This window comes from Nannobrachium achirus, assembly GCF_963921795.1.
Source record: "Nannobrachium achirus genome assembly, chromosome: 4".
NCBI classification, from domain to species: Eukaryota; Metazoa; Chordata; class Actinopteri; order Myctophiformes; family Myctophidae; genus Nannobrachium; species Nannobrachium achirus.
In genome coordinates this window covers 4525131-4586078 of record NC_137813.1, presented here as the reverse complement: position 1 = coordinate 4586078, position 60948 = coordinate 4525131, and the positions used below count along the sequence as shown (strand labels likewise).

The 60948-nt window shown below is 41.6% G+C and overlaps 2 protein-coding genes across 2 annotated transcripts in view; one reads left to right on the top strand and one right to left on the bottom strand.

The window, feature by feature from the left end:
• The first annotated feature begins 5343 nt into the window (after window positions 1-5343).
• mettl22 (methyltransferase 22, Kin17 lysine) lies at window positions 5344-31803 on the top strand. Its single transcript, XM_080724770.1, has 13 exons — window positions 5344-5372; window positions 7059-7226; window positions 8744-8903; window positions 9160-9337; window positions 11372-11514; window positions 12081-12121; window positions 12820-12964; window positions 16828-16899; window positions 18238-18291; window positions 19649-19729; window positions 20517-20619; window positions 21097-21265; window positions 29550-31803. Exons 3-13 carry the CDS (start codon window positions 8798-8800, stop codon window positions 29595-29597), a joined length of 1140 nt encoding a protein of 379 aa, XP_080580896.1. The 5' UTR covers window positions 5344-5372; window positions 7059-7226; window positions 8744-8797; the 3' UTR covers window positions 29598-31803.
• Window positions 31804-60305: 28502 nt separating this feature from the next.
• The window catches only part of LOC308282587 (kelch domain-containing protein 3-like), a gene marked incomplete at both ends in the record, with an annotated part of 1047 nt that continues 404 nt past the window's right edge, over window positions 60306-60948 (bottom strand). The window contains one exon of the mRNA XM_080722975.1: window positions 60306-60948. This exon is cut by the window's right edge and continues 404 nt beyond it. Within this exon, the coding sequence (XP_080579101.1) occupies window positions 60306-60948 (643 nt within the window).

Sequence of the window (60948 nt, the reverse complement as noted above, 5' to 3'; positions counted from 1 at the left end):
GTCCTTTAAGACCATTATTTTCTACACCCTACCTACACTCTTTTTAGTAATTATTAATGTTGTTTATTACCTGGCATGTTTGGATGCTTGATTCTGATTGGTCGAGCGCTGAAATCAGCGGTGAATTATGAGCGTATAATGACCGCTCCGCTCTATAATTCACCGCTGCCTAATCAACGGCTCAGAGCAGCTGCTGCATTCAGGCTGAGCTGTGTGAATTTAGTGCCGTATCCAACATTTCTACCATGTAAACAAACACACAGCGTCATTTACAACCAAACGTTGCCCTGAAGAATGTCACCTCCGCTTCGCGTCGGTGGCATATCAACCTGTTTGGGCTCCTATCACTCGATAATGACTGCTGAGCGAGATGTTATCCCTTGCTTATCACTCTTATCACTCCTTTGTGTGTGTGTGTGTGTGTGTGTGTGTGTGTGTGTGTGTGTGTGTGCGCGCGCGTGTGTGCGCGTGCGTGCGTGCGTGTTGAAGCACTGCTCTACATAAAAAAAGAAATGAAAGAAAAAAGCCTTGCCTTACTTGAGTCTTATGTGACAAACATTTACAACTTAACAGTGTGTCATTTCTTCTTGTTTTTGTGTCACAAAGTGACAGTGGTGGACAAAGTACACACACAACCCCATTACTTGATTCCTGGTCAATAGTTGCAGAGTAAAAAGTCAAGTTAAACCCAAGTAAATAAATGGTGCATTTATATAGCGCCTTTATCCAAGGCGCTTTACACAGACTGTGCATTACATTCACCCATTCATACAGCGATGTCAGAGGAAACCATGCAAGGCACGAACCTGCTCACCGGGAGCAACTAGGGGTTTAGTGTGTCTTACCCAAGGACTCTACGACATGTGGCGGAATTTGAGGCGGAATTGAACCGCAGAGTCGCCCCATGTAAAGGACGGATACAGTAACATGTAGTGTACTCAGGTAAAGGACTGATACAGTAACATGTAGTGTACTCATAAAGGACAGATACAGTAACATGTAGTGTACTCAGGTTAAGGACAGATACAGTAACATGTAGTGTACTCAGGTTAAGGACAGATACAGTAACATGTAGTGTACTCATAAAGGACAGATACAGTAACATGTAGTGTACGCAGGTTAAGGACAGATACAGTAACATGTAGTGTACTCAGGTTAAGGACAGATACAGTAACATGTAGTGTACTCAGGTAAAGGACAGATACAGTAACATGTAGTGTACTCAGGTAAAGGACAGATACAGTAACATGTAGTGTACTCAGGTAAAGGACAGATACAGTAACATGTAGTGTACTCAGGTAAAGGACAGATACAGTAACATGTAGTGTACTCAGGTTAAGGACAGATACAGTAACATGTAGTGTACTCAGGTAAAGGACAGATACAGTAACATGTAGTGTACTTACTCATAAAGGACAGATACAGTAACATGTAGTGTACTCAGGTAAAGGATAGATACAGTAACATGTAGTGTACTCAGGTTAAGGACAGATACAGTAACATGTAGTGTACTCAGGTTAAGGACAGATACAGTAACATGTAGTGTACTCAGGTTAAGGACAGATACAGTAACATGTAGTGTACTCAGGTAAAGGACGGATACAGTAACATGTAGTGTACTCAGGTAAAGGACTGATACAGTAACATGTAGTGTACTCAGGTAAAGGACTGATACAGTAACATGTAGTGTACTCAGGTTAAGGACAGATACAGTAACATGTAGTGTACTCAGGTAAAGGATAGATACAGTAACATGTAGTGTACTCAGGTTAAGGACAGATACAGTAACATGTAGTGTACTCAGGTTAAGGACAGATACAGTGACATGTAGTGTACTCAGGTAAAGGACAGATACAGTAACATGTAGTGTACTCAGGTAAAGGACTGATACAGTAACATGTAGTGTACTCATAAAGGACAGATACAGTAACATGTAGTGTACTCAGGTGGTAAAGGATAGATACAGTAACATGTAGTGTACTCAGGTAAAGGACTGATACAGTAACATGTAGTGTACTCAGGTTAAGGACAGATACAGTAACATGTAGTGTACTCATAAAGGACAGATACAGTAACATGTAGTGTACTCAGGTGGTAAAGGATAGATACAGTAACATGTAGTGTACTCAGGTTAAGGACAGATACAGTAACATGTAGTGTACTCAGGTAAAGGACTGATACAGTAACATGTAGTGTACTCAGGTAAAGGACAGATACAGTAACATGTAGTGTACTCAGGTTAAGGACAGATACAGTAACATGTAGTGTACTCAGGTTAAGGACAGATACAGTAACATGTAGTGTACTCAGGTTAAGGACAGATACAGTAACATGTAGTGTACTCAGGTAAAGGACAGATACAGTAACATGTAGTGTACTCAGGTAAAGGACAGATACAGTAACATGTAGTGTACTCAGGTTAAGGACAGATACAGTAACATGTAGTGTACTCAGGTTAAGGACAGATACAGTAACATGTAGTGTACTCAGGTTAAGATGTAGTGTACTCAGGTTAAGGACAGATACAGTAACATGTAGTGTACTCAGGTTAAGATGTAGTGTACTCAGGTTAAGGACAGATACAGTAACATGTAGTGTACTCAGGTTAAGGACAGATACAGCAACATGTAGTGTACTCAGGTAAAGGACAGATACAGTAACATGTAGTGTACTCAGGTAAAGGACAGATACAGTAACATGTAGTGTACTCAGGTAAAGGACAGATACAGTAACATGTAGTGTACTCAGGTTAAGGACAGATACAGTAACATGTAGTGTACTCAGGTAAAGGACAGATACAGTAACATGTAGTGTACTCAGGTTAAGATGTAGTGTACTCAGGTTAAGGACAGATACAGTAACATGTAGTGTACTCAGGTTAAGGACAGATACAGTAACATGTAGTGTACTCAGGTTAAGGACAGATACAGTAACATGTAGTGTACTCAGGTAAAGGACAGATACAGTAACATGTAGTGTACTCAGGTTAAGGACAGATACAGTAACATGTAGTGTACTCAGGTTAAGGACAGATACAGTAACATGTAGTGTACTCAGGTTAAGGACAGATACAGTAACATGTAGTGTACTCAGGTAAAGGACAGATACAGTAACATGTAGTGTACTCAGGTTAAGGACAGATACAGTAACATGTAGTGTACTCAGGTTAAGGACAGATACAGTGACATGTAGTGTACTCAGGTTAAGGACAGATACAGTAACATGTAGTGTACTCAGGTAAAGGACAGATACAGTAACATGTAGTGTACTCAGGTAAAGGACAGATACAGTAACATGTAGTGTACTCAGGTTAAGGACAGATACAGTAACATGTAGTGTACTCAGGTAAAGGACAGATACAGTAACATGTAGTGTACTCAGGTAAAGGACAGATACAGTAACATGTAGTGTACTCAGGTAAAGGTACTTTATTCATGTCCCCCAGTGTGACACAAGTGCTCTCCTTTATCGTCTCCTTTATTGTGGTAAATGTTATAACTTTACAGAATAACATCTTTCCAGATCAACCACATCATTTATATTGGATTTATGTTCCTTTCTGCATGTGGCAAGATTGATCGTCTCTGTCATAATAGTTCCTGCCTATAGGTTTGATAGATTGATCTGTCATAATGGTTGCCTGCCTAGGTTTGATAGCTACTGTCTTGGATGGTGATAAAAGCAGGCCATGAGACCCATCCCTTATAGGGTTCTCAAAGTAGGGTCTGGGGAACCTCTGGGGGTCCTTGGCGGGGTTCCAGGAGGTCCACAGAAAAATGAGCATCAACATCAGTTTGACTGCCAAAACTTCACACTGGACTTTCAGAGTTCAGAAGGTTGACATTTCTCTATTATAAATCCTTGTTTTGTGTGGTCTCCTGGAATAGAGTCATATTTTGAGATATGGATTTCTGGTTTCCATGAGCTGTATGCCATTAAAAGAAATAAGCTGTGCCCACATAAAGTCTCATCATTATATTGTCCAATTAGAAAAGGGACATATGATGTAATTAATAACTAAGCATTTGCGGGGGTGTTGATTTTGCATTGGACATCTTATGTAAGTATCTGTCCATTTTGCATGGACATACACACAAAGCCATGTATTAGATTATCAATCATATATTCTCTTTAGGCCTTTTTTTACAACAATATTCATACATGGGCAACTGGCGGCCCGGGGGCCCCCACCTTCACTTAATGTGGCCCGCAGGTTGATACCGGAATACTGATATATTATTGATTTCAGCTGTTACAATTCCAAACATGACCTGCTTTAATTCCCTCAGTCTATATTAGTAGCTTAATGACTATTAAAGTAGTATTAAAATCATTTTTTTTATGTTCAATGTATTTGTATTCAATTTCATAAAGTTAACATGAGTTTATAATTAAATGTGTTTAAAATGTTACATTTCAGGATTCCAATTCAAAAATAACAAAACATTATTCAGGATCCCAATTCAAAAGAAGCAAAACATAGCCGATCTACAAGTCTTGTCTTGTAGATCTGCTATTTTTTGCTTCTTTTGTATGATATACTAGAATGACAAAGTAGGACATAGCAATATGCAATATGTGGCCCTCTGGAGTGAAGGTGGAAATATAGTGGCCCTCGCCATCATCAAAGTTGACCACCCCTGATATAGTTGTATTGAGGTAGCCTGTCTAAAAGCACAGCCTAAGCTTGTACCTGTCCTGATGAAGATGTATTGACATTGAAATGTCACTTTTTTTTTACCTGTAAAAAAAGAAAAGAAAAACAGGCTTATTAACAGTCAGAGTTCGCTCCAGTCTTCCTTCTACAAGCTTGTATCAGGGTTTCATATCCCAGTGCATCGTAGAAATGTTAAATGTTCAGTCATGTTCAGTTTACATGACTCAAGACCGTTTCCCAAATATTGTATTTCTTAACATTTTGGACCAAGATAGGCAATTTTACATGGAGGCTCCATATAGGCCTACTGTCAAAAATCTTTGTTTTATTTATTTAATCACTTATTTTTCAACCTGTATAATTACTTTATCATTGAGCTCTTTCGAGATGAATCTGTCAAATGTATAATCAGTGCCTGTGGACTGTGGAGAAACTGTTTCAAATGTTTTTTTATTCAAGCAAGTTACATTAACTAAGTCAGAGATAAATGCAACAATACATGGTATTTTTTTCCTCATTTTTTACACACAAAATCAAATGTTATACATTTACAAAAACACACAATGAAACAGTTAACATGAATAAACAAACAATAGAAAACGTCACAACTCGTTTCCCCCTTGTTGTCAGGACCAGATAGCACGCCGCACCCGAGGCTGTCCGTCCTCCATAAAGTGTCCGTGTAGCAGCAGAGGAGCATGGAAGAAGTTTAACTGTGAGTTTATCCTTCTAATAAACACCATTTACTGAGTGTTCAAATAAACACCATTTACTGAGTGTTCTCCGCTCTTTAATGAGTCTCCCTGTGGACTTCTAACCGCAGTGTTTGTTGACTAAACGGCAGGTTAATTCAACAGCTTCATTAGGCTGTGATGTTCGTTGAGTTTAACATAAAGATGCATGTTGTTTATGTGCACCCCGCCCCCTCTTTACCCTAAACCTGTTCTGTTATAATCTGTAGAATATAAGATTATGTTCTGTTATAATCTGTAGAATATAAGATTATGTTCTGTTATAATCTGTAGAATATAAGATTCTATTATGTTATAGCCTAATCTATAGAATATAAGATTATATTCTGTTATAATCTGTAGAATATAAGATTATATTCTGCTATATAAGATTCTATTCTGTTATAATCTGTAGAATATAAGATTCTATTCTGTTATAATCTGTAGAATATACGATTATAGTGTTATAATCTATAGAATATAAGGTTCTATTCTGCTATATAAGGTTTGAAAACATTACAATCTAACGGTAACAGATGTACATCACCTGTGTAGATTACTGTTCCATGGATTTACATTTAATCAACCGTTAGGATCTCTTACTAAACCTGTTAAAGTAGTGCTCTGACCTAAAGGTAACGTTGGATTAACAAAGTGATGCTGGTAATTCTGTAATCTACGTTGTTTTACCTTTATTCATGCCAGAGTAATCTATGTGTTGTTTTGTTTTAGTTGGACTAAACAGTGTGTGGTTTAGAAGCTGTTCACATGACTACTCTGACATTGAAAGCAGACACCAGCCTCTATAAATAACATGCAGACCTTTCTGCTTTGCAGTGCTTTGCACCCGAGTGACCCGACCATGTGTTATATGTAACTCTATAGACTGTATAGACCATGTGTTATATATAACTCTATAGACTGACATGTGTTGTTCTATCATCACTTGTACTTTAAATCATGGACTGCCTGTATGGCAATAAACATGCAAACATGCATTATCTCAGATCAAGCTGAGTTGAGACAATTGCTAGTTGGATTCAAATAGGTGTATGTGTCATAGTGTACACCATGTGTGGTAGCCTATATTAGAACTTTAGTAACAGGCATTGTGACATGCTCTTGGAGAGAAATAGTTGTTTTATGAATAAACAAATACATGCACATTAGGACAATATGCTGATTAGGAAGAGACACACTTTAGATGTTAGGTTTTGTGGTTTAGGAAGAGACACACTTTAGATGTTAGGTTTTGGGGTTCATTGGGATTAGAGTTACAGCGGTGTCACACACAGAAAAGAGCAGATCTACAAGCTCACAACCAGCCACAACACACCACGTTGTGAGCTTGTACATCTGCTGTGTTTGACTTTAGAGTTTAAACTCACACAGGGAAATGATATTAAAATGGCATGCATAAAATCACTGTCCTTAAATGCTGATGTTCTCAATTGAATTCAAATAAGCTTCATTGGCATGAAAAAAAAACACAGTAGTCCTTTAGGCCTAGGGTGGTCGTATTCCAGCCTTCTTTTATCGCAACAGTTCACAAATCTTGCTGTGTGTGTGTGTGTGTGTGTGTGTGTGTGTGTGTGTGTGTGTGTGTGTGTGTGTGTGTGTGTGTGTGTGTGTGTGTGTGTGTGTGTGTGTGTGTTGTGTGTTTTCTCCAGGCATTAAGTAGCTGTCATTGAGGGGATGTGGGAGCAGCCATCATTAAAGACAGACTGCAGCAGAAGTTCTCCACTTGCTCCACTTCCTTCTGGTGACGCAGTTCCTAGTGAAACAGTCCAGAAAGGAGGGACATGGCGCTGGGGGGAATGTGATTTGACGGTCAAAAAGTAGGCATAACTCATGAATACATTAATATGTAAAGATGGGTGGGCTGACGAGCGACGCTCAGTGTCACATAGGCCTGGGGCGGTATGGACATTTTGTTACCGCGATTACCGTCTTCCCATTTACCGCCGGTACTGCGGTAATTACCGCACCCCCGTATCTATTAATTAAGGTTCGGCGATAAGCCAAAATATTGCAATCCCAAAAGTCCCAAAAGTCGCCTCTCCACAGCCTGACTGCCCGAGTTATACTTCTCCGTACAGCACAGCTGGTCTGGCTTTCAAAGGAGCAGATCTACAAGCTCACAACACATCGCATCCGCGACACGTTCTGAGCTTTTAGATCTGCACTGTCGGGTTACCATAGTAACGTAGGCTAGCTACTTGGGCTTTTCAGACACAAACAGCTGTGTGAACAAACCAGAAGAGGAAGGGTAGTCAGATCGTGTACAGTGATTCTGTAAACTCACGTCACGTCTCAACTCTCAAATCGCAGTGATTGAGTGCTGCTATATATAGGTTTTAGTTACAAGACTTGTCAGAAAAGGTTATAAAATCGCCGACGTGCGACGCGGTGGAAAAAGTAAAATAGTTTCATTTTCGGTTTTAGTCCACGCGGCCCGCGCTCCGCCAGTAATCCGTATGAATAAAAAAAAATATGCCACAACACAAGGTATGTATTAACATCCTTGTGTCGAGTGGATTACAGAGAAAGTTTATGCTGCTCCGTCATAGAGTTGTGCTCCGTACTCTCCTGCCCTGTGCACTATGTGCAGGTCTGTGTCTGAGTGACGTATGTGGCTTCCAACGTGTAGTACACGGCCCAGAGCAGAGCGGCATGGAGCGCATGCGGTCCTCGCTTCTCCCCCGTTTTAAAACTCGCTTGTTTTCCAATAAAAAATAGACCTTTTTTTTGTCTTTTTACCGCGGTAAGCACAATGACACCGCGGTAGACCTCGGTATACCGCGGTACGGCGGTACGGCGGTTACCGCCTCCAACCCTAGTGTCACAGTGTAGCTCCTATAGACTGACAAGGCAGTGGCTATGGAAACACATTTGTGTTCATAGGGTGTGAGATGTCGGCCGCGGCTTGTGATTGGCTGGACCGGAGGCAAGCCAGCGCAACACACTGGCTCGGCTGTACTCATACTGTACTTGAGTTATTCTTCCATACACCAACTCTCTTCAGCAAAAATAGCCGATCTACAAGCTCACAAGGCATCTTTTAGTGAGCTTGTAGATTGGCTATTTTTGGTGAATGGTCCCCCCAGAATATGGATGCTGGTGGTGTTTGACTGCAAAACCAAGTTCTTTCAGTATTTTCAGTTAAATAAAGTGCAAGCTTTCGGTCATAGACCTTCTTCAGGCATCCAGCACCTCATCTAATTCTATTGGCAGATGAGCGGAGGTCCTTTCACTTCAATTGAAGATTCACTACAGATATGTATTTTTGTTTTCACTAGCTAGCTCTTTAAGTACTGTTATGTATGACCAATATGTACCGTATGTTTGTTTTCAGCAGGTCTTTAAGTAGCTGTCATTGAGCTGATGTAGGAGCATCCATCCATCCATCATGGACAGAATCACCTTCCACTACGACACGGTTCTGTCAGATGTTCACCTGCTACAGCCCAACGCACGACACCTCATGACCCGCCTCAACCGAGTGGGACAGCCAGGTGTGTGTGTGTGTGTGTGTGTGTGTGTGTGTGTGTGTGTGTGTGTGTGTGTGTGTGTGTGTGTGTGTGTGTGTGTGTGTGTGTGTGTGTGTGTGTGTGTGTGTGTGTGTGTGTGTGTGTGTGTGTGTATATATTTGTGTATATTTTGTAGTAGTTAAAATAAATGTGATTAAAATAATGTGATTTAGAAACTGTAATTTTTTATATATTTTCTTATTCATTTTAAGAATGTTTTTTCCTGCAATTCTCCCCACAGTCTTTGTTTCCAAGTTCAAGCTCCTTCCCACTGCTTTCGGGGAAGATTCACACAGTGACACACAGGAAGACGGCGGGAGGGAAGATGAGAAAGGGAGCACGCCGGTGGCAGAGGAGGAAGTGGACAGAACTGTGCAGCCAATCACAGACGAGGACGGAGACCTGGAGGTGACACGCAGGTTTGTGGAGCAGGAAGACCAGCTGAACAGAACAGAGATGATCACATGTCACTGAGACATAAAGACCAGTACAGAGCTGAGACATAAAGACCAGTACAGAGCTGAGACAGAAAGACCAGTGCAGAGCTGAGACAGAAAGACCAGTACAGAGCTGAGACATAAAGACCAGTACAGAGCTGAGACATAAAGACCAGTACAGAGCTGAGACATAAAGACCAGTGCAGAGCTGAGACATAAAGACCAGTACAGAGCTGAGACAGAAAGACCAGTGCAGAGCTGAGACAGAAAGACCAGTGCAGAGCTGAGACAGAAAGACCAGTACAGAGCTGAGACAGAAAGACCAGTGCAGAGCTGAGACAGAAAGACCAGTGCAGAGCTGAGACAGAAAGACCAGTACAGAGCTGAGACAGAAAGACCAGTGCAGAGCTGAGACAGAAAGACCAGTACAGAGCTGAGACAGAAAGACCAGTACAGAGCTGAGACATAAAGACCAGTACAGAGCTGAGACAGAAAGACCAGTGCAGAGCTGAGACAGAAGATGGAATGGAGGCTATAGTGGATGTAGTCTCGCGTGGCCAGACTGTTGACTCCACGATTTGCAAATGCTCCCGTCATACAGTCTGGGGGACAGAAGTTCTTATGATGAGAGCCCGGTTAAAGTGGAAGTGAAGCCTCCTCTTCATGTCTGTTTCATTCTTAACATTGTGCACATTTATACTAATTTAAATAAAAATCATCTGAGCCTATTTAGCTTGCTGCTTATCAGAAATGACATTTTAAAATATATGTTCATGAAATGCCAGATTCCATTACTCGCCGTTCAGGAGTTGTAGTTCCAGACGCTATATAGCATTCAGAGATTGTGGAATAGTTGTCTGGCTACGCGAGACTATTGCGGAAGTGGTGAGGAGAGGCAGACTGCGATGGTACGGACACGTTGTGAGGAAGGAAGAGGATTGGGTGAAGAGAGTAATGTTGTTTAACGTAGAGGGGACGAGAGCCAGTGTGCAGCCTAAGAAGACCTTGCAGACGACCGTGGTGGCTGACATAAAGGCACTGGGCATCGACCATGAGACCATGGAGCGTTTCTGACATGAAAGCACTCAGCATGGACCATGAGACCATGGAGTGTTTCTGCTGGAAGAAATCCATAGTGAGAATCCTGTCCAACCCAGTGGTGCCTGGAAAGAGGACTTTAAACTGATGATGATGATGTACTGATGTATTACCTTGCAACCAGTGTTGTTTTTGACAGCAAATTTTGATGTAGTTTTTAGTCATAGTCTTTTGAATATAATTCACAATAATTTAGTCACCTAGAACGTTTTAGTTGTAGTCTAATTTTAGTCGACTAAATATCATAGGATTTTAGGCGACTAAATCTACAGTTGATTTAGTGAACTGAAATGTATTTTGGCAGCCCTTGATGGCATCTTAATGACAAATAGCTGAACTGCTATTTTCAGCACGCAACACCTCAGAGGAACCAGACATAAAATGACTCTCCACCAGTCCCTCCCTAACGTTTTAGTCTAGTTTTTTTTTATTTTGTTGACGAAATTGTCAATATATTTAGTTTTAGCCATCACAGCTTACTTTTAATTTTGTTTTTATTTCGTTTTCGTCAGTGAAAAAAAATGCAGTCGACAAACATTTTTCGTCATGGTTTTAGTCGACAAAATCAACACTGCTTGCAACCACACTAATAGTCCTGGGGAAACTTTATTTATTCTTCTAGATAAACTTTTTGAATGAAAATTTGTGAATGGGTTTTTACCTTGAATAGGGAATCAATGGGAGCTTCACATTTTCACAGTTAGCTTGCTGCAGAATATAGTCACGTTGGCAACCACACTTGCAATTTCCAATGTCATCTTTCTAGTTGTAAGTCGCTATGGATGTGCTAAATGCCTAAATTGTAAACTGATTCTGTTGTTCTCTGAACAATTGAACATGACAGCTGTCAGTCAGAGGAGATGTTGTTGTTCTCTGAACATGAGGCCTGTCAGTCAGAGGAGATGTTGTTCTCTGCAGGCCCAGACAGAGCATCCACACACAGAGAACCCAGGTGTATCCTACCATCCTCAGCCAATCAGCAGCCAGTGAAGATGATGATGATGATGATGATGATGAAGACGATGAAGACCACCGGGACCTCAAAGATGTCATAAGGATCGGTAGGAAACGCCTGATTTATACTTCAGTTTTTCTACACGTGACACCAGAGAGACATTTACCAACAAAAATCCTTTAAAATATGTTTCAACAGAAGTTCGGAATTTTATGTGAGATTAACTTATGTTAAAAAAAACAAAAAAAAAAACAGATCTGCAGCTCACAATGCATGCAGAGCAGCTGATTAAATGGTCCTAAGTGGTTAATTCAGAATGTATTGTTATACGTTTGGGTCCTGAAATGTCTGTTTTGAGCGTTGCGATAAAAACCTTTGGTGTGACTCCACAATCTGTATTCTGTATTGTCTTGACCGAGGTACAGTCTGTACAATCTGTAGTTTAAAGACAGTTAAAACCTTGGTACTAACATCTAGTCCCAGTCCAGGGGCGCGTAATGAAGGCTAGGAGAGGCTATGCTTCCCTAATTCGAATACGTTTATGGAAACATGATGACTTGTGTTAATGCGTTATAGACTGTAAATAAATGTGTATGTTTCATAGGGTAATCATGTGTTATAGACTGTAAATAACATGTTTGCATAGAGTAATCGTGTGTTTAATGTTTACAGAGCATACCATGGCCACTACGCTAGAAGATGTGGGCAAACAGGTTAGTGTCACCTTCTGTTGTTCACCTCAACTGTTCTGTCCTCATAGGAGGACTTCTGTTGTTCACCTCACCTGTTCTGTCCTCATAGGAGGACTTCTGTTGTTCACCTCAACTGTTCTGTCCTCATAGGAGGACTTCTGTTGTTCACCTCACCTGTTCTGTCCTCATAGGAGGACTTCTGTTGTTCACCTCAACTGTTCTGTCCTCATAGGAGGACTTCTGTTGTTCACCTCAACTGTTCTGTCCTCATAGGAGGACTTCTGTTGTTCACCTCAACTGTTCTGTCCTCATAGGAGGACCTCTGTTGTTCACCTCAGCTGTTCTGTCCTCATAGGAGGACCTCTGTTGTTCACCTCACCTGTTCTGTCCTCATAGGAGGACCTCTGTTCTTCACCTCAACTGTTCTGTCCTCATAGGAGCGGACAAAAGCACACACAGTCCTTACACCACATTCCTGTGTGTGTGAGATGCTTACCAGTGTTATGAATGCATAAATAAATAAATACAATAAAGATATGAAGGATAGCACCGTTACGCCATGTCAGCCAAGTGTTGCTCATGAAACATGTGACAAGGTGAAAGTTTGTCTCGTTGTTTTACACTGCATTATTCTCTCATCTTCCTCCCTCATCCACCCCTGCTATTGGCTGGGTGCGTTCCTATTGGCTGACCACATCCTCTCCTCTCTCATTGGCTAGGTGTGGCGAGGAGCGTTCCTATTGGCTGACTACATCCTCTCCCAGCCGGCCACGTTCAGAGGAGCCACGGTGTTGGAGCTGGGGGCCGGAACGGGCCTGACCAGCGTTGTCATGGCAACTCTGGCCAAAACAGTTTACTGCACAGGTAACGGTCCAATGCCCAAACCGCTTTACTGCACAGTTAACGGTCCAATGCCCAAACCGCTTTACTGCACAGTTAACGGTCCAATGCCCAAACCGCTTTACTGCACAGTTAACGGTCCAATGCCCAAACCGCTTTACTGCACAGTTAACGGTCCAATGCCCAAGCCGCTTTACTGCACAGCAGAGCACATGAGCGGAGTACCAGGAAATGCCGCTCCTCGCTCCAGGTGGCTGATGTTGTAACGCTTGCTATTGGTTCACTTTGATCCCCCGCTCCGTCGCTAACCTTGCTTTGCACATCTCACTCTGCGCTCAGGTTCATAGCAAAAAATAATTATTCCGCTGCGTATCACATAACACTTCCTTCCTCTTGTTGTAAAAGATGCCATCTTGCTCGATTCAAAACAGCCCCACTCCCACTCCGCTCCGCTCATATGCTCTGCTGCACAGGTAACAGCACAATGCCTACTGACTGACTGACTGACTGACTGGCTGACTGATGGACTGACTGACTGACTGACTGACTGACTGACTGACTGACTGACTGAAGGTGGCTCTCCACCAAACAGACTACGAGAGACTCTTTCCAACTCGTTCAGACTGGCAGTCTGTGGCATTTAGTTGAAAGCAAAGGTTTTGAGCAGATGACAAGAAGGCAATGAGAGGTACACCTACAGTAGAGCCAGAGTTAAAGGTTTTAACATTGAGCCTAGGGGTGGGCGATATGGCGATAATTATCGTCTCGGCGATACAGCTTTGCCACGATAGGCCATTTCAGAATATCGTTTCTCTTGTGATACAAACAGTCATTTAGAAAAGGCTCTGGATACAGCGAGTGCACGTTCCATGAGTCGCAGCTCTATTGCTTAATTTATACTTCTATAGTACTGTGGTGTAATTCGCCAAAAAGAACAGATCTACAAGCTATAACGTGTCGCGGCTCAACGTGTCATATAGTTTGAGGATCTGTCCCCTGCTTTCACGGCCCCTCCCCCGTGCAGCACGCAGACAGGCTACAGAGTGTCTACAGCACTGACTGAGTTGTGATTGTGTGCAGGAGCACGGCACAGTGGTCCACGATTTAGTTTCACTTTCACGGGACTTTAGTAAAGCAGTGATGCAGCTTGGCCTGCATTCTTTGAAGCATATTTTTTATAATGGATGCATTAAACTAACAGGACGCAAACTACTTATCCGTCCTGCTATCGCTATCAGCCATCTCACTGCTTGCAAAGCTGAACTGTGCTGGAGTCTCAACCATAGCTGTGTGTTCTGGCAGTATTGATGAGATGATTTAGATCACCTTGTAAATCCATGCATCTGTTTTTATTAACTATAAACAAGTAGCTATTTGCTGCTATTTGTAAAGTGCTTATGTTTTCACCATTGATGCATGCGTGTGTCGTCGCGAATCGCGGTGAAATCGTCGCGTCTATTTTGCGTCTATTTTATCTATTACATAATTGGCTTAGTCATAAAAACCATGCCATTATTGTTAGTAGAAAAGCGAAAAGCTAGGATGATAATGAGTGAGTAATTCTCTAAAAATAAAGCTTGTATCATAACAAACCTCCTGACTTTGGTTGGTCATAAGGTAATTTGTTTTCCCTCAAGTTTCAATGGTAAGGCATGGGTTGTTGTCAACCTGTGGGTCGAGACCCCCAGAGAGGTCCCGCCAAATTGTTTTGAATATAGCCGATCTACAAGCTCACAACACTCAAAAAACATTTCAAAGGAACCCATAAAACATTTCTGGGACCCATTTGAATGACCTGAACCATCATCACACCAACTAGTAAATATTTTGAGGTAAAAGATGATAATTGTTTAATCAAACATCTGAATGTTATCATTAAAAAAAAACTATCTTTCTATCTGCAGCATAAAAATGAATAGATTATCTATAGAATATCTGTGTGGGTCTAATAAACCAACCATAAGGTAATTTGTTTTCCCTCAAGTTTCAATGGTAAGGCATGGGTTGTTGTCAACCTGTGGGTCGAGACCCCCAGAGAGGTCCCGCCAAATTGTTTTGAATATAGCCGATCTACAAGCTCACAACACTCTGATAACATTTTAAGGGAACCCATAAAACATTTCTGGGACCCATTTGAATGACCTGAACCATCATCACACCAACTAGTAAATATTTTGAGGTAAAAAATGATAATTGTTTAATCAAAAATCTGAATGTTATCATTAAAAAAATCATAGATTAGTCTATCTATCTTTCTATCTGCAGCATACAAATGAATAGATTATCTATAGAATATATGTGAGGGTCTAATAATCATAATAAACCTAAAAACCCGCATAAAACAGTATCGTGATAATATCGTGTATCGTGATACTGCATGAAGCATATCGTGATAATGCTTTTATCCAGTATCGCCCACCCCTAATTGAGCCTACTAGGAGACACAGTGTAAACGTGTTGTTTCCATGTCATGTCTGTGTGCTGTTGTTGTGTTTCAGATGTAGGAGAGGATCTTCTCATCATGTTGTTGTGTTTCAGATGTTAAAGAGGATCTTCTCATCATGTTGTTGTTGTTGTTGTTGTGTTTCAGATGTAGGAGAGGATCTTCTCATCATGTTGTTGTGTTTCAGATGTAGGAGAGGATCTTCTCATCATGTTGTTGTTGTTGTTGTTGTGTTTCAGATGTAGGAGAGGATCTTCTCATCATGTTGTTGTGTTTCAGATGTAGGAGAGGATCTTCTCATCATGTTGTTGTTGTGTTTCAGATGTAGGAGAGGATCTTCTCATCATGTTGTTGTTGTGTTTCAGATGTTGGAGAGGATCTTCTCATCATGTTGTTGTGTTTCAGATGTAGGAGAGGATCTTCTCATCATGTTGTTGTGTTTCAGATGTAGGAGAGGATCTTCTCATCATGTTGTTGTTGTGTTTCAGATGTAGGAGAGGATCTTCTCATCATGTTGTTGTGTTTCAGATGTAGGAGAGGATCTTCTCATCATGTTGTTGTGTTTCAGATGTAGGAGAGGATCTTCTCAACATGTTGTTGTGTTTCAGATGTAGGAGAGGATCTTCTCATCATGTTGTTGTGTTTCAGATGTAGGAGAGGATCTTCTCATCATGTTGTTGTGTTTCAGATGTTAAAGAGGATCTTCTCATCATGTTGTTGTTGTTGTGTTTCAGATGTAGGAGAGGATCTTCTCATCATGTTGTTGTGTTTCAGATGTAGGAGAGGATCTTCTCATCATGTTGTTGTGTTTCAGATGTTAAAGAGGATCTTCTCATCATGTTGTTGTTGTTGTTGTTGTGTTTCAGATGTAGGAGAGGATCTTCTCATCATGTTGTTGTGTTTCAGATGTAGGAGAGGATCTTCTCATCATGTTGTTGTTGTTGTTGTGTTTCAGATGTAGGAGAGGATCTTCTCATCATGTTGTTGTGTTTCAGATGTAGGAGAGGATCTTCTCATCATGTTGTTGTTGTGTTTCAGATGTAGGAGAGGATCTTCTCATCATGTTGTTGTTGTGTTTCAGATGTTGGAGAGGATCTTCTCATCATGTTGTTGTGTTTCAGATGTAGGAGAGGATCTTCTCATCATGTTGTTGTGTTTCAGATGTAGGAGAGGATCTTCTCATCATGTTGTTGTTGTGTTTCAGATGTAGGAGAGGATCTTCTCATCATGTTGTTGTGTTTCAGATGTAGGAGAGGATCTTCTCATCATGTTGTTGTGTTTCAGATGTAGGAGAGGATCTTCTCAACATGTTGTTGTGTTTCAGATGTAGGAGAGGATCTTCTCATCATGTTGTTGTGTTTCAGATGTAGGAGAGGATCTTCTCATCATGTTGTTGTGTTTCAGATGTAGGAGAGGATCTTCTCATCATGTTGTTGTGTTTCAGATGTTGGAGAGGATCTTCTCAGCATGTGTCAGCACAACGTCACGTTGAACAGACATCTGACGGAGCCTGCAGGTCAGAGGACAAATCACCTTTATAATGACATTATAATGATGGCCACTTTCAATATGTTTTAGCCATTATCTCTGGAACGGAAGGTCCAATCTGCTCAATTTAAAGCTTGTTGCATGCATGACTTCGAGGACATTCAAAGCCAGTCAAAATAGTGTCACGGGCCGGAAGTGGCCCGCAGGCCGGAGTTTGAGTATCACTGGTCTCAGATTGTCCATGTTTGGCTACAATCTGACCTCCTGACAATTCTCTCCTTTTTCATTTGGTCCATGCTCAGTGGTAAATGATAAATAGTGCATTTATATAGCGCTTTTATCCAAAGCGCTTTACATAGATTGTGCATTACATTCACCCATTCACGCACACATTCATACACCGGTGGCGGAGGAAACCATGCAAGGCACCAACCTGCTCACCGGGAGCAATTAGGGGTTCAGAGTCTTGCTCAAGGACCCTTCGACATTAACTCAGGGGGAGCCCGGATTCGAACAGGGAACCCTTCGGGAACCCTTCATGCTCTAATAACGGTTTCTCTACCCCTGAGCTATGCCGCCCCTCAGTGTGTGACACAAAACAGCAGAATGAGGGATTTACTCCATTTAAACTGGGTGGATTAGTGCTTACTAAAGATTAAAGTCAACTTGGACTCACCACAGGTGAGTTCCAGGTGAATAGCCTGCTTGAAATTCAACTACAGTGTATTTAAGTATTTATGCAAGTTTCTGTGTAGAATGAGCTAGGATTCTGTATTTATTCTAGTTTTATGCTGTGTTCCTCTGCAAACCAAATACTGTATGTTGATGCAAAATATGTTTTCATTTGCCAAGCTTCTGGAAGATTTATTTATTTCTCTCTCTCTCTCTTCTGTTTTACAAATGCAAGGGTGCCAATACTTTGTCCACGACTGTAACTGGTCCGATATAGATCACTGGCCAGATGGCCAAGACATGGCACGACCTCGCCCTTTAGGGTGAGGTCGCTTGTCGTCCTTAGGCGTCTAAAGCCCGGATCATAGTCGGGTGTAGTCTTTTCGAGTATTTTTGAGTCATGACACTACAACGTTACATCATTCCTCGCGGTGGAGAGCTTTCCACCGCGAGTCCCAACACATCTCTCTGTTTTTACTATCAGACAGACAGGCTCTACACCCCGTTCACTGATTGGTCGACCTGAACCGGTCTAGACGGGGTAAAGGACTTCACCGTGGGCCGTGACTATGATGGCCTGCACTTATTTTCTGACTTGACCACCTCAAATTTGCGGTGGATAGCTCTCCACCGTAGCCTCTGATCCGGGCTTTACTGGTTTACGTGTGGTGTTAACGTCTGCTCTGTCCAACAGGTGGTGAAGTCAAGGTGAGGCAGCTAGACTGGCTCCAACATGACCTTTGTACAGGTAAGATCCGTAGCCAATCAGAGAGGGGCAAAGGGTGACATCATAATATCAAGGCATATATAAGGGCCACGAGAGGGGCCGCCTCTGCCCGTAATAAATGAATAAACACATTAGCCATCCTTGAATGTGACGTCTAATTGAAGAGAGAAAAGGGCTTTGGTTGTCCTTTTGCTTAATAAATATATGATATATTACAGGATATAATGATAAATATATGATATATTTCAGAATGTAATGATAAATATATGTTATATTACAGGATATAATGATAAATATATTTGATATATTACAGACTAATGATAAATATATGATATATTACAGAATAATGATAAATATGATATATTACAGGATGTATTGATAACTATATGATATATTACAGAACAATGATAAATATGATATATTACAGAAAAATGATAAATATATGATACAGTATATTACAGAATGTAATGATAAATATATGATATATTTCAGGATGTAATGATAAATATATGATATATTTCAGGATGTAATGATAAATATATGATATATTTCAGGATGTAATGGTAAATAATATATGATATATTACAGGATGTAACGAATAATATATGATATATTTCAGGATGTAATGATAAATAATATATGATATATTACAGGATGTAACGAATAATATATGATATATTACAGCATGTAATGATAAATATATGATATATTACAGGATGTAATGATAAATAATATATGATATATTTCAGGATGTAATGATAAATATATGATATATTACAGCATGTAATGATAAATATATGATATATTACAGGATATAATGATAAATATATGATATATTTCAGGATGTAATGATAAATAATATATGATATATTACAGGATGTAATGATAACTAGACCAGGTCAACCTGGTTGTGCCAGACCCCTTGTCTGTCATCATCATTTATGACATCATGCCTTTTGTAGGCATGTCATCATCATGTCATCATCATATATACCCTTTATATAGAAAACCCGGACCGACATCTGCTTATGTAGGCCTACCCATTTCATGGGTCTGGCAAATATATGATATATTTCAGGATGTAATGATAAATAATATATGATATATTACAGGATGTAATGATAATATATGATATATTTCAGGATGTAATGATAAATAATATATGATATATTACAGGATGTAATGATAAATATATGATACATTACAGGATGTAATGATAAATATATGATATATTACAGGATGTAGTGATAAATATATGATATATTTCAGGATGTAATGATAAATAATATATGATATATTACAGGATGTAATGATAAATAATATATGATATATTTCAGGATATAATGATAAATATATAATAATATATAATATATTTCAGATGCTGATGTGGAATTCAGCTGGACTGAGGAGGAGGAGTCAGATCTCCATGACAACACTAGCATCATCCTGGCAGCAGACAGTAAGTTTTAATATACAAGATGGAGCCACTAGAGGGCAGTAAGTGTTAACTATAATAGTCAAATGACTCCTGCTACAACAGGTTGGACACAATTCAATTCAAAGGAGCTTTATTGGCATGAGAAAACATACGTTTACATTGCCAAAGCAAGTATCACAAATACAATAAAAACAGTTGAAAATGGGGAACATATATACAGTTGGAGGGGGTACAGCATTGTGTAAACAGAGCTATGTCGCATTGTAACATTTTATATATATACAGGGTACAAATAGCAGCATTATCTTTTCTCAAAATGCATTTAAAGGTATCAGCTCTGTTTCATACTGTATGTGCAGTAGGTCTAGATGTCAATCCATGGTTTGTAGTCCTTAGGGTGGTTGTGTTTCTAGCCTTCTTTTGTCGCAACAGTTCACAAATCTTGCTGCTGTGTTCGCACATTGTTGTATGTTTCCCAGTAGGTATGGGAGTTTTTCATCATTGGTCGAGTTTTCAAATTCACTTCGGGTGTGTGTAATCTGTGGGAAGTATGTGTCTCTGATGTCTTGGTATAGTGGGCAGGTGGTTAGAAAGTGTAGCTCTGTTTCTACCACATTTTGTGTGCAGTGGGTGCATAGCCTATCTTCCCTTGGGAGCGGGGTCTGTCTGTGGCGGCCTTTCTCTATTGCAAGGCTGTGTTCGCTGAGTCTGTACCTAGTCAAGGCTTTCCTAAATTTTGGGTCGTACTATGCTCAGATATTCTGCTGTGCTGGACACAATGCTGTGATGTGTCTCTGTTTGCCTCCAGTTTGCTACGACGACGAGCTGACGGACGCCTTTTTCCGAACGCTCTACAGACTCTGCAGTAACTTCCAGAAACCCTGCACCACCTACCTCTCTATAGAGAAGAGGTGAGATTATCTAATCTGCACCACCTACCTGTCTATAGAGAAGAGGTGAGATTATCTAATCTGCACCACCTACCTGTCTATAGAGAAGAGGTGAGATTATAATCTGCACCACCTTCCTGTCTATAGAGAAGAGGTGAGATTATAATCTGCACCACCTTCCTGTCTATAGAGAAGAGGTGAGATTATCTAATCTGCACCACCTTCCTGTCTATAGAGAAGAGGTGAGTTTATCTAATCTGCACCACCTACCTGTCTATAGAGAAGAGGTGAGATTATAATCTGCACCACCTTCCTGTCTATAGAGAAGAGGTGAGATTATAATCTGCACCACCTTCCTGTCTATAGAGAAGAGGTGAGATTATAATCTGTCTATAGAGAAGAGGTGAGATTATGATCTGTCTATCGGGGGCCCGACCCACAGGTTGAGAACCACTGAGACACATGGACGTATGGTGTAATTCCTCTCCTCTCCACTAGGCTGAACTTCACTCTCAGACACATGGACGTGTCGTGCGAGGCCTACGACCACTTCCAGCGCTGTCTGAGCCAGCTGCAGACCCTGGAGGATGGACGGAGCAGCGTTCTGGTGGAGCAGCTCCCCTCCACCTTCCCTCAGTACCTGAGCTACGAACGCACAGAGCAGCTGGTGAGATGATATGAGCTACGTATGAACGCACAGAGCAGCTGGTGAGATGATATGAGCTACGTATGAACGCACAGAGCAGCTGGTGAGATGATATGAGCTACGTATGAACGCACAGAGCAGCTGGTGAGATGATATGAGCTACGTATGAACGCACAGAGCAGCTGGTGAGATGATATGAGCTACGTATGAACGCACAGAGCAGCTGGTGAGATGATATGAGCTACGTATGAACGCACAGAGCAGCTGGTGAGATGAGTACTACTGTATCATACACTACTGTATCATACACTACTGTATCATACACTACTGTATTATACACTACTGTATCATACACTACTGTATTATACACTACTGTATCATACACTACTGAGCTATGAACGCACAGAGCAGCTGGTGAGATGAGTGTATTATACACTACTGTATCATACACTACTGAATCATACACTACTGTATTATACACTACTATATCATACACTACTGTATTATACACTACTGTATCATACACTACTGTATTATACACTACTGAGCTATGAACGCACAGAGCAGCTGGTGAGATGTTATGAGACCATAGGATGCACATTTCTGCTTTTGTCTTATAGGGTTGCAGGGGTAGGGGGTCTTGGCCGTCACCTGTCCTTGCCTGGCATTTCGCCTACCCTAATTCTAATTTCTGAATACGCCACTGGAGACAATTAGCCTATAATATTTTAGTACATTTTGCATTTGTGTTATTGCATGTGAAAAGGGCAGCATGTTCATAAAGCACATTGCACATGGCTGCTGTCGGGCCAGGAAATGAAAATAACAAACAAAACACACAATACTGCCTCATCAAAGTTGGTACGGTGACTTCATGCATCGTCTGCTCTTTGAATTCTAGTATCATCACTTCACTATGTGCAGCTCCAGTGGAGTTATAGGAGGGTTTTAATGTGGACTAATGATCACTTCACCATGTGCAGCTCCAGTGGAGTTATAGGAGGGTTTTAATGTGGACTAATGATCACTTCACCATGTGCAGCTCCAGTGGAGTTATAGGAGGGTTTTAATGTGGACTAATGATCACTTCACCATGTGCAGCTCCAGTGGAGTTATAGGAGGGTTTTAATGTGGACTAATGATCACTTCACCATGTGCAGCTCCAGTGGAGTTATAGGAGGGTTTTAATGTGGACTAATGATCACTTCACCATGTGCAGCTCCAGTGGAGTTATAGGAGGGTTTTAATGTGGACTAATGATCACTTCACCATGTGCAGCTCCAGTGGAGTTATAGGAGGGTTTTAATGTGGACTAATGATCACTTCACCATGTGCAGCTCCAGTGGAGTTATAGGAGGGTTTTAATGTGGACTAATGATCACTTCACCATGTGCAGCTCCAGTGGAGTTATAGGAGGGTTTTAATGTGGACTAATGATCACTTCACCATGTGCAGCTCCAGTGGAGTTATAGGAGGGTTTTAATGTGGACTAATGATCACTTCACCATGTGCAGCTCCAGTGGAGTTATAGGAGGGTTTTAATGTGGACTAATGATCACTTCACCATGTGCAGCTCCAGTGGAGTTAGGAGGGTTTTAATGTGGACTAATGATCACTTCACCATGTGCAGCTCCAATGGAGTTATAGGAGGGTTTTAATGTGGACTAATGATCACTTCACTATGTGCAGCTCCAGTGGAGTTATAGGAGGGTTTTAATGTGGACTAATGATCACTTCACCATGTGCAGCTCCAATGGAGTTATAGGAGGGTTTTAATGTGGACTAATGATCACTTCACCATGTGCAGCTCCAGTGGAGTTATAGGAGGGTTTTAATGTGGACTAATGATCACTTCACCATGTGCAGCTCCAATGGAGTTATAGGAGGGTTTTAATGTGGACTAATGATCACTTCACCATGTGCAGCTCCAGTGGAGTTATAGGAGGGTTTTAATGTGGACTAATGATCACTTCACTATGTGCAGCTCCAGTGGAGTTATAGGAGGGTTTTAATGTGGACTAATGATCACTTCACCATGTGCAGCTCCAGTGGAGTTATAGGAGGGTTTTAATGTGGACTAATGATCACTTCACCATGTGCAGCTCCAGTGGAGTTATAGGAGGGTTTTAATGTGGACTAATGATCACTTCACCATGTGCAGCTCCAGTGGAGTTATAGGAGGGTTTTAATGTGGACTAATGATCACTTCACCATGTGCAGCTCCAATGGAGTTATAGGAGGGTTTTAATGTGGACTAATGATCACTTCACCATGTGCAGCTCCAGTGGAGTTATAGGAGGGTTTTAATGTGGACTAATGATCACTTCACCATGTGCAGCTCCAGTGGAGTTATAGGAGGGTTTTAATGTGGACTAATGATCACTTCACCATGTGCAGCTCCAGTGGAGTTATAGGAGGGTTTTAATGTGGACTAATGATCACTTCACCATGTGCAGCTCCAGTGGAGTTATAGGAGGGTTTTAATGTGGACTAATGATCACTTCACCATGTGCAGCTCCAGTGGAGTTATAGGAGGGTTTTAATGTGGACTAATGATCACTTCACCATGTGCAGCTCCAGTGGAGTTATAGGAGGGTTTTAATGTGGACTAATGATCACTTCACCATGTGCAGCTCCAGTGGAGTTATAGGAGGGTTTTAATGTGGACTAATGATCACTTCACCATGTGCAGCTCCAGTGGAGTTATAGGAGGGTTTTAATGTGGACTAATGATCACTTCACCATGTGCAGCTCCAGTGGAGTTATAGGAGGGTTTTAATGTGGACTAATGATCACTTCACCATGTGCAGCTCCAGTGGAGTTATAGGAGGGTTTTAATGTGGACTAATGATCACTTCACCATGTGCAGCTCCAGTGGAGTTATAGGAGGGTTTTAATGTGGACTAATGATCACTTCACCATGTGCAGCTCCAGTGGAGTTATAGGAGGGTTTTAATGTGGACTAATGATCACTTCACCATGTGCAGCTCCAGTGGAGTTATAGGAGGGTTTTAATGTGGACTAATGATCACTTCACCATGTGCAGCTCCAGTGGAGTTATAGGAGGGTTTTAATGTGGACTAATGATCACTTCACCATGTGCAGCTCCAGTGGAGTTATAGGAGGGTTTTAATGTGGACTAATGATCACTTCACCATGTGCAGCTCCAGTGGAGTTATAGGAGGGTTTTAATGTGGACTAATGATCACTTCACCATGTGCAGCTCCAGTGGAGTTATAGGAGGGTTTTAATGTGGACTAATGATCACTTCACCATGTGCAGCTCCAGTGGAGTTATAGGAGGGTTTTAATGTGGACTAATGATCACTTCACCATGTGCAGCTCCAGTGGAGTTATAGGAGGGTTTTAATGTGGACTAATGATCACTTCACCATGTGCAGCTCCAGTGGAGTTATAGGAGGGTTTTAATGTGGACTAATGATCACTTCACCATGTGCAGCTCCAGTGGAGTTATAGGAGGGTTTTAATGTGGACTAATGATCACTTCACCATGTGCAGCTCCAGTGGAGTTATAGGAGGGTTTTAATGTGGACTAATGATCACTTCACCATGTGCAGCTCCAGTGGAGTTATAGGAGGGTTTTAATGTGGACTAATGATCACTTCACCATGTGCAGCTCCAGTGGAGTTATAGGAGGGTTTTAATGTGGACTAATGATCACTTCACCATGTGCAGCTCCAGTGGAGTTATAGGAGGGTTTTAATGTGGACTAATGATCACTTCACCATGTGCAGCTCCAGTGGAGTTATAGGAGGGTTTTAATGTGGACTAATGATCACTTCACCATGTGCAGCTCCAGTGGAGTTATAGGAGGGTTTTAATGTGGACTAATGATCACTTCACCATGTGCAGCTCCAGTGGAGTTATAGGAGGGTTTTAATGTGGACTAATGATCACTTCACCATGTGCAGCTCCAGTGGAGTTATAGGAGGGTTTTAATGTGGACTAATGATCACTTCACCATGTGCAGCTCCAGTGGAGTTATAGGAGGGTTTTAATGTGGACTAATGATCACTTCACCATGTGCAGCTCCAGTGGAGTTATAGGAGGGTTTTAATGTGGACTAATGATCACTTCACCATGTGCAGCTCCAGTGGAGTTATAGGAGGGTTTTAATGTGGACTAATGATCACTTCACCATGTGCAGCTCCAGTGGAGTTATAGGAGGGTTTTAATGTGGACTAATGATCACTTCACCATGTGCAGCTCCAGTGGAGTTATAGGAGGGTTTTAATGTGGACTAATGATCACTTCACCATGTGCAGCTCCAGTGGAGTTATAGGAGGGTTTTAATGTGGACTAATGATCACTTCACCATGTGCAGCTCCAGTGGAGTTATAGGAGGGTTTTAATGTGGACTAATGATCACTTCACTATGTGCAGCTCCAGTGGAGTTATAGGAGGGTTTTAATGTGGACTTATGATCACTTCACCATGTGCAGCTCCAGTGGAGTTATAGGAGGGTTTTAATGTGGACTAATGATCACTTCACCATGTGCAGCTCCAGTGGAGTTATAGGAGGGTTTTAATGTGGACTAATGATCACTTCACCATGTGCAGCTCCAGTGGAGTTATAGGAGGGTTTTAATGTGGACTAATGATCACTTCACCATGTGCAGCTCCAGTGGAGTTATAGGAGGGTTTTAATGTGGACTAATGATCACTTCACCATGTGCAGCTCCAGTGGAGTTATAGGAGGGTTTTAATGTGGACTAATGATCACTTCACTATGTGCAGCTCCAGTGGAGTTATAGGAGGGTTTTAATGTGGACTAATGATCACTTCACCATGTGCAGCTCCAGTGGAGTTATAGGAGGGTTTTAATGTGGACTAATGATCACTTCACCATGTGCAGCTCCAGTGGAGTTATAGGAGGGTTTTAATGTGGACTAATGATCACTTCACCATGTGCAGCTCCAGTGGAGTTATAGGAGGGTTTTAATGTGGACTAATGATCACTTCACCATGTGCAGCTCCAGTGGAGTTATAGGAGGGTTTTAATGTGGACTAATGATCACTTCACCATGTGCAGCTCCAGTGGAGTTATAGGAGGGTTTTAATGTGGACTAATGATCACTTCACCATGTGCAGCTCCAGTGGAGTTATAGGAGGGTTTTAATGTGGACTAATGATCACTTCACCATGTGCAGCTCCAGTGGAGTTATAGGAGGGTTTTAATGTGGACTAATGATCACTTCACCATGTGCAGCTCCAGTGGAGTTATAGGAGGGTTTTAATGTGGACTAATGATCACTTCACCATGTGCAGCTCCAGTGGAGTTATAGGAGGGTTTTAATGTGGACTAATGATCACTTCACCATGTGCAGCTCCAGTGGAGTTATAGGAGGGTTTTAATGTGGACTAATGATCACTTCACCATGTGCAGCTCCAGTGGAGTTATAGGAGGGTTTTAATGTGGACTAATGATCACTTCACCATGTGCAGCTCCAGTGGAGTTATAGGAGGGTTTTAATGTGGACTAATGATCACTTCACCATGTGCAGCTCCAGTGGAGTTATAGGAGGGTTTTAATGTGGACTAATGATCACTTCACCATGTGCAGCTCCAGTGGAGTTATAGGAGGGTTTTAATGTGGACTAATGATCACTTCACCATGTGCAGCTCCAGTGGAGTTATAGGAGGGTTTTAATGTGGACTAATGATCACTTCACCATGTGCAGCTCCAGTGGAGTTATAGGAGGGTTTTAATGTGGACTAATGATCACTTCACCATGTGCAGCTCCAGTGGAGTTATAGGAGGGTTTTAATGTGGACTAATGATCACTTCACCATGTGCAGCTCCAGTGGAGTTATAGGAGGGTTTTAATGTGGACTAATGATCACTTCACCATGTGCAGCTCCAGTGGAGTTATAGGAGGGTTTTAATGTGGACTAATGATCACTTCACCATGTGCAGCTCCAGTGGAGTTATAGGAGGGTTTTAATGTGGACTAATGATCACTTCACCATGTGCAGCTCCAGTGGAGTTATAGGAGGGTTTTAATGTGGACTAATGATCACTTCACCATGTGCAGCTCCAGTGGAGTTATAGGAGGGTTTTAATGTGGACTAATGATCACTTCACCATGTGCAGCTCCAGTGGAGTTATAGGAGGGTTTTAATGTGGACTAATGATCACTTCACCATGTGCAGCTCCAGTGGAGTTATAGGAGGGTTTTAATGTGGACTAATGATCACTTCACCATGTGCAGCTCCAGTGGAGTTATAGGAGGGTTTTAATGTGGACTAATGATCACTTCACCATGTGCAGCTCCAGTGGAGTTATAGGAGGGTTTTAATGTGGACTAATGATCACTTCACCATGTGCAGCTCCAGTGGAGTTATAGGAGGGTTTTAATGTGGACTAATGATCACTTCACCATGTGCAGCTCCAGTGGAGTTATAGGAGGGTTTTAATGTGGACTAATGATCACTTCACCATGTGCAGCTCCAGTGGAGTTATAGGAGGGTTTTAATGTGGACTAATGATCACTTCACCATGTGCAGCTCCAGTGGAGTTATAGGAGGGTTTTAATGTGGACTAATGATCACTTCACCATGTGCAGCTCCAGTGGAGTTATAGGAGGGTTTTAATGTGGACTAATGATCACTTCACCATGTGCAGCTCCAGTGGAGTTATAGGAGGGTTTTAATGTGGACTAATGATCACTTCACCATGTGCAGCTCCAGTGGAGTTATAGGAGGGTTTTAATGTGGACTAATGATCACTTCACCATGTGCAGCTCCAGTGGAGTTATAGGAGGGTTTTAATGTGGACTAATGATCACTTCACCATGTGCAGCTCCAGTGGAGTTATAGGAGGGTTTTAATGTGGACTAATGATCACTTCACCATGTGCAGCTCCAGTGGAGTTATAGGAGGGTTTTAATGTGGACTAATGATCACTTCACCATGTGCAGCTCCAGTGGAGTTATAGGAGGGTTTTAATGTGGACTAATGATCACTTCACCATGTGCAGCTCCAGTGGAGTTATAGGAGGGTTTTAATGTGGACTAATGATCACTTCACCATGTGCAGCTCCAGTGGAGTTATAGGAGGGTTTTAATGTGGACTAATGATCACTTCACCATGTGCAGCTCCAGTGGAGTTATAGGAGGGTTTTAATGTGGACTAATGATCACTTCACCATGTGCAGCTCCAGTGGAGTTATAGGAGGGTTTTAATGTGGACTAATGATCACTTCACCATGTGCAGCTCCAGTGGAGTTATAGGAGGGTTTTAATGTGGACTAATGATCACTTCACCATGTGCAGCTCCAGTGGAGTTATAGGAGGGTTTTAATGTGGACTAATGATCACTTCACCATGTGCAGCTCCAGTGGAGTTATAGGAGGGTTTTAATGTGGACTAATGATCACTTCACCATGTGCAGCTCCAGTGGAGTTATAGGAGGGTTTTAATGTGGACTAATGATCACTTCACCATGTGCAGCTCCAGTGGAGTTATAGGAGGGTTTTAATGTGGACTAATGATCACTTCACCATGTGCAGCTCCAGTGGAGTTATAGGAGGGTTTTAATGTGGAGTTAGACTTTGAGGTTTGAACTAGGGCATTAACGACTTGTGATTTTTGCAAGTTGACTCGACTTAGTAAAAAGTTTAGTTGAAGTCGACTTTATCGTAAGTGTATAGAGGGTATCTGCACATTTCTAAAGTGCCAATTTAAGGACTTTTTAATACCTCTAAAATGACAAATTAAACATTGGCCAAATTGTCAAATATTAGAGGCAGAAATTGTGAAAATAGCCGATCTACATGCTCACAACGCCTCGCAACGCGAGGCGTTGTGAGCATGTAGATCTGCTATTTTCACAATAGAACCATGTTATACCAAATGTAATGTAGCACTGATAATATTGGATCATTCCGTCCTTGACAATAAGCAATCCTACTGTTTGAAACCTGTACAGACGCACACATGGAGCAAAAATAATGATTGAAAAAAAACAACAGATTTTTTTTCTTATTTCGACTTTCAACTTTCTCTGGTGGGAGTCGACTTGTGTAATGAAGTCGACTTATGAAGTCGACTTAGTCGACTTTTTCGTTAATGCCCTAGTTTGAACGACTAGTTTGAGGAACCAGTGGAATTAGGAGGTTCAGTCTTAAGCACTTTTTCATTGGTTCAATATCTGTAAAACCCACACACAGACGCACTGTAAAGTTTTTACTTCTTTATTTATTTATTTATTTTTAGATAGGAGTTTTGCGGCCGACAGTGATGATATTAGTTCTATACCTTAACTACACTATTTTTGGTTTCCAGGAACTGTGGAAGATAACATCTACACCTCTGCATCTGAAGAGAGTCTGACCGCTTTCTGTGTTCCCTTCATTCTGGGAGACCAGAGCAAAACATTACGTCATCTGGAAATGCTCCTTTCAGCCCAGATTCAGAAACACTGACATATCTGGAATGCCTGGCACAATGCCAGACATTAGGGTAAGAACCTGGCCATGTGCCATTATCAGTATTATAATATCAGTATTGAGCCAGTGTTGAGTGATTGGTGTAGAGTAGCCTAGGCTTAAAGCACAGTGATTGGTGTAGAGTAGCCTACGCTTAAGCTGGCCGCACGCTAGCCGACAATCGGGGCAATCCTGACAATTGGGCTGCCTGCGTCTGAAACGGGCCCGATTATCGGGCATAAATCTCGCCTAGAGTGTGAGGGTTCACAGATCCAATCTGAGCCCCACCGAGCGGCTCGCAGAACGATCGGGGCCAGCCCGACTCTTTTAAACAATGTTTGATATTTTTCTGGAGCACTATACTGGTATGGAACATGAGAGGGGGACCGAGAGAAAGACCGCCGCTGTTTCTGACGCGAGAAACGGGGTCTGTTGGTGCTGACAGCTGCTGATCTGAGTCTGAGCATAGTATCTGAGACTGAGCGACAGATCTCTCTCTCTCACTCACACACACACACACACACACACACACACAGACAGACACACTTTTCATACCGTCTGTCCGTCCTTTAGGTTGTGATGGGATGGGAATTAAAAACTCAACGGTAGCAGGATTGTTTTATATCACACACAAACAGCAGAAATAACAGCTACCGGTCACAGTCAGTCACAGACTGGGAACAGCACACATCTCGCTTTGCCCTTGCAAGTCAAAGTACATGCCCAGAAGCCTGATCTACAAGCCCTACAACGTGGTGCGGAGGGACACATTTTGGTCTTGGAGATCTAATTGTTCTGTGCGCTACACAGTCATACGACTAATCATAAATCAGGCACCATGAGAAGCAGACGGCACGCAGCACTTGACTAGTTTAGCAGTGGAGAGAGAGGGGGGAAAGTCAGAGTTGAACATGAAACGTGTCAAAGTGAACTCATATTATCATTAAAATGGGACACAAATTCCATATTGAAGATTTTTTTGTTTTGTTGCGTGAGGCGATGGTGAGTTGAGTGGATAATATTAATGTGTTTGTTTGTATTTGCATGTGCGTACGTGTTGCAAGGCGAAGCTCTCAGAACAGCTCCCGTGACATTTTGTTTTCGTTATATTATTTATTATTGCTGTGTTCTCAATCTGGATAGAATTTGCGGAGCGCCTGACCTTTCGCATCGATTTTAGTGTGGTCTCTTATTTAATTCAAGGTTTAATCCTATAGCACAGGGGTCTTCAATTAAGTATTGATGGTTCAAGTAGTGGTTAAATATTTTAAAACACAAATTGCCATGAATCCAAAATACACTGATGATTGTGCTGCCAAACAATGAAACTATGGAATCTATGAAAAGGTTGTGGGGGTCCCTGCTTCATCTCTCTCTCTACTAAGGGGGCCTCGGCCTGAAAACGTTGAAGACTCCTGCTATAGCAATACATGAGTTGTTAATGTTTTTTTGTTGTGATTTTGATGCATTTTACTATTATTAAGCAGATTGGCACATTATTGTGAGTGTGAATTTGGATCGAGATACAGTATCTCATACCGTAAAAAGAAGGGATTTTTTTTGTTAGATGTCTTGCTGTAACTACAATCTTGGGTGAAGATTATTATTATTGCAGTTTTATCAACTACATTTACCACCTGAGCCCTATTTAATTAGCAAAAACAGCCTAGCTCTTAACACATCACATTGTAGTGTTTTGTGAGCTTGTAGATCGTCTCTTTTTGCTATTGTTTCTTTGGATGCCAGGTTTTAAGTGGTTAATGAATGGGTGCAACACTATTTATTGATTCAAACTGTGAATAATTTATTTCAGATGAAACTATAGTTGCGAAACAACAAATGAGGATTTGAATACGAACCTTTTTTTTTGCAAGGTTATCACTGAAACAGAAGCATATAGATTTATTTTTACACTTTATTCAGTGATCAGATGTTCTATGATTGATTGATTGATTGATTGATTGAAGAATTTATTAGAAGTTTGCAATAGAAAAAAGTACAGTTTCATGACAGTACAAATCACTGGTACAAGGTCTACTAAAAGGAGATCCTAGAAAGCCGAGGCTTATTTCCACAGGAACCACACTTTAAGTATCTCATATAACATTGAAAGACAGACGGATAGAACATAGTACTTTATCTAGGATAATGTCAGTTTCAATATTATGATAATAATTCTAAACACCATAAAGGGCCATTTATATGGATCTGTGATCAGCGTGCTAACAAATAAGTTGCTGATTTGTTATCTTTTAAATAAAACAAAACATTATCACATAGTCTACATGTCCTTTTTTCTTCTCTCTGTTTCTTTTCTTTTTCTTTTTACACAGCAGAAAGTGCACGCTCAGGTGGTTTTAGTGGTTATAGTCAGTGTTGCCAGATTGGGCGGTTTTCCACTTTTTATATAGATATATGTTTTTAACATATATCTCGCTGGTTTTATTAGCCCCAAGACACCAGGTTTTTCACGCAGTACAGTGTGTAAAATCTGGGGTCTGCAACCTTTGATGTCAAAAAGAGACATTTTGGACCAAAACATAAATACAAGATCTGTCTGGAGCCGCAAAATAGGTTTGAGCCTTATCATGAAGACAACATGGGCTATTAATTAAGTGTATATTAACCAGTCAAATTTTATTCGTTAAATATGTTTTTGTCAACATATGCCCTACTCCACACTGCTTTTTGTTTGATAACTTCTGACAGCAAATCAAACACAGATAATTCAGCAGCATTGACAGTTATAGCAAACGATTCTGTTACATTACATTGCTCAGTTATCTTAATGTCATTCTTATTTAGCCTATCCTACACATTTATATATGGAGAACATAAGAATGTACGTTTCATGTTTGTCCTACTGCAGTAACGATAAATTCATTAGTAAATTAGTAATTAGTAAACATTGTTAATTTCCATATTTTTTGTAAAGCTATAGGGAGCCACTATAGACGGGTTTCTGGTCCACGTTACACTGATACGAACTAGATGCGCGCGCAGGTCGGTACCAAAATTAGCCAATGAAACCAGCGCTCCCCAAAACAACAGGTTTGGGGATTGGACGGAATTGATTACATGATACAGTCACCTGTGCATTTAGTCTCAATGTTTGTAAACAAGAAACCTGTCTATAGGGAGGGACCCAAGACCCGCATGTGGCTCCAGAGCTGTGGGTTGGTTCTCAACCTGTGTGGGAGGTCCCCAGATGATTAACTTAATGTGCAACATTGTTTTCTCACTCAACAGTAAATAAACCAACATAAAGTTTAAGTTTATAGAGGGTATATACACATTTCTAAAGCAGAAATTGTGAAAATAGCAGATCTACATGCTCACAACGACTCGGGTTGCGAGGCATTGTGAGCATGTAGATCGTCTATTTTCACAATAGAACCGTGTTATACACAACGTTAAGTAGCTCTTAGTGCTCGTAGGGTGGGTGGGGGGGGGGGGGGTCCCCAGTTAAAATATGATTAGGCTACTTTGGGGGTCACAGTCTGAAAAGGATGAGGACCACTGCTCTATATGAACATAATTGGCCAGTGTTCGGGGAGGGTGATATTTTTTTGCTCGGGTAGAGCAGCCTGATGGAGAACCCTAGTTCGATCCCGGGCTCCCCCAGAGTTAGTGTTGAAGAGTCCTTGAGCAAGACTCTGAACCCCTATGCCCCCGGCGGTGAGCATAGGGAACATCTATGAATGTGTGTGTGAAATGTGAATGGGTGATGAATGTGTGTGTGTGTGTGTGTGTGTGTGTGTGTGTGTGTGTGTGTGTGTGTGTGTGTGTGTGTGTGTGTGTGTGTGTGTGAATGGGTGAATGTAATGAGTGTGTGTGTGTGTGTGTGTGTGTGTGTGTGTGTGTGTGTGTGTGTGTGGATGGATGGAGGAATCCCTTGGCACAATGACTAAATTGGAGTAAAGTGGTAAAAATACAGTAGGAAGAAAATGTACTTCTTTCCCATTTATTCCTGTGCAGAGTTAAATGGAACGTGATTGACATCTACTGGTAGAATGGGTGCAGTGTCACATCACAGGTTTACAGAACAGAAGTAACAAAACAAGTGTGTGGAATTCATTCTCTTGCCAGTTCTATTGTATTATTTATTTCCAAAGAAAAGGAGAAGAAAAGGGAGTGGAGAAAAGAGATCAAGCAAAGAAAACAAAGTTATTGTCTACATATTTACTCGGTTCCATGACGGTGGTGAGATAGGAGGAGGAGGAGCGTCATGTTTCAGGCAGGCAGGGGCGTCACAGCAAATTCTGGGCCCTGGGTACAAGGATTCACTGCGGGCCCCCCATGAATGTTAACTATTGAAAAATAGCAGATATACAAGCTGCGAGCTTGTAGATCTGCTATTTTTGGAAAAATTGTGAAAATGTGTGCAAGAAACCCATGTGTCCATGTCACATGTCAGTGAGTGATGCTCAAACTTTTTCATGTGAAGGACCCCCAAAATGATATGAATTTGGCCACCACGGACCCCCATCTCAAAATATTTAATTCCAGGGACCACCCCGGAAGCAAAATTTGAGTTACAAATGTTCGCTTAAAAAATACATATTCAAAGATTTGCACACATCTTCACGACTTTTCAAAAATAGCAGATCTACCGCGCTGTGAGCTTGTATATCTGCTATTTTTCAATAGCTAAAGTTAAGGCTCTTTTCCACCGGTTTTCCAACGATGACGATAGCCATAAAATATCACAGCGATAATTATGCCTTCACATTGATGTCCGATAAAGTTATCGGACATCAATGTGAAGAGGCGCCAATTAACAGCCGCTCGCGCAGAGCGCACCTCGAGCTGTTTGTCAGAGACCCAGTTCGGGGGCTTTTAAGCCGTGACATCATTTTGTAGGCAGAGGAGAATCTGCCCCCAGAGCATTTTCTGTCCCTCGCTATTTCAAAAAGCAACGACTAAAAAATAACGACTAAAGTATAATTCTAACACTTTCCTTTCAACAACAAAGAGAAGAAAAATGTGTAAATAGTAAAAATAGTAAAAAGATTCACGGAAACTGGGGGCAGAAATTCTCCTCTGCCTACAAAATGATGTCATAGGCCTACTTAACAGCCCCTATATCGTTGTTGATCCTAACGATGTAGTTGTCGGCTATCGTTGTCTTTATCGGTGTTGGGTGGATGCTGCCGATCCACTTCAATTGAAAACCCACTTTTTTAAATCGTTATCGTCATCGTTATCGCTGCCGGTGGAAAAGAGACTTTACTAGGGCCCCTCCACCTTGGGCCCTAGTAACTCAGTCCCACTTTCCTACCCCTTGTGACGCCCCTGCAGCCAGGCAGGGCTGGAGTCTTTCACTCCAGTAGTTTTCCTCCTCATTCTCTGCACTCAGACAAAGCCAGCGGAGCTCTGCTTTCTGGACAGAACAACATCTCTGTGAGTACTGCTGTTCTTGTGATTTATAGTCTCTGTAGTGATGAAGCATGTTAGCTAGCCATTAGCCTACCTGTTTTATCAGAGCTCAACTGTGTGTCATTACTCATTTATAATCGTCTTGTAAAAAAACAAACGTGATGTTTTGCTGTATTCACCTGCAGTCATCATGTGGCCTAGCATGTCAGTTAGCATTAACCGTACCGGGGGAGGCAGACCTCCTTTCAGAAACACCCCCATCCAGACATAATACCCCCACTGAGGTTAGGGTTTAGGTCAGGTTTTAAGGTGACACCTCCATTTATTTAGAATAATGGAAGTCAATCTTCTGAATGGCAATGTTTCTGAATGGAGATGTGCAACCACCATCATCAGGATGCAGCTTTCTGTGTAGGCCAGCCGTTGGCTTCACAAACCTTCACATTTCAACGTATGTAACATCTGTAACCAAATGAACCAAATGTAACCAAATTAACCCGTTAGGGTTCGGGTTCATTTGGTTCCATTGTGTACACTGTCAGAGTTACAGACTTGGGTAAGGGTCCATTTTAGACCCCCGCTAACTAGAGTCCCTGGAATCCACCTTGCAGGCCAGTGGTTGTGGTTCCCAAACTTCTTTGATCGTGAGTCAAAATAAAAATCCGACATCATTCCGCGACCCAAATTATTTTGGGGGGTCCCCAGATGATTAACTACTTAATGTGCAACATTGTTTTCTTACTCAAAAGTAAACAAACCAACATAACGTTTAAGTGTATAGATGGTACACCCTAGCTGTGCACATTTCTAAAGTGACAATTTATGGACTTTTTTTAATAGGCAGTTGTGAAAATAGCAGATCTACATGCTCACAACATGTAGATCGTCAGGGTGGGGGGTCTCAGGTTCAAATATGATGATTCTTTGAGGGGTCATGACCTGAAAAGGTTGAGAACCACTGCATTAATCTGGTGCCACTGCTACCTAACCTTAATCTCAGTAAAACTATGCCTAAACCAAACCCTAACCTCAGTAAAACTATGCCTAAATCTAAACCTACCGTTGGAGTGATGAGATGTCGGACTTCTGTGCAGTGCAGTCCTCCATCAAGGCATCAGCGATGTTTTCTTTTCACTCATGTTATTTATTTGTGCATATTATTTGGAGTGATTTGCATGAGTATTATTTTCAGAGTATTTTCAGTTCAGGCACAAAAAACAGATTTATACATTCTGTGCCAAGTCACAGCATTTTCATATTTTAGATTGTAATTAGAGAAAAGAAAAAGTGAGTGTTAAAATGTTTTCAATTGCTTCGTTCTATTGTTTTATCGCGTTTACCGTGCTAAAATGTGGGGCATGCGTACGCATGGGGGCATGCGTACAAGTGGCTAAATGTGTCTAAATGTGTCTTTTTAGACACAATAAGCCAGCAGTTTCTTTATTGCTATTTACAGTAACACTTCTAGCCCCCATAAGTCACTTCCAACCATGAAAGGTTGCGTTGTATCTTGGGAATGGGCTTATTCTGTGTAAAATGACATAATTATTTAGTACCTGTACACTACACATGCCCCCAACCACTGAAATAAGAATCTCTAAAACAATAGAAAGAAGTAAATTAAATCATTTCAACACTCATCTTTTATATTCTTTAATTACAATCTAAAATATGAACCCTTGTTGTAAAAACTAAAGTTGTCTTTAATTTCATGTAGTACATTTTCTACAGCTCTGAGCAAGTCATAATATCATATCCTTACAACTGTGTGAATGTTTGTTTGGATGCTTAATTCATGTTTGCAAGATGATTCATGTATCTTGAAAGCCATTGTTAAAAAAGTTTAAAATAATTACGGTGGAAAACATCGTTTGGTAAAGATTATAACAAACTCATTGTACGTGTATTTCATTTCATGTCGTTGCAGTTCTGCGGAAAGACGAAGGTGAAGTCAAGGCGGAAAGGAGAAGAGAATCGAAACCCAAAACGGGACTCGGACGCCTCCAGACGGAAATCAGTCTCCTCCTGGTCCTTAGCTTTACTTTTCTGGTGTCAACCATCTGTCAAGCCCTGCTAGGGTTTTGACTGATTGAAGACTTTATTAGAAGTTTGCATAGGAAAAGGTACCGTTTCATGACAGTACAGTTCACTGGTACAAGGTCAACTAAAAGGAGATCCTAGTAAGCTTTTCGGCTCATTTGCACAGGAAACCTTTACGTATCTCGTATAACATTGAATGACATACGGGTGGCTGTAGTTCTAGCGAGGGCAGAACTGTGTGTGTTTGCGTGTTAGACAGCCTCCTCCCCTAAGCCCTCAGAACACACGGTTAAAAGTCTTTAATTGTACTGTAAAAAAAGCATAAGAAAATGGATATGGATATGGATTCAGACGTGCTGCTGCAGTTGGCTAACCTCAGCGCGCTGCTGCTCTGCTCGGCCGTGAAGTTCCCGCAGATCCTGGCTCTGCTGAGGCGCCAGGAGCCGACGGGCGGTCTGGTCCGAGTCAACACCATCATGGTGGACATCATCGGCCTGGTGGTGGTCCTCACCTACCAGACGCACCACGGCTACGCGCCGCCCACCTACGTGGAGTACCCCGTGCTCATCGCTCAGGACGCCGTGCTCCTCTTGCTGCTGCTGCACCACAAAGGCAGCCTGTGGCACGGCCCCGTCTACGCGCTGCTGTTCCTGCTGGGCTGGCGGCTGATCTGCGAGCGCCGGGTGATCCTGGACGTGCTGATGGCCCTGTGGACGTTCGTCAGCGCCTCCAGTAAGCTGGTGCAGCTCATCTCCTTCCGCGAGGCCAAGGACTCTGACCAGTGCGGCGACGTGCTGAGGAACGTGGTGACCTGGGGCATGTCCACCGTGGCGTGCGCGGCGCGCGTCTACACCACGGCCGCCACGCACGGCGACCGGCAGCTCATGGTGAGGTTTGTGGTGCTGGCGGCGTTGGACCTGGCGGTTCTGTCCACCGTGCTGCAGTCGGTTCTGTCCACCAGCGTGCTGCACTACGGCGGGCGACGCGGCGGCGGCGGCGGCACCCCCGAGGGGGACCGCGCCCAGCGGCAGCAGCAGAAGGCCCAGGAGAGACGAGTCCGTCGGAGACAGACAAGGCCCAACTGAAAGAGAACCCCATGAGAAGCAGCCTGTCGCAAATGTTGTCTTTGCATAGTTGTCATGATCGTCTAAAAAGAAAGGAAAAAAAAGAAAGTAGAAAAAAAAACAGAATTAGCAGATCTAAAAGCTTACTATGTGTCACTCTGTGATGCGTTGTAAGCTTTCTATTATTTGAAAGTATACATTTTTTAAATATGTAAATTATTTCGTTATCAAAATTTGAAGGACATATTATGAAGGACATAATAACTCAATTCATTCAAAACTGACAAATAACTTTTAAAAATATAATAATAATTGATTCGTATGTTCCAATGTTCAATGCAAAAAAAGAAAAAAAACAATTTAATAGTTAATCTTAATTATTTTTATGACAATAAAATCGGCAACTTCAAGGAAGGCTCGCCACCAAGGCTGCTCGTAAGAGCGCGCCGGCAACCGGTGGAGTGAAGAAGACTCACCGCTACAGGCCTGGTACCGTGGCTCTGAGGGAGAAGAAGACTCAGGCTGCCCAGCGCCTGGTGAGGAGATCAAGCTGCCCTTCCCTTCCAGCCTGGTGAGGAGATCAAGCTGCCCTTCCAGCGCCTGGTGAGGAGATCAAGCTGCCCTTCCCTTCCAGCCTGGTGAGGAGATCAAGCTGCCCTTCCAGCGCCTGGTGAGGGAGATCAAGCTGCCCTTCCAGCGCCTGGTGAGGAGATCAAGCTGCCCTTCCAGCACCTGGTGAGGGAGATCGCCCAGGACTTCAAGACCGACCATGGCTCTGTAGGAGTCGGCCGAGGCTCATCTGGTGGGTCTGTTCGAGGACACCAACCTCCATGCACCATCCACGCCAAGAGGGTGACCATCATGCCAAGAGGGTGACCATCATGCCAAGAGGGTGACCATCATGCCCAAAGACATCCAACTGGCCCGTCGTATCCGTGGAGAACGCGCCTAAAACACATCTGTAACAAACCCCCAAAACGGCTCTTTTAAGAGCCACCCATCTGTTTATTTAAAGAGATATTTTCCACTTGCATGCAATGTATTGTCAAGGGCAGTAAGCTCCTGAAACGGGTGGGGTGGGTGGGTGTTATGGATGGGATGATAAGCGATATTATCGTGATAAAAAACACTCACGATAATCGTATCGTGGAGATTTAATTAATCGTGAAATTGTCCGGTAAAATCGCGTTCTTTCGAACGACCATTTCGACCGGAGGGTTTAGCGACTCACTCCACGGAGGTGAGGGTTAGAGTCGGGTGTTGAAAAGATGACATGTAGTAACAGCGACACGCTCCCAAATTGTCCTCTGTCATGCACTGGGATCAATTCACCTTTTATTTGCCGAGCTGCATATCCGGTACCACTTAAACCCTTCTTATCGGTAAAACGTACTTATAATATACATACTTGATACAGTCTTTTTTTTTTACCATCTACCAAATCTCTTCCAAAAACTAGCTGATCTACAAGCTCACAACGCGGTGCGAGCTTGTAAATCGTGATTTCTTTGGTCACAATCGTGATATGACATGTTCTTATGTTCCCATCACTAGTGCGTGTCCATGTGTTTGTGCTATATACGTATATATTCTCCATCAAAAAATATAAATAAAACTACAAATGAGTGTGACCCAACAGGACTACAACCATACGGTCAAGCTGAGGAGTTTCTAAGGCAGGGGTTTTCAAAGTGGGTGACGGGGCACCCTGGGGTGCCGTGACGGCAGTCCAGGGGCGCCGCGAGATAATTTGATAATATTTGGAATTTATTTGGACACTTGAAAAAAATATTTAGTATCATTTTAAACTTGAAGTACAAAGTTATTCTCAGTCAGTTCAAACCAAAATGACTTTTATCTCAATGTTTTCCTTGCTACATAATCACTGAAATATCGCCACTGTCGGCTGTCGGGCAGAAACCTCGTATAAGTTTTGTATAAGTTTCAAATGTGTACGTCTTTTGCTAAAGCAAATCCCTGCTTCATCATACAAGCCTGTCGCACAAAACTAGTGAAAACAGCCGATCTACAAGCACACAACGCATGGCGTGGCGTTGTGTGCCTGTAGATCTGCTGTTTTCACTATTTAGTACATTTTATAAATGATAAATACAAAACAAACGGTTCTGGACATACAAGATTTCCACCCGACAACGACCATATGCTATAAATACAAGGTGCTGGGAGTGAAAATTATAATGTAGGGGTGCCTCGGATTAAAACAATATTTATGGGGTGCCCTGAGACAAATATGTTTGGGAACGCCAGTGATGGGAAAACAGACTTCATTTCTACTAAGCCAGTGCATTTTTATTTTTAATCATGTCACTGCCTTCTCAGGGTTAGAGTGCAGTGGCATCAGTTCAGCAAAAGCTAAGGTATGGCAACATGACTGGTGTCTTGCATGTGCGCGAAGGCGCGAATGCAAGACACCAGTCATGTTGCCATACCTTAGCAACAGGCATGATACATTTATTTTAAGAAGTACATTTTATTTTTTCCCCCCTTTCTACGGTTTCTTGGGCTGGATATGGCAGCCTGGAACGGTTGTTCAAGTGCAGCTAAACTTGGCATGTTAGTAAACGTGCCACAATTAACAATAATGCATTGCACCTGTGCAGCTGACCTGCGGAACCTGGGAATATACCATTTTGTCAAGATGTGGGAATAAAAGTGTGGAGAATATAATTATAATACCTTGTTAAAGTGACCATGTTGTGAAATTGTGCATTTGTAGTTTTTTTTTTACTTGTAATTTAACAACATAATAACCAGCACAGTAGGCAAAGAGACATTTATGGATTTATATTTAAAAGTAACTTGTATTTTCCCCCCTGGACCCAGGGTATGGCAGCTGCCTACTCCTGCCAATTGACGCCCCTGGTAGAGTGGCCGCTGGGAAACCGGAAGCTCCCCCAGAGTTGATGTGGAAGAGTCCTTCAGCAAGACTCTGAACCCCTAGTTGCTCCCGGTGAGCAGGTTGCATGGTTTCCTCTGCCATCGCTGTATGAATGTGTGTGTGAATGGATGAATGTAATGTACAATCTCTGTAAAGTGCCTTGGATAAAGACGCTATATTATATGCACCATTTACCAATGAGTTCCTCCCTCCACATGCGTCTGTGTTGTCACTGCGGGTTGAATCCTGCCAGCGAGGAGCCCCCAGCGGGAGGATTAAGGCCTGTCTATCCTTCGACCGAAATGTTTGGTGAGTCGTGTTTTCCTGCGTGCAAATTTCTGAACTCTCATTCTGGGGGAGTGGGACTGAGATATTGGGGCCCAAGGTGGAGGGGACTTAATTATTTTATAAATATATAAGTATAAAATAGGAGCTCACAGCGCGGCACTGCCGCACTGCGAGCTTGTAGATCTGCTATTTCTTTCTGGGGCATCCCTGGAACGAAATATTTTGAGATGAGGGGTATGAGGCCAAATACTTATCATTTTGAGGGTCCTTCACATGAAAGAGTTTGAGCACCACTGACATAGAAACATTTTCTTTTCTTAAAAGAAAAAAAAAAACCTTAGAAGGATTTAAAATATTCAAAGACACCATGTATGTGTGTACAGTGTATAGCTTGTCCTTTGTGTGTCACTGTCACCTATGAAGCACCACATCAGAAAGATTACAAAAACATGAAAATATAAGGTAATGAAAAAATGCTGCTGCCAAAACTGGTCTCTATTTGGAAGGATGAAAACATAAATGAGCAAACAGCACAAGTTTGATTGACAGTGAAAGTCCCAGATCCAATCAAATAGGTGAGGGAACATGTTCCTCTTGTTCCCCCCACAAATGAAGCACTGCTCACGTGACTACCAGCCCAGGTGTATAGATATTTTCACACGGGTCATAATGGTGCTGACAGGGACGTGCTGGGCCCCTGATTCAGCCCGGGAAAAAGAGTTGCAGAGGCCCTCATTGCGCGCTATAGAGAGAGATCTCTCTCTATAGCGCTGCTGCTACTCTAAGATTTGCCATTTCAGATCATGACAAGTGACAAGCCAGTGGGCCAATTACATTAGTTATATTTGGTCATTGTCGGGTGGAAACCTTGTTTGTTTTGTATTTATCATTTTAAAAATGATTTAAACTAGTGAAAACAGCCGATCTACAAGCACAGTAGATCTGCTGTTTTGTGTTTTCACTACTTTTTTGTGCGACGGCCTTGTATGATGAAGCAGGGCTTTGCTTTGCGAAAGAATGTAAAAATTTTAAACTTGGAGATACGAGGTTTCTGCCCGACAGTGACAATTTACTTTGTTGGCCGCCCAGCCCCTAAAATGGAACGAAGGCCGACATTTTATTTGTATTTCTTTCCTAATGACTGGCCTGGACCGGCCAGGAATGAACCGGCCGTTCGGGAGTTGTCCCGCTTTTCCCAATGGCCAGCATGTCCCTGCATGACACATGCCTTCACATCTGAGGGAGGCAAAAAATGCCTCCCTTTCTTTGGTCCCTGGTTGTGGAATGACCTTCAGACCAGACTCAAATTGGCCGTGCAAATTCCTTTGAGAAGCTTTAAGAGAATCACTCTAGATGGATATACAAGCACTTGCTCGGATTTTTACTAGTTTCTCTGTATTTTTTTTTCTGCCTTTGTATTTGATGTTATGCTTTTTTCTGCTTTTGAAATTGATATTATCCTAGATAAAGTACTATGTTCTATCCGTCTGTCTTTCAATGCTATATGAGATACTTAAAGTGTGGTTCCTGTGGAAATAAGCCTCGGCTTTCTAGGATCTCCTCTTAGTAGACCTTGTACCAGTGATTTGTACTGTCATGAAACTGTACTTTTTTCTATTGCAAACTTCTAATAAATCCTTCAATCAATCAAACAATGTGTTTTTACTGGTTATGTACAGGTAAAACAAACATGCACAGAACACAGGTTCATTCATTAACTCAGACTGAGGTCTTCAATGTGTTTCAGACCAAGGACCCTTTGATAACCTGAGGAGTCAGTTTACTAGGCTAACCTGACTCCACCAGATGGTGGTGAATGGGAAGGAACTCGATACGCCACCATCTGGCAGAGTCAGGTTACCAGATGGAAACTGGTAAAAAGACAAAGACAAAGCCTACCTATATAGCTGGGGGGGGGGGGGGGGGGACCTGTTTAATGTAAATAGTGTTAAGGCCTGTCTATACTTGTTCGGTTTGGTTTGGTGAGTTGTGTTTTCCCACGTGCACATTTCCGAATTCTCATTCGGTCCAATGCTTTTCAGAAGTCGTGAGGGGTATAATTTTATGGTGGAAAAGGACCTTTTGACCGAAATCTTCGGTTTCGGTCGAAGTATAGACAGGTTTAGTTTCTGACTGTTAAATGTGTTTCTGCAAATTTGCATAGTAGTCCTACTGACTGTGTATATTTGTCTGTATATTTGTCATGTAATGTGTGTCTATGTTTAGCCCCTTTTCCACTGACATTCCCCAACACCACACCACACCGCCCTGCACTTGTGTCAGGTTTTGCACTACAAGGACCTGGGTAGAGTGGTTGAAAGTGGTACTAAACGTGGTACTAAAAAGTATCCAATCTAGAGTAGGTCTAGCTAGGCCAAACAGGGCCAAACACTTCATAATGACTGATCACCTCACTGACTTTTCATTTAGGATTTAGTTGTAATACATGAACATAGATTCTATTTTGTTATAACCACTGTTATAATCTATTATAGTGTATTATAATTATCATAGTAATATATTCATACATTATGGTGTATTATAATCACTTATAATCCATTATAGTGTATTAAAATTAGGATAGTTGTAATACAAATGTATATTGTATTATAATCACAGTTAAAAGGGTCCATTTGTTTCTTACCGATAGGGGTACTTTTGTGTAATGAAAAAGGTAGATATGTTTATGTGTGGTGTGGTGTGGTGCTAAAGCTGCAGTCGAACTGACTTGTATTGAGTACAAAAAAGACCCCAATGTAAACAAGCCAAAGTGTTTGCTTGGGTTTAAATCCTATTAGCAGACCTGGACTGTACTGTCCTTTGCTTTTCTGATGTGAACTGCTATAAAGTATTCAATCAATGAATACATTTAATAAAGTATTCAATCAGGAACCACTACACATTGGATTCATGTTAAATGGGTTTTCGGGCATTTAACCACTTAAACCCTTGGTACTTTGTAAACTTGGTCTGCTCTGCAAAAATAGCAGATCTACATACTTATAGTCTGCAACTAGAACTTTATAGGCCTTATTAGTAATGACCTTTTGTAATGTACAGTATCTGGTAGGAAGTTAGGACTACAAGCCATAATGCTATACCACAAAAATGTGGAACGCCTTACCGAAGGCCTTAAAGGAGTGTGGATCACTAGCATCCTTTAAAATCGCCCTGAAAAACCACTTACAGGCAGCAGCCGTTCGCAACTGGTAAAAACAAACCCAGCCTTACCCTCCCCTGACCCCTCTTTGTATTTACCTACTGTACTGTATGTTTTTATTTTTTATTTTTAAATTGTTTTCCACTTTTTTTCCTGACTATATCTACTGCATAGTACTGTGTTCTATCCGTCTGCCATTCAATGTTATAATATGAGATACTTCAATGGTTTCCTATGGAAATAAGCTTAGTCTTTTCTAGGATCTCCTTTTAGTAGACCTTGTACCAGTGAACTGTACCGTCATGAAACTGTACTTTTTCCTATGCAAACTTCTAATAAAGTCTTCAATCAATCAATCAAATGTTGCCTTTTTAAGTGAAAGAGCACTGCATTGTGAACTGTGTTTCCAGTGAATTAGTAGATCATGGGTCTGAAAATCAGATTATACTAATATACCCAGACCCCCCAGATCATCATGGTTATTTAAAATGTTTGTTTTTGTTTTACTGATGGCTCTCTGTTAATATCATAGGTTAATATTTAAAAACGGTATTTGTGGGGCTAGCATTCTGTGGGGACGCACAGTAGCAGTGTGTGTTTCAGCCCGGACCAGAGAGGGGCGGACAACAATACGGCTGAGCTTCCGGTCACTCCAAAGCATGGCGGTGTTACGGCGAAATTGGTGACCTTCCGAAATTTGTGACAATCGTGTAAAACGTCACACAAGTAACGTCAGTGTCCGAACGTAAATCATTGCGGTTTGTTAATTAGCAGAGTTCAAGCTAGTGATATTTAGGGCTCGTATTTAAACACGTCCGCTCCGTGTTGGTTAATGTGAAAGCCCACAGGATGGTCACATATTTTGGCAGGTCACCAACTTCACCGTAACACCGCCATCGCATCAAACTTTCCTCGTAGGAAAACAACACAGAGTTAAGGGGATTCCAGACGGTACGCGGTCACCGCCTGCTAGTAATTCATTTTCAATGAGAGGCGGGCGGCTATTTCGTCCGCACAGCGAAGTTTAGAGGCGGCGAGGCGAGCGGGCGCAGTCCCGTGAAAATCCCCGCGAGCGTGCTCGTTTGTGCATGCGTACGCGGGCGGTGAGAGATGGATTGTGTTCATCTTTGTGAAATACCGCGCAGCGTTTACTCAAAGAGCGAGTGTGTTTGTGTATCACCGCGGCGCGGACCTCGCAGATCCAAGCGGGAGCCTCGGCGGCAACCGCTGTCCGTCTGTAGAGCGCCAAACAGAGAGAATCACATTATAATATTATTGTGTATAAGGCGCTCTACAGACGGACAGCGGTTGCCGCCGGGGCTCCCGCTTGGATCTGCGAGGAACACGCCGCGGTGATACACAAACACACTCGCTCTTTGAGTAAACGCTGCGCGGTATTTCACAAAGATGAACACAATCCATCTCTCACCGCCCGCGTACGCATGCACAAACGAGCACGCTCGCGGGTATTTTCACGGGACTGCGCCCGCTCGCCTCGCCGCCTCTAAACTTCGCTGCGCGGACGAAATAGCCGCCCGCCTCTCATTGAAAATGAATTACTAGCAGGCGGTGACCGCGTACCGTGTGCAATCCCCTTAACTTGTTTCTTCAGGTTGTTTTCACAACCAGGTTGTTTTCACAATCTGGACATTTGTCATTTCTACACGGGGTTCGTTGTGTTAAATCTATGCTAAGCTAGCTGTTTTCAAGCTGAAGACATTCAGATCGTCAGTTCTGGCTCTACCCAGTGGGCAAAGGAAGGTGTGCTGCATTTGCCCCGACATAAAAGGTTGTCCACCAGAAATATTATCTATGACCCAGTAGGATCACAACCTATATGGACAACCCGGTCAATTTGTACGGCAAAGTTCCAATATGGCCGCCTCAATATTAGCCCCTATTAGTTTTAATGGGGGGTGAATAGGGAAACATTTTAAACTGAGGGATATTTCCATGAAACTTCACATGTTGATCAATGGTATACATATGAACATTTTTTGTATTGCAAGTTTCCATGAAATCCAATATGGCCGCTGTTGGGTTAAAACCATTTTAATATCTATTATATTTAAAACACCAACTTCAGTGTTAAAAGTGTCAAGGTTATTTTGTTTTGATCTGATAACTAATGCACGAGACGAGAATCAGCCCCACTCCAGGGACAGAGAGATTGACCAGCGAAATGTCAAAGTGTCCAGGACACTGGATAATGAAAAGCCAAAACATTCTACATCCTTGGCTTCTGAGTCCACGAGACTCAGTCACAACAACATCTGATATCCATGTTATGTTTAATTGTCCAATCATAATGTGACTAATGTATTCTGTAAATCCATATATCTGTGAAATCATTATGCTTGTCACTCAGAGAGAAGCAACGATGGGTGATTTTGCTCTACTGTACTACTGTACAGTAATTTGAACTCTGACTAAACTTCAACACAAAACGCATAGCATATTCCCTGGTGTGGACATTCATCATTTCTTGTGTGTGGAGTACTTTATTATGGTTGGGGAAAACTGTTTTATCCATATGGAATATGATCAAAATTCCATCAGCCGCCACAATATGGCCGCCATATTGTAAGGACCCAGAAAATAGGTTTTGCCTCTAACTTCTGAACCAGATGAGCTAGAAACTCAAACTTGGTGTCTATTTCATGGTGTCTGACCATGGGAGACTCAATGGAATAGCTAATTTTATTATTGGGTGTGTCTGGACCTTTATTGTGCATATTTGCAAGATGGTGGACTCCCAAAATAGAGCTTTAACATAATTTCTACCATGATTGTTGACTGCTTTTGCAAATACAAGCAATATGAATCCATTTGCTAAGATTTATGGCACAGAAGGGACTTATACCTGTATTATTCTTGAGTTTGCATGTTGTCAAAATGGCTGTAAACGAGATATTATATTTCCTGTCCGATTCTACTGTATGTAGTTGTAGCAATGACTTCAGATAAAATCAGAGACCAAAACAATATCTTAGAAATTATTTTTTTATTAAAAAAATTAATAAAAAAAGAGAGATTATCTCAATGAAATGAATGCAACTGCCTTTTTGGGTCTTTCACACATAGACATGCACATGCTTTCCAACAACTTCAGCTTCAGGGAAATTATAATGAACACATGATTAAAACAGGCTGCATTATAATGCAAATAATTGCTAGTCTCTATCACTGTCATGTGTACCTATCCTGCTGCATCTTGTCTCCAGTCCTTGGCAACGACACCCCAAGTAGCATGCAATTCCCTTCTTCGCACATGAACAGTTTTTCTGGCAGCCTTTGATACAGCTACATGATATTGCCTTGTCCATTGATATAGGCCAGGCTGGCTCTGTAGATGGACAGGGGACTGCCTTCCCATGGCGGCAGCATGATATAGGCATCTATATCATGCTGCCACCCACCTCCTAGACCTTCCAGAGCTGTGGGTGAGAACAGAGCAGGATGCATATCTTCCTATCCATCACATGGTCTCAGCCCTTGGACTCGCACAGTGTCGTGCCCTGCCCTTTATTCACAGCCTGAGTGGCAGAGATACCACCAGCTATCCCTTTTTCACTGGAAAGAAGGCATGGTTCAAGACCAGCATGGGTCTAGATCTCCCTGCACTTCAGGAGTTTGGTGAAAATTCCTCTTATTCCCTCTCAGAGGATGTCAAGAATCAGGCTAGAGACCTCACAATAGCTGTATATGCATCAAAAGCTGACCATTCGGAGGACTTTGATTAGTTCCTAAATAACCGATCAACCCTGTTGAAGCTGCTGCCACCTACAGAAAATGCCTTTGGCCTGCACCTGAAAAGAGCTGCTCTTGCAGCCATAATAGATAAAACTGCACACATCGCGAAGCCAGACATCCCTTGCTTCACTGAATATGGATGGTCTCTCAGTGATGGGAAGGCAGTCCCCTGTCCATCTACAGAGCCAGCCTGGCCTATATCAATGGACAAGGCAATATCATGTAGCTGTATCAAAGGCTGCCAGAAAAACTGTTCATGTGCCATCCATCCATCCATCCATCTTCAACCGCTTATCCGGAATCGGGTCGCGGGGGTAACGGTTCCAACTGAGACTTCCAGATTTCCTTATCCTGCGTAACTTCCTCCACTCCCTCTGGGAGTATACCGAGGCGTTCCCAGGCCAGTCTGGAGATATAATCCTTCCATCTGGTCTTAGGTCTGCCACGGGGTCTCCTCCCAGTGGGACGTGCATCGAGGACCTTCCTAGGAAGGCGCTCGGGGGGCATCCGTACTAGATGCCCGAACCACCTAAGCTGACTCCTTTCCAAGTGAAGGAGCAGCGGTTCTACTCCAAGTCTCTCTCGGGTGATTGAACTTCAAAGAAGGGAATTGCATGCTACTTGGGGTGTCGTTGCCAAGGACTGTAGACAAGATGCAGCAGGATAGGTACACATGACAGTGATAGTGACTAGCAATTATTTGCATTATAATGCAGCCTGTTTTAATCATGTGTTCATTATAATTTCCCTGAAGCTGAAGTTGTTGGAAAACATGTGCATGTCTATGTGTGAAAGACCCAAAAAGGCAGTTGCATTCATTTCATTGAGATAATCTCTCTCTTTTTTGATTAATTTTTTAAATAAAAAAATAATTTCTAAGATACATTGTTTTGGTCTCTGATTTTATCAGAAGTCATTGCTACAACTACATACAGTAGAATCGGACAGGAAATATAATATCTCGTTTACAGCCATTTTGACAACATGCAAACTCAAGAATAATACAGGTATAAGTCCCTTCTGTGCCATAAATCTTAGCAAATGGATTCATATTGCTTGTATTTGCAAAAGCAGTCAACAATCATGGTAGAAATTATGTTAAAGCTCTATTTTGGGAGTCCACCATCTTGCAAATATGCACAATAAAGGTCCAGACACACCCAATAATAAAATTAGCTATTCCATTGAGTCTCCCATGGTCAGACACCATGAAATAGACACCAAGTTTGAGTTTCTAGCTCATCTGGTTCAGAAGTTAGAGGCAAAACCTATTTTCTGGGTCCTTACAATATGGCGGCCATATTGTGGCGGCCATATTGGATTTCATGGAAACTTGCAATACAAAAAATGTTCATATGTATACCATTGATCAACCTGTGAAGTTTCGTGGAAATATCCCTCCGTTTAAAATTTTTCCCTATTCACCCCCCATTAAAACTAATAGGGGCTAATATTGAGGCGGCCATATTGGAACTTTGCCGTACAAATTGACCGGGTTGTCCATATAGGTTGTGATCCTACTGGGTCATAGATAATATTTCTGGTGGACAACCTTTTATGTCGGGGCAAATGCAGGTTTCCTAAAAAAAAGGCTGGTTTGCCCCCTGGGTACTCTGTGGGATGAAGACAGTGAGTGTGACTGTTGGAGGATCCAGAGCCGTCTAATCAGAGAGTCCTGCCACTGCGGGGTCAGAAACAGCGCTGGTCACTTGGTTCATTGTCACTTTACACCTCATAGACTTCAATGCATTTTGTAAACTTCCGTTTCGCCGTTTGTCACTATACGCCAATAGATGTGTGCGTAGAAGACCTGGCCCCATGAAGTGAACGGGAGTGACGCAACTCTCCATTATACGGGTCTGGGAGGATCCAGGAACATTAAAGGAGCTATATAGTGTGTGTGCCAGCGGCTACGTCATTGTAGTCCCTAGCGGCCATTTCTTGGGTCAAAACAGGTGTTTCAATTGTTTGATTGCATAGAACTAATGCTATAGTCTAATCAGAACACCTGTGTAAGGCTGTGTTTACCCAAGAAATGGCCGCTCTTAGAACTACATTTGGCACACCTTTTTCTTGAAAAACCGAACGGATGCTAAATTAAAAATAATGTTGGAAATATATGTGTTTCTGTTCAAAAATGTCCACAAAAAGTGTAAAATAATGATAAAATAATAATTTTGGCAATTGTCAGGCTGACACATCCTATCAATCCATATAAAAGAATGGACTGGGATGTAAACAAAGTGTCGGTCTGACAAAAGGCCAAAATTATTATATTATCATTATGTTACACTTTTTGTGGACATTTTTTAACAGAAACACATATATGAAGCATAACTTTTTTTATGGGGTGTGTGTGTGTGTGTGTGTGTGTGTGTGTGTGTGTGTGTGTGTGTGTGTGTGTGTGTGTGTGTGTGTGTGTGTGTGTGTGTGTGTGTGTGTGTGTGTGTGTGTGTGTGTGTGTGTGTGTGTGCGCGCACGCACAAACGTTACAATTTTGGTTCTTAAGTGACTTGGGGACTGGGGTGATAAATTACTGTTTCACACGGAAGATATACTTACAGAAGGTATATTATGTTGTCTTGTTTAATCGTGTAACGTTAAGAGTGCTTAGTGTTTATTGAAAGAAGACAGACATTTCATATTAAGTTTATGTATTATTATTCACACTTTTGTAATGTTCACAAATCATTCATTCACTAAATATTTTAGAATGACCTGACCTGTAGTTATCAGTACAAGAGTGACAGGGGTATATTTGAGTTATTTAATTATAATAAATTAGTAGACCTGTTCATGTCAGGCACATGCAGTACCAATAACAACACCAGATCAAGTGGAGACAGCATCTACGGTCGCCCTAGTAACTGCAGATGTTGGACACTGCGACAGAACGCGTTCGCTGTCTTGTCAATTCCTATTTTATTTTATTCCAACCACAATGCCAAAATACTGATCTGATTCTTGTTTAGATGAAGAAACGTCAGGCAGGCGGACACTCATGTTGCGTTGTGGACCTTGGTTCTCTGTAGGGTTTGTTGTTTGAAACAGGAAGACAATCACTTCCTGTGACTGTCCATCAATACATATATATATATATATATATATATATATATTAGGGCTGGGATGCGATTAAAATTTGTAATCTAATTAATTACAGGCTCTGTGATTAATTAATCGCAATTAATCGCATTTTAATCGCACAACGATATTTGACCTGAGAAGCATTTTTTTTTCTAGTAAAACACATTTTGTTGTATGAGTGAATCAACGAGTGAGTTTTTTAAATCTAAATTTTGCATCCACTGGGCCAAGCAAAGCGCTCTGATCGGCTACTTCTCCCTTTGCATTTGTTGTCTCTTCTTGGTTGGTGCATCGCTATGATCGGTATGCCCGAAACTGAAGGTTCTGTGGTGCAAAAACTAAGTGCGATTAAATGCGTTAATTTTTTTAATCGCGTTAATTTTCTGTAATTAATTAATCGCAATTAATCAGTTAAAGTCCCAGCCATAATATATATATATATGTATTTATATATATATTCAATGTTATATGAGATACTTAAATGGTTTCCTGTGGAAATAAGCTTAGTCTTTTCTAGGATCTCCTTTTAGTAGAAACTGTACCTTTTCCTATGCAAACTTCTAATAAAGTCTTCAATCAATCAATATGTTTTATAAATACAATTATTTGCGATTATTGGAGTGAGTAAACGTGTCAAGTACATTAACTATTCAGCCCATTTAAAGCGTGTCGATGAATAAATATCAGTTTGGTTCCACAGGATTCGAACTCCTTCCATTGTCAGCATAGGTTTACCAGCCTGGAGTGTAGTCCGGTTGTAGTCCAACTCAAACCATTTCCCAGTTACCAGCAGATGTTTGCTAAACGATAACTCAACGTTTTTTTTCTTTCTTCTACCACAGGAGAAGATGGACTCCAAAAGATCTTCAGCCTCGTCAGAGGATCAGAGAGAGATGAACCAGAGACATGGACTCAACCCTGTAGTAAAGTTGTACAGGATGGGTAGGTAGAATTTATTCTGGCGATTAATCGTCACCCGAAGAATAGCCATTAGCAATTTAATTGTGTGTTTGCCTTTTAGGCTTCGTAATCAAAAACGGCACAACACAAATTACAAATAACTTAAATATACAAAGATTTTGACATTCATTTTTTTTATATAATTTAAAGCAGAAATATCTGATCTACAAGCTTGCGTAAGCCTGTAAATGTGTGGAAAAACCTTCAGCATGGAAATGATTATTCAATATCTCAAATGTTCAATTCATGGAGATTATTTAGTTTTCCTATTAACCAATATTTTGATGACGGGTCATCGTCCAGATTTAGCCACTATGTCTGTGAACTTCCCGTGCAAACTGTGCTAGCATAGCCGCTTAGCTCAGTGTTCCTCAACCTTTTTTCTGCATGGGCACACTTTTCATGTCCCAAGAATCCATGGGCACACCAAAGGTCCCCAGGCACAGTGGTTGAGAAACACTGGTCTAATCAGATGCACAACTGATGGTATTTATAATGTGATTAATCAGTTATAATACCTGATCATCATGTTTTAAGAGATGGGGGGATCATGGCACCCCATCTTTAAGAAAATCTGTTCATATATCACTTCGTGCCATCTGCATAATGTCATTTCATGTTTCCTTTGCTTTATGTGTTGTGTAAAGCAGTGTTTCTCAACCTTTTTTCTGCATGGGCACACTTTTCATGTCCCAAGAATCCATGGGCACACCAACATAATACGGGGGTGTAAATATCGTCACTGTCGGGAAGAAACCTTGTACCTCCAAGTTTCAAATGTGTACGTTTCTTCACAAAGTAAAGCCCTGCTTCATCATCATAAAAGGCTGTCGCACAACAGTAGCGAAAACAGCCGATCTACAAGCACACAGCGCCTCGCACCACAAGGCGTTGTGTGCTTGTAGATCGGCTGTTTTCACTAGTTTAAATAATTTTTAAAATGATAAATACAACACTGGCTTTCAAGCAGTTTCAAGGGGCACACTTGGCCCTTCTCAGGGGCACAGCAAAGGTCCCCAGGCACAGTGGTTGAGAAACACTGCTGTAAAGCACTTTGAATTGCCTTGTTGTTGAAAAGTGCTCTATAAATAAAATGGCCTTGCCTTGCATGGAGGCCCACTGAGTTGCTCTCTGCTGACGCTGGCTCCTCTCTCTCCTCGTTCCAGATCTCCAATTCCTTCCTGAGGTGTGTAAAGAGGAGTCTTCCCCTGAACACCAGGAGAGCAGCCCTCGTCTGGTCCAGGTGAAAATAGAACCTCCACCGATTAAAGAAGAAAGGGAGGAGAATAGCTTAGGTCTGATTCATGTGAAACCTCAACAGATAAAAGTGGAACAGAAGGAAAATAGCTTTAGTCTAATCCAGGTGAAAATAGAACCTCAACAGATCAAAGATGAACAGGAGGAGAGTAGTTCCATTCTGATTCAGGTGAAACTAGAACCTCTATCGATTAAAGAGGAACAGCAGGAGAATAGTCTCAGTCTCGTTCAGGTGAAAACAGAACCCCCACAGTTTAAAGATGAACAGGAGGAGAGTAGTTCTAGTCTGGTCCAGGTGAAACTAGAAGAACCTCCACAGATTAAGGAGGAACAGTCAGAAGTACTTCTAAGACCAGAGGAGGCTGCAGGCTCATCGTTGACATTACTAGCAGTGAAAAGAGAAGATGATGACAACAGAGAGACAGAGCCTCTGGCCAGCACCTCAACTGAACACATGAAAACACAAGCTGATGCAGAGCACTGTGGAACATCACAACCAACTGGTGATGAGCAGCTCCTGTCTTCACACCGTTCTGAATCTGATACTGATGACAGTGACGACTGGGAGACCAGGGACGATGAGTCCGCTTTAAACACACTGAAATCACACAAGACTCAACATGTAGAAGGAGAGAACATGTCTCTTAGCAAGCTGTCCCAGAACCTGAAATCATCATTTAAACAAAAGCCATCCACGAGTCAAACAGAAAATAAAAACCTAACTTGTACAGAGTGTGGCAAAGTATTTGGTCAAAAGAGTGATCTGATGACACACATCAGAATTCATACAGGAGAAAAGCCCTTTACTTGCACAGTTTGTGACAAAAGCTTTAACCAAAATCAAAATGTGAAAACTCACATGAGAATTCATACAGGAGAAAGGCCCTTTGCTTGTACAGTTTGTGACAAAAGCTTTAGCGATAATTCTACTCTGAAAAAGCACATAATGATTCATACAGGGGAAAAGCCCTTTACTTGCACAGTTTGTAATAAAAGCTTTAACCAAAATCAATATTTGAAAACACACACGAGGATTCATACAGGAGAAAGGCCCTTTGCTTGTACCGTTTGTGATAAAAGCTTTAGACTAAATTCTATTCTGAGAATTCACATGAGGATTCATACAGGAGAAAAGCCCTTGTACTGTTCGTAACAAAAGCAAGACGACAAACCGAGTGCCGCGCTGCGAGCTTGTAGATCTGCTATTTTTGAAAAAGTTGTGAAAATATGTGCAAATCTTTGAATATATGTATTTTCAAAGCGAACGTTTGTAACTCAAATTTTGCTTCTGGGTGGTCCCTGGAACTAGATATTTTGAGATGGGGGTCCGTGGCCAAATAAATATCATTTTGGGGGTCCTTCAAATGAAAGGTTTGAGAACCACTGAGATAGTAGTCTCTCAAGAACAGACTAACTGAACTCCATTTAAGTGAAAAGGACCTTTTCTTTGACGATGGCTGGCCAGATTGCTGACATAGAAACATAGGTTTTTCAAAAAATCTTTGAAGGATTCATAAGACACTTATAGAATCGTGTCAAAATTCTAATTTTCAAGATTTTTCAAAAATAGCAGATCTACAAGCTCGCAGCGCGGCACTCGGTGCCGCGCTGTGAGCTTGTATATCTGCTATTTTTCAATAGTTAAAGCATAAAATAATGATACACAAAATGTGTACCCGTTATGAATGGGTTAAACACCGATATTTCATTCATCAAAATGACTGGTAGCCACTGTGTATTCTGGGGAAGAAAAGCTTAAATGTTGAACTTTGTTAGTAGACCTTGTCCAGAACCCACGGTATAGTACTTGGGATGGTTCACCCCCAAATTGACTTAGCTTATTGACCCCATGGTAATGACCCCATGTAATGACCAGCAGTGGTTCCCTATGGAGACACAAATAGCTTTTTTTTGTTCCCTATGGAGACACAAAGAGTCTCCTCAAATCATTGGCTTGGGAATGTGACAAAAACACATCCATGAATTCAAGTCTCCATAGAGCATCGCAGCGGAAGTGGATTCCTGGGGTCACTTAATATTCCCCATTCATTTTCGCCATAGACTTTTACAAATATATTTATAACAATTATGTTAAGCCTCGCTTAAAGGAGGACTTTGCCACTTTTCAACCCATCTTCATATAATAGGTCCTCACTAATGTTCATAATAAAATAGCACATTTTTTTTCCATCGTCTTGTGACATCATCATTTTCCACAAAAAAAATAATTAATCAATATTTTTGAAAAACATATTTTGATTTTTATTATCGCGAGAACAATGGCTTCCACTTTAACATCGCAACTTTTCAGGAGTAGAAAGCCTGCATTTTCCATTAGCTTGGATTCCCAATCGATGATGTCACAAGACGATGGGTTTCTGACCTGCCCACAACCCTCCAATAAAAAAGAAAAAAAAGAAAAGCTATTTTTTTTAGTGAGGACCAATTGTATGAAGATAGGTTGAAAAGTGGTGAAGTACTCCTTTAAACAGGACTTGTGGTCTCTCATCTCTAGGGACAGACAGTCTTTGTCCCAAATGATGCTGACAAGAATGAAATTCCTTCATCTCGGTTCTTTAGTCGGGGCCGCTAGGGAGATAGAATGGTCATTTTGTGCGAATCAGTCTAAAAGCGCCAAACAGATGTAGCCCAGGGCATGCTCTAATGATTTAGCTAGGGCGCCCGACTTGGCGACCTTCGGGGTCGCCACAGCGGCCGTATCAAGTTGGGCTCCCATCGACTTTCAATACAGGAGGAAAATACCCAGAAAATCATTTTTTTCCTGGGTATTTAAGTAGGGTGTGAGGGGTCTAACTAGGGGTTTGTCATGATGCTGAATCCATTGCAAGCATTTGTTTTGCAAATCAAACATTCCTTGGGCTATAAATGGCTCCGGAAAACCATGGTTTAGTGATGAAAAGTGATGAAATTCATGAGTCATCACTTTTCACAGTTTTCTGGGCATTTTCTGGGGCCATTTGTAGCCAAGGAATGTTTTTTGTGCAAAACTGATGCTTCCAATGGATTCAGCATTTGCGCAAAATTTGGCGCTTTTAGACTGATTAGCACGAAAAATCCCTAAGGCCTCCGACTATTTTGAAATCAGATGACATTAAAACGACTTTGATTGTTCAAAGTTGTAACTATACCTAACCCTAACTCCTGGCATATTTGTATCCTGTGACTGCACCGTAAACGTGTTACTGTAGTTTCTGTCTTGTTTTATTTTTCATATGAATTCATAACTGTTTAGTAACATTTCTAATTTTCCCTTTATAATGTGATTAATTTATTTACTTTGTCTTAATGATGCTCTTACGGTTACGTGTAAAGCATTTTGAAATGCCTTGTTAAGGTGTGCTAGACAAATATAAATCTGAGTATTATTATTAAATAAACTTGCCTTAATTGCCTTACTAGTGTGAAGTCACTCAGACAGTTATAACAGAAAGTAGCCCTATTCTATTGCTGCTGCTTCTTGCAAATTATCCTTTAGTCGCCAAGTGAAAGTGGTGGATATGCGTTGACTCGTGCACACGGTGCCCTCTTTGTTGCATTTTGTATAACGTTTATTTCCTCGTATTTTATTTTGATTGTATCAATCATGGTGATCCACACCTCTAAGTAAGAGTAAGTAAGTGGCCTTCGGCACCAACGTGAATGGTCCGTGTCCGTCACTTGCTTCGGGCTTAGTCCTATGTATTCACATCCTACAGTAGATTGCCTACGGAACCTCCACACATTAACACATGTTTCTTTAGTGTTTTTGAGGCCACGGCCAGACAAATCTGGATATTTCATATATCCCAGATTTTCAGATATCCAAATAGAAAAAATATCTAGGTCAGGGGTCTTCAAAGTTTTCAGGCCAAGGACCTCTTAGTTGAGAGAGAGATGAAGCAGGGACCACCCACTACCTTTTCATAGATTCCATATAGTTTTATCATTTGACAGCACAATTATCAGTGTATTTTGGACTTTTGTCAATTTGTGTTTTCAGATATTTAACCACTTGACCTTTCACTCTGTACTTAGCCTACTCTTTTTCCCCTCTACACCAAAGCTCTTTGCCAAAAATAGCCGATCTACAAGCTCACAACGCCTCGCAGCGAGAGGCGTTGTGAGCTTGTAGATCTGCTATCTTTGGCTAAAGTTCTCAGAATATGGATGCTAGGGTTCAAGTGGTTATACAAAAAAGGGGGGAAAACAAGTTCCTATCACACAAAGATTTGGAGGAACCCCTGTAGTAACTCCGAGGGTTCCCGGACCCCCTGTTGAAAGCAACAAAGATATCTAGGTCTAAAATCAGTCCCCAGACCTCCACTAGGGGGAGGTCTAGTCTCACATCATCTTCTTCAGAGATATCCTTACATGGATCCAGTCCATCCATCAATCAGACGAAACACAAACATAGAATTCAGAGACACAGTGTAGTGCCTCAGTAAGTATGATCACATGTAAACAAACCTACTAGTGCCAGTCTAAAAAACCCACCTAACATCAATTTAAAGGACAACTGTTTTTTTACAACAAGGGTTCATATTTTAGATTGTAATTAGAGAAAAGAAAAGAGAAAAGAAAAGGTGAGTGTTAAAATGTTTTCATTTGCTTCGTTCTATTGTTTTATCGCGTTTACCGTGCAAAAATGTGGGGCATGCGTACGCATGGGGGCATGCGTACAAGTGGCTAAATGTGTCTTTTGAGCGGTGGTCACACCGTCTCCATAGCGTGGCCGTGTGTGTAGGTATGTTTGTTTGTTTGTATGTGGGTTTGTATGTGGGTCTGTATGTAGCCTCAAGCCTGTGGTGTAGTACCTTTTCTGACCACACATGTTAAGGGAGGGGCGCTGTTGTTCAGGCCAGGCCAGGCCACACACACACACACACACACACACACACACACACACACACACGGGGGAACCACCGCTCAGTTCACACGGGTGTGATTTTTAGACACAATAAGCCAGCAGTTTCTTTATTGCTATTTACAGTAACACTTCTAGTCCCCATAAGTCACTTCCAACCATGAAAGGTTGCGTTGTATCTTGGGAATGGGCTTATTCTGTGTAAAATTACATATTAGCCACTTGTATGCATGCCCCCAACCACTGAAATAAGAATCTCTAAAACAATAGAAAGAAGTAAATGAAATAATTTTCTCATATTTTATAATCTTTAATTACAATCTAGAATATGAACCCTTGTTGTAAAAAACTAAAGTTGTCCTTTAAGCCATTCAGGCCTGAACGCATCATGTTAGATTTGAACCACTTTAACCATTATTATGCTTTAACTATTAAAACATAGCAGATCTACAAGCTCACTGCGAGCTTGTAGATCTGAACCACTTTAACCATTATTATGCTTTAACTATTAAAACATAGCAGATATACAAGCTCACTGCGAGCTTGTAGATCTGCTATTTTTGAAAAAAATTAAACATTTCTTTGAATATTCCTGACCCGATTCTATAAATGTCTTCTAAAGCCTTCTTCTAAATCAGTGGTTCTCAAACTTTAAGGACCTCCAGAATTACATGTATTTTGCAGCGGACCCCCATCTCAAAATATGTTGTTCCAGGGACCCCCATCTCAAAATATGTTGTTCCAGGGACCCCCATCTCAAAATATGTTCCAGGGTCCCCTCAGAAGCAAATATTTGAGTTACAAATGTTTTTTTTTTTTTTTTTTTTTAAATAGCAGTCTACAAGCTTGCAGCGTGGCACTTGGTGCCGCACTCTGAGCTTGTATATCTGCTATTTTTGAAGCGGTGAAAGCCGCTTCCAAGATGTGGCTTTGTCTGTCCCGTACATGTCCCCCCATCTGATTGGTCAATTTTGTCTGTCCCGTACATGTCCCGTGCATGCTTGACCAATTGAGGATTGGTCAAGCTTCACATGCCAATTTGGCCCTCCAGACAAAATCATTCATTCATCCAGAATTCATAAAAATATAGAACTAAAGCACATAGAAAGTATCGAACTAGAACACAGAATGTATAGATCTAGAACACAGATTTCATAGCTCTAGAACACAGAATAAAAATTCACCGCTTCACTTCGAACCGAGGTTTGATTTTTCATCAATAGTTAAAAGCAACATCTAAGTTACATTTTAACCTTTGCCAAATATCAAGGTTGTCAAGGCTTTCAAGTGCTACGGGTCAAGGTTGAGTCTGAAGAGTTGAGTCAGAGTCTGATATACAAGCTCACAACACATCACATTGTGACCTTATAGATCAGCTATTTTCACAGAAGATATTAATGTAGAGGGGAGAAAGAGGGACCTACTGTAGTATTGACTATGGTCATTTAAGTATAATGTACAGTAGCGTTGAACCCAATCCAGCCAAATCTTTATTAATATTCTCATAAACAGAAGGTGTGTTTTTGTTTTCATTATCCGCAGCAGTCAGGTTCAAGTGTTTCACCTTTTATAAGGCAGTGGTTCTCAAGAGTCACGAGGAATCTGCTGGGAGATGAATTCTGTCTTACCATTTATATTATATATTGTGATAAGTTTCACTTTTCTGTTATGCAAAGGTTAACGAAAAGAAGGTTCACGTTGCTGGCAAAAAAAACAATAGTGAAAAATAAAAAGAAAGAAAATCAAGACAATTTGAAGAAAATGCGTATTTTTTGTAGATTTTTAAAGGCGTGTTCCCTGAAGTCCTCTCCTGTTTGTTCCTTTGAGCAAGGCATCTTTGTTTCGACATGCAGTCCTGATGGACATCAACTGGACGTGGAGTTCCTCCCCGATGTCTGGTTGGCAATCATGGCTGCCAGTTCCCACCTGATTTCATGTGGGAGTTGAGACTGTTCCAGACAGAACTGAATGGCCGCTAGCTTGCATAAGGTCTTCAGACTAGGACTCAGGTCTAGGATGCACAGATCACTGGGTTTGTTGTCTAACTCTCCAAAGATGATGACAAGATCTCCCATCAAGCAACAGCACCTGTCATGCCTTCCCCCATATTCTCCCTTGAGCTTAACCTTCTTCCAGGAGGTTTCTGGATTGAATTTCCACACACCGTTGGCATTGAGTGTGTACAGCTCTCCTTTGTAGGCAAAGGCGTAAGGAAGTAACAGATTTTCTGGGCAGCGCTGTGAAGAAGGTGTCATCAGCCAGCTGTTGGTCTCCGTGTCAAAGACAATGACGTTGCGGTGTTCCAGTCCCCCACCCAATACGAACATCTTTGTCCCAATGATGGTGGCAGAGTGACTTTCTGATCCTGGTGGCAGAGTGCCTCTGGGGTTGATTGTAGACCAGACCATTGTGCTGATGTCCAACTTGGAGATGTCATTGAGAGCTGAAGCACCCCAAAACCTCTCTATTCCTCCATGGATATACATGACCTTGTCCAAGACACAGGCA

Excerpts from the sequence above, each read along its gene's own strand:
- mettl22 (XM_080724770.1), top strand. The coding sequence starts at position 8,798 with ATGGACAGAATCACCTTCCACTACGACACGGTTCTGTCAGATGTTCAC. Across the intron at positions 16,900-18,237 it reads ACATCTGACGGAGCCTGCAG|GTGGTGAAGTCAAGGTGAGG; the intron begins GTCAGAGGACAA and ends TCTGTCCAACAG. Across the intron at positions 18,292-19,648 it reads CCAACATGACCTTTGTACAG|ATGCTGATGTGGAATTCAGC; the intron begins GTAAGATCCGTA and ends AATATATTTCAG.